Genomic DNA, 72,089 nt, shown 5'->3' with positions numbered 1-72,089 from the left:
TGTAAGGGAAAACAAAAGATATCTCAGGCGGTTAGTCCTTTGAAATCTTTTGTTCAGAGGGAGGAGGAAGAATCAAAAGAATTCTTAGACGGTTAGTTCTTTGAATTCTTTTGGCAAGAGGGAGAAGGAAAGAATCAAAAGAATTCTCAGGTGGTTAGTCCTTTGAATTCTTCTGGCAAGAGAGAGAAGGAAGAAAACACTTTTTTTTTCTGCAGAATTTCCACTTGCAGAAAAGCAAAGTTTTGAAATCGAAGTTTAGAAAGCTTTTTGGCAAGAGTTTTTGCAAAGAAAGACAATGGGCAATGGTCAAAAAAGATTTGAAAGAAAATATGTTTTTTTGGATTCTTTGGATACTTGTAAAATATGTGTCAATGTTTTGCTTTTATAGACTCTTCATGTATGGTAAAAAAAAACCATTGAAAGAGTTATGTCTTTTGAGAAAATCATGTTAAGAGTTATAACTCTTAACTTTTTCTTCAAAGCTATTCACTGGTTATCGATTACCACAATGGTGTAATCGATTACACAATGTATTTTATGAAAAGTTGTGACTCTTCACAATTGGATTTGAATTCCAACATTCAGATTCACTTGTAATTGACTACTAATATAGTGTAATCGAGTACACTATTTGAAAATCATTTTGGAACGTTACAAATCATTTGAAAATATTTTGAAAACCAATCTGGTCACTAGTAATCAATTACTGCTAACTGGTAATCGATTACCAGAGAGTAATCACTTTGGTAACTTAGAAAATTTGAGAAAATTCTTTTGTAAAACAAAATTGTGCTATTTGGTTTTTGAAAAATTCTTTTAATACTTATCCTATATGAAGTCTTGACTTGTTGCTTCTTGATTTCTTCTCTTGAATCTTGAATACTGGATTGGATTCTTGATGCTTGATCTTGAAGTCTTGAATCAAGCTTGAATCAATCACTTGGGCTTTTGGCATCATCAAAATTGCTTGGTTCATCATCATGAAGTTTGCTTCTACAACTAGAAATGAGGAAACACCCAAGTAGACCCCTAATTGACATAGTAGGTCCAACATCTTTTTTTGCCTCTTTGGAGGAGGGGCAGAATGACAAGTAGGTTATTTTGGAGGTAGAGCCTCTTTGGGAGGAGCTCTAGTAGAATCTAACCTTATCTGATTTGTAACCTTCATTGCTTTTTCTAAGTGCCCTCAACATTCTTATGAGATTCCTTAGCTTTCCTCTTAGCATCAACTTCTCACTTTTTTGTGAAGATGGCAACTAAAGCACTCTGAGCTCTACACTTTCCATGAATCCTTATGCAAAAAGAAAAGAAAACTATCATAATTCATGAATGAGGAACAAAAGATCATAGACGAAAATAAGACACAAAACATAATCTACAAACCTAAGTTTGCATTCCACCTCTCAGTGGAAGATATAAGAATTAACTTGTAGGGGACGTAATACTCAAATTCTTTTGATGGATCGGTGATTCTTTTAAGAGCCTCTTTCTTCGTAGGGGTTAGGCTTTTCTCCTTTACCACATAAGAGTTAGTTGGCTGACATAATAAGAATAACTCCAATACAACTTAGAGCGACTTTTGAATTTTTGCTTCCCACTAAGGTCGATCTCAAAAAGATCACTCCACACATCCTTATTTGATCTTAAAAATATATAATTGTCTTTAAAGCCCTTGAAGGATTCTTCAAAGTTATAAAAAACCCGCCTACCCCTATAACCTCAGGGAATATTTAGAATATTCATTGTCCTTCGATTTCTGCTGCATGGCTCAAAGATATAGTGAATACATTCTTCAAACAAGGGATCCCTTCCAACTCACAATGGTTCTCAAAACACAAAATCAAGGCCTTACTATTGGGATACTATTGATAAGGACACACTTTAGGTTTCAAAACTTCTACCTGAAAGTAAAAAAGAAAAGAAAAAGAAACACAAACATCGACAAGTTCAAAGAAAGAAGTGTACATTGGTAGGAAGTCATTGTAAGATCAACCTAAGATTGCCACTTCAACATCACTAAGGGGCTCACACATTCTCCTTCCAACCTTGGGAGCATATCCTATCGTCATCACCTGGGTATTCAACAGAGCAACTCCCAATGTTGTCAGCCCTGGTAATAGGGAAAGAATACCCCAGCTGCGTAATCACACCTGACATTATTAGAGACCAAATGCCCCAAACTACTTCATCATTCCAATGTAGTTCCCCAAGCCCGAGTACTTTCCCCAATGGATACAACTCCATTTCCTTGACAATAATAAGGAATTCATCATTAAACTTAAACCACCATCATCAGGATCAGAATTATCGACATTATCTAATCTAATTAACTACTCCGCCATAACAACCTCCATGCTATTTTCCTAAGAGCAATCAATTCCCATGGATTCTAATAGTAATTTTATTTTTACAACAACCTCCTGGGAAACTCTCTGCATTACTTGGTCACTAGCAACAAGGTCAACAACAGGCATTGAATCTGGAGGTAACCTCGGCACCGACTGCAGAGTCAACAACGAAGACAATCTCAGCATGATGGGCAGAAGTCCTTTTAGCAGTGGCCATGTACTGAGGATTAAGGAGGACCGCCCTAGCAAACTCTAAATTCTCCTCATAAGAGTGAGGTTGACTAGTTTCTTTTAGAAATGCCATGAATTTTGCCACTTAATGGTAAGGGATAGCTCCCTCTTCATTAGGCTCCATAGTTAAAGGCCTTTCCTCCTGAGCTACCTTTTTGCCAACATTGCCAATGAACTTTTTACCTTATTTCCGTCAAGGGTAATCCGGTCACCAAAAGACCGCCATTGTGGAATAAGCTTTATTATGCACTCTGCTACATCAATATTGTCCCTCACTGAAAAAGAATAGTTTGAAAATTTAAACAATGAAAAATATTTATCATAATGAGGCATATAATTTAAACTGAGACAATTGATTCAAGATTTGAGCTTATTTTGTTTATTAAATTAATGACATAAAATGAAACATAAAGTTTGAAATGATTACTCCTCCTTTCCAGATTATATAATGTTTAAGGTTGTGACATATGTATTAAGGAATGCAATTAAGTTGTTAGTCCCTCAAATTTTTCAAGCATTATCCAATTCTTATGAAGAATCAGATAGGAAAGACAATAAAATGTCTTAGAACTGACAATGGGTTGGAATTTTATTCTACTTAATTTAATGAATTCTATAGAGATGAAGGCATAGCAAGACAACATATAGTGTGCTATATTTCGCAGCAGAATAAAGTAGCTGAAAGAATGAACATGACCTTGTTGGAAAAGGGTGAATGCATGCTATCCAAATTAGGCTTGAATAGGAGTTTTGGGCTGATTCAGTCAGCATGACATGTTATCTTGGGAATTTCTCACTGTCCACTACCATAGACTTCAAGACCTCTATTGAGGTATAGTCTAACAAATTAGTTGAATACTCAATGATGAAGATGTTTGGATGTCCAACATACTATCATGTAAGTGAAGGTAAGCTAGAGCCCAGAGTCAAGAAGGTTGTCTTTATGAGATATGGAAATGGAGTCAAAGGATTCCAAGTTTGGTCTCCATCTGAAAGAAAGGTCATTGTGAGTAGAGATGTGATCTTTGAATAACTTTCTATGCTCAAATTTGACGAAGATTTGGGCAAGGTTGAGGATGTCACTAAGCAAATGGAGTTTGAGAGCTCTATAATCAGAAACATTAGTGATAAAAAAACAGTTTGAAGTACCTAATGAAACTGATCAAGATCTTCAAATGCACCTTCTACATCAAAATTATGCACCAATTGAGGGGACTGATTTGACGAGTCAAAACCATCTGAAGTAGCCCAAAACCAAAACACCCAGAAAGTCACAAAGGTAAGTCAAAGCTCTTGAAAGATATGGCTTTTATATAGTGTCTTATGTGCTACAAATAGTATAAGACATTGATTCATTCAAACCAACCACTTATCCGAAAGCAATTTCCTATTTTAAAGTCGAGGAGTGGATAGTGACTATGAATGAAGAAATGGAATTTGTTCAGAAGAACTAAACTTGGGATTCAGTGGAGCTACCTAAAGGAAGACGAGTAATGGGGTGCAAGTGGATCTTGAAGAAGAAATCTGGATCATCCACTGAAGAAGTCATCCATTATAAAACACATATAGTAGCTAAAGGCTACAACCAGAAGGAAGAAATGGACTACAACGAGATATTCTCTCTAGTAGTTGGACACTCCTCCATACGTGTTTTGCTGACCCTAGTGGCAAATCTGAACATGGAGTTAGAGCAGCTCAATGTCAAAACTACTTTTCTCCATGGAAGATTGGAAGAAGAAATTCTGATGCAACAACCTAAAGGTTTTGAGGTGGAAGGAAAGGAAATTTTTTTTTGTAGATTGAAGAGGTCTCTTTATGGGCTAAAGCAATCACCAAGGCAATGGTACAAGAGATTTGATGAGTTCATTGTCTCTCATGGATACATTAGAAGTCCCAATGACTCATGTGTTTATTATAGCAAGGTGGAGGTTGGCTCCCATATCTATGTACTATTTTATATGGACGACATGCTCATAACATCTCAAATTTTTTTGGCAATTCAGAGGTTGAAGTCACTACACAATAGTGCATTTGAGATGAAGGACATGGGTGTTGCTAAAAAGATTCTGGGCATGGAGATCAAGAGGGGTTGAGTCTAGGAGAAGTTTTTTCTACGTTAGAAAGAATACATTAAGAAAGTGTTGAATCGTTTTGGGATGGCATATGCAAAACCAATGTGTACTCCTCTGATAATTTCCATTCATCTAACTGAACTCAATACTACTCAGTCAGAATAACATAAGGAATACATGTCTCGTGTTCCTTATGCAAGTGATATAGGTAGTCTCATGTATGCTATGCTATGCACTAGACCGAACCTAACACAAGCAATCAGTGTTGTGAGTAGGTATATGGATAATCCCGGGAAGGAACATTGGCAAACTGTGAAACATATGTTCAAGTACCTTAAGGGTACAATTGATATTGGACTCGTCTACCATGGAGACACAACCTTTGCTCTCGCTAGTTACTTAGATTTTGACTATGTTATAGATTTGGATGCAAGGAGATTTGTATTTGGGTACGCGTTCACAATTGGCAACTTTCTTGTCACTTGGAAGACAACACTTCAACCCATAATGGCTTTATCCACTATAAAGGCAAAACTCATGGCTCTGGCAAAAGCAGCAAAGGAAGGGATCTAGCATAAGGGTTTGATTAGTAATCTCGGGTTTGCATAGGAAAAGGGTATAATTTTTTGCGACAATTTAAGCAAAATTTTTTTAGCCAAGGATCAAGTCCATCATGAGAGGACCAAGCACATTCACATCGGATACCATTTCATTCGTACTAGGAAAAAGGTCAAAGTCTAAAAAGTTGATAGAGGGAGAATTTAGCTGGTATGTTCACAAAACCTGTTCCAAGAAGTAAGTTCATGCACTGTCCAGATCTACTTAATGTAATTCATAAATGTTATTGAACCAAGATGGAGATTGTTGATTATTGGACAGTGGATGATAGAGATAGGGTGGATGACAACGTTGGTCATCTGGTCCAATACTCTTGTCTTTTGTACTTTGGTGGATTATCCATTCACGTAGAAGGAAGCTTCTAGTCTGGTGGTTCATTAACACAAGTTATGTTGTAATTGTTTTTTGTTTTCCTAAATTAATTATCTTCAATTAGACAATTAGTTGTTGTCTCCTTTATAATGAGCTTTATATTCTAGGTTCAATGAGCTTAAAAGTGTTTTGAACCCCTTCATTGTAAGTTCTATTATTCACAATAAACTTAATAATTTATGCGATATTTCTTCTTCTATCGCCTCAACTTGCCTATTTGAATAGAATTTCTCAAATCTTTCCCAACAACCTTTTTAATGAAAACAAGTTTAGTTTAGGTGTTGGTTAGAAAAGGTTATCTGGTTTAGTGATTGAACAAAATAGAAATCAGATTTGTGCAAAACAAAGTAAAGAGAAAAGGTAGAGGAGTGTATAGAGATTTTTATACTGGTTCACCCCAACCTTGGGCTACGTCCAATCCTCACCCTTTATGATGAGATTTTACTAAGATAACTAGTCACAACTATACCAACAACCATTGGATTTCAATAACCTACTAATTCCACAACCAGACCAGTAACACCACTAGATTTTAGCTTTGCCAGTCACTGCTAAACTTACAACAGGAAAGACGATCTATGTTTCACTTCATAGAATACAGATCTTCATCTCAAAAGAAGGATTCCACTTAGGGATTGAATCTCTCACTTTTATCTAAAGTATCTTACATATTTGTAAGCACAATACAAAAGTGGGCCACTCTCACAGAAAGGATTGAAGCAAAAATGCAAATTTCTCACTCAAAGATCTTGGTCTAGGTGTTATTATTTTAGAATGCTTTGACTTGTTCATCATGCCCTTCAAAAATGCCTCATAAAGCTCCTAAGAAGACCATTGAGGTGGGCTCCACTCAAGTGATAGGCTTATGGAGCAAGCGAGTACTCTTTATAGTTGTCATGAACTGACAACATGCAATGTCATTTTGAGCTAGTCATTATGAGGAATTTTTTATTTCCTTTGATTTCTTTTGTTTCTCAGAAACTTATTAAATCTCTTCACAAAATCTGAAATCATCATCTTATTCTTCTCTAGGTTTTTCTATAGTTGCATTTCTCACTACCATTGTAGGAATGAAGGGACCAATTTCAATGGCTTCCCATATATTTAAATCTATTGCTTCTATAAAAATCTGCATTCAGGTTTTTCAATAGTGATAACCCTCTCCATTGAAAACAAGAGGCCTATTAATAGCATTTTCCTCAGGAAATGGAAAGTTAGATGAGGCCATATCTATTCTTGAAGTTCTTAAACTTTAGACAAGAATCCCGCTCTGATACCACTTGTTGGACAAGTGGCCTTTATAACTTAAGAGGGGGGTGAATTAAGTTTCTAAATTCCCACTAACAAGCTTTTAACCCCCTTTTTAAATGATAGGCTCAAAATGCAGAAGAAGAAGTAAAAATCAATTTAATAATGTTCTTTAAACGTGGAAGACAAAATTTATTGCAATAAAATAAATAAGATAAGGGAAGAGAGAAATGCAAACTTGATTTATACTAGTTTGGCCACGCCCTGTGCCTACGTCCAGTCCTCAAGCAACCCACTTGAGATTTTCCACTATCTTTGTAAAAATCCTTTTTACAACTTCTGAACACCCAAGGAATCCCTTTCCCTTGTGTTCAGGAAACTCACAATTCAAGAGACAACCAGCCTCTTGATTACAATTGACTTTCTGAGAAGAACAGAAAGATTTCTCTCCTTTAGAGTGGATAATACAATTTGAAGTTCCTGGATGAACTCTTAATAGATTTGCAAGTGTTTGGCCAAGAGTTGTTGAGAGAGCATTTGACAATGAAGTTCTCTTGGAATATCTCTCTCTTGCTTTTTGAAACCAGACACACATACATATAGGCCCTTCGTGCCTTTTCAAAATGGTTTGAAGAGATGTGTCTTTTCAAAAAGCTTTTTCTGAATTTTTCACTAGTAATCGATTACAGGTTTCTGGTAATCGATTACACGGTTATATTTTGAAGGGTCATGAATTTTGAATTTGAATTTCAAGAGTTCTGTTGCTGGTAATCGATTACAAACATCAATTGATTACAGGGTCAAAATTCAAATTCAAAATCCTTTTTAACAGCTATTTTTCAAAATTGTCTTATGGTAATCGATTACACTGCCTAGTAATCGATTACCAGAGCCTTAGATGTCTTGGAAACACTTTGTTTTGAGGCAAAGCTTGATCTTTAGTTAATCTTGAAGCAAGGCTTTATTTGTTGAAGCAACCTTGTATTAATCTTGAATCAATGCTTATCCTTTGAAGAAACCTTGTTTGATTATTCTTTGACATCATCAAAATCATGTATTCTTACATTCACAATCACCAATAAGTATTTGGAGAACATTTTACAAAGAGCTAATTAGCTAAGATTGTGGACACTTCCTTATGTGTGCTAGGATGAGTGGCTTCAACAACACTAACATTAGCTACAAGCTTTGCATCCTTAGGAGGTCCTATGTGGAAAATGATGTTGGCAAGGCATTTCGATTAAAGTGTTCATTTTTTAACACCATTGCACAAATTTGGGCTAGCTTCCTATTTTTCAAACATTACTCCAACAAACCCACCAAAGCCTCTCAGATTCCCAGCTCTAATTACGGCTCTTTGTGTCCACCAAGGAGTAACTTTCAATCGTCTTCCCCTTCTCAACCTCAAGGAGCCAATTAACTTGCACTATATTGATCAACATTGTTGCAATCCTATGGAATTTGAAGAAAAGCAACCCCGAATCCCTTTTGCTATTGAACCCCTAATCTTACTCAAATGGTTGTTGCTTTCTTGTTCCTTTTCCAACAAAATGCAGCCATCAATCAATCCATGCAGAGCTTAAATGCTTCAACCTATCATTTCCTTAACCCTGTAGCCCCAAGAGTAGCCCAAAGTCATTTCATATGGCTTGCTCAAGGAATTTGAAGCTCTAATTGCTTGGCTTGGGGACCTGCTCACTTTATGGTGGGGTGGCCCAGATGTTGCTACAAATGTTGAGGTTATTGCAAAAAGAGATTAAGTAGAAGAAGGCTTAATGAGGAGGAGGTTGAGGATGACAAAGAACACGACTAAAGTAAGGAGGAAGAGGAAGGAAGAGAAGAAGAAAAGAGTAATGATGGCTCTGGTAGTTCTAGGAGCAAGTTTGCAGATGCTTAGGAGATTGTCTGTTTTACCCCTTCAAAAAGGACATCACTTTTAAAATTTCTATACTTTTAATTTTTTTCATTTTAATTTTTACCATTTACATTTTGCACTTTTGGTGACTTCTTTGAGCCAATGAACACCCGTCATGTACCACTATAGTCATTCCATTCCATCTTATGGCTTAAATACTCACTTACCTGCCACTTCTGACTAAGAATTGCATTTAGTGATGCCTTATCTTCATGCTCATTTTGGTAGAGCTAAGTCCTTTTGGCATGTTTTTTTATGATCCTCCACAAAGCTAATATTGTTAACACATTCACATAATCCACAATAATGCTAGTCACCTTCCAATTGATCCAAGATGATAAAACACTCTGCTTATCATCCTTGAGAAACACTATACAACTGGCTTCAGAGGTCAAATCAATTTTATGCTTAAAACTATTGAACCCATAACCATGGTTTTAATTATGACAACCCATTAGCAATGCAAATCATAAGGATGATGAAATATGTGTAATGACTAATATATTTGCTAAGTGTTACAATGATATCAGTGCATGAAAAGAAAATATGAGCAAGCATTTTGATGAGTTCAAATAAGCTCAAAAAGGGTGTCTTAGACAAGTTTTCAAGTGTACAACCTTAGATGAATTGTATGAAGCCTAGTTGCATAATGAAGATTAGTGCTTTCCTATGAGTACTCAACCTTGGCACAATGTAAAACATCAACAAAGGCCTAACTCAAAAGAGTCGTTAAAGGCTACAAGAGCTTCTAACATCAACATGAAGCTGCACTAGAGTCAATATCAAAATGATGAAGAATATGACTCTGAGAATGTTATCTTTAGAATGAAGATCTGAAGAGAAAACCAAAATCAAGACTGGAGAGATTTTGAGATACTTCATTAGAAGGATCCATCAGTCAAGATCACAATAATACCTTTGTTCTACAGAGCAACATCATGTCTTCCATGTGCAATCACAAAAGATAGTTGAATCACTTGAAGATTGAGGTTGATAACTGGCATCTTCCATATACAGACACACACATTAAGAGATCATCAGAAGGTGAATATTAACAACTATAAAAGATGCAACAAGTTGAAAGTTGAGACTTGTCCTTGAGAACATTTGATGTGCCACATTAGTATGTAGATTGCAGAGAGTTTGTAAAGTTTGATCTAAGGACAAAATACTAACACACCAACAATTATAACCACGACTTGATAACCACTAAAGCATACTACTTTAGAATGCTTTGTGTTGTGAAGATGTGTTGGGTATGATGAAGCCATGTCAACTTCAAAGCCATATCAATTTATCTTCCTTAGAAGGGACCTACATCAGAATAGCCCTTTCCTCAACAATACCAAAATCTTCATTCTAATGTGTCTTCAGAATGCTCATTAAAAGTGTTCCTCAAAATAGGAATTTTAGAACAATTTTGTGTAACTGTCAAGTCTTGACAAATGTCATTATTTCAAACTTCCTCAAGAAGTGTCAGCACTATGGGCCTCTACTCCAACAACTATCTTGGGATGTTTAAGAAGACTTGAAGGAGCTTTATGGATACCATTGAAGCTATCTAGAGAGAGAAAAACTCGAGCTACATATCTGTGTGAGAAATCTGCCATTGTTGCCTCACCTCTCAGTGAGAGAGAGACCCACTTTTGCATTTGTGTTTTAATATGTAAACTTACATAGATAAAAGTGAGATTTACTTATTTCCTTATAGGAAATCCCTTTTGTAAAGGAGAATTTGTATCTATGCAGTAACACACAAAACTCTGTTGTAAAGTTTTGCAACTGGCACAACAAGGTGAAAATTCCAGGTGTTGTTTGTCTAGCTATTTTTTAGGGTTGAAGTCTAGTGGGTTGTTGGAAGGTTGTGGAAGTCCAGTGGTTGATTGGTCCAAAAAGTGGTTGGTTGTGTTAGCAGAAAATCTCATCTTGAAGGGTAAGGATTGGAAGTAGCCTAAGGTTGAGGTGAACCAGTACAAAAATCCTCTATGCATCTTCTGCTTCCTCTTTCATCTTTACTACGTTGATTTCACATCTACATCACATAACCTCTTTTAAACTACAAATCTTGAACACTCTATTTTAAAAGTAATCAACAATTGTTTCCTTTTATTTAAACCTTTGCAACTAAACAATCTTTTTTGAACCTAGTACTGAAATGGTAAAAATATTTTTGCATAAACTATTGAACTTTTATTTTGAGCTCAGAACAATTATTCATTCTGAACAAATACTTTCTGAACTAACATCAGAATTACCTATTGAGAAGAAAAAGGATTATAATTTTTTGAAAACATAATTCAACTGACCCCCTTCTTGTGTTATTTTTGTCAATTCAAGAACAACTTTATACACACAATAGTGGCATGTCTTTTCTTCACTCTGACGGATCCATAAAGAATAATCAAACATTTTTTGCATAGAGGATAAACGAATAAAGAACATTAATTTAGTTTTAAATTCTTCACAGATCTAGCATCTGTTTGCTATTGTTTGTTCCATCAAACACAGATGCAACACTTTCGTCCATTAGAATTTCATATGCAACTTTTAAATTTAGTATTTATTTATATCAAATCAAAATTATTGAGGGTCTTAATTCGTCTTATGAATCAACTCTTATAATTCTCTTGTTAACAAGTATATATTATTAATTGTTAATATTTATAATGCTTGTCAATAAACTTTGTATGTCCATGTACTTTGCGCTATTACTAAAACTAGTTCCTTACATGTAACTTATTTTGAATGTCTTTGGTGAGACACTTAATTAATTTATAAGTTATTTTGGCTAGCTTATAAGCAACTTTAATTGACAAAAATTGATTTAAGTAATTAGAGTGAGGTAAATATTGATTTAACATGCGTTCGGTTAATTTTAGAAACATGTTTTAATGAAATACACTACAAAAAAAAAGTTATTTTGTGATGGAAGAAATCAGCCGCTAATTAATTTTGTCATTGATTTAGCAACCACATGATATCAATAACAAAAGCCCTAGTCGGAAAGTCATTTGTCATTGAATTTATGAGTAGGTTGCTAATTTTTTTTTATTTAACAACCAATATCTACAGTTGCATTTAATTAGTGACTGTTTATGTGGAAAAAAGACCACCCGGTCACTATTTTAATAATTAGTCACAAATTTAGTGACCAAAGTTTTGTCTCTAATAAAAAAAAGAATAGTCAGTGGCTAATTTGGTGGCAATTTTGGAAAACTAATTTGGTGGCAATTTTAGTAAAGTAATTCGGTGGCTATTTAGATTTTTTGTTTGTCACTGTAATTATCCGGTCTCTATTTTAATAATTGGCATGTCAATTGTAAAATTCATCTGCTAACACTGAATGAATATTAATTAAAATGACTAGTTTGCGACCGATGTTGCAGATGCTAATTTAGTTGTGCCATTTTTTATATATATTTTTACAATTTCATTAATGAAAACCATCATGACAACAATTAAAATCACCAATATCACAATTATAAGAACATATATCAACTAAAATTAGATGTTGACATCTATCATTCTCATTAATCAAAATAATATAAATAAAGCATATCTCCACATCTAATAGAAAATTCTAAATCCAAAAGAATGAGACATATGTATTTTATAAATATATTTTATATGTATTTTAAACATTTTTAAATATACTTTGTAAAGTATGTTATATAAAATATACTAAATAGATTATTAAATAAATTAATTTATATTTATTTAACATATTTTTGTAAGATCAAATCTTTATTAAGCACAAACTAAATGTTTATTTTATAGGAGTGTAAGGGGATCATTTTGGGTTGGGTTTGGTCAAACCCATGACCTAACCCAATCAAATTTGAATGAGTTGGCTTAGGTCGGTTTTCTAAGAAAACAAAATAAAATTCAAATCAAATCAACCTGTTTGTAAATTGTTTGTGTTGGGTTGGGTTAACGGGTCAAAACATTTAATTTTGTTTGTTCTTTTAAAAAATAATATTTTTTATAAGTTAAATTTTTTATTAAATGAATCAGACACAACTATTTCTTGTTAGATTTTTTATTAAAAAGAAAATTTTATGATGCTGTCACACCCCACTCCACTAACTCCTATTTATCTATCTATGTATCTATCTATCCATCCATGAGGATGGGAAATTTAGCATGACATATTCGAGATAAAGAGTTTCAATAAGCATAATGAGGATAGGTTTCAACCACATTTTTCTACCAAAACTAATGGGACATTACAAGGTCTATTCTTTGTAAATAGATTCAAAATAATTTTAGTAGCTCATCTGAGGTGACTTTTATTAATAAAACCCTTGTCGCTTTGATCATGAAGATTTAGGATGTGTTGATGCTTACTCGATTCAAGTTGAAAAGTTTTTGTAATCAATAGTCAATTGAATTTGATTTTTTAAAAAATTTAAAAATATATATATAATAATAATAATAATAATAATAATAATAATAATAATAATAATAATAATAATTTAATACAAATTAACGGGTCAACGGGTTCAAATATTGAAACTCGTGACCCAACCTAAAACTCAACGGGTTTGATTGCTTTGGTTCGGATCTAAACCAAACTAAAAAATTATCTAACCCAAATTATTTGGATTGATTTGAGTCAATTTGGGTTCATACACCCCTATTATTTTATACATCTAAAATTTATACTAAACAAAACTTTTTTTAAATATGTAAATTATATTATCATAAAAATATGTAATTAATAAATATAGTTGATCTTGTTATCATCAAATCTTAGTTAGTCATTATTGTTGTATTTAAGCCTAATTTAGTGTTGATTATTCATCAATATTACACTTTGATCTTATTGGGCCTTAGTCAATTATTAGCGTTATAAGTGAGCCTTACTCAACCATTAATATTACACTTGGGGTCTTATTAGTTAATTATTAGTACTACATTGAACCTTATTGAGTTTTGGTCAATCCTTAATATAACAGTTCAACATAATTGGGCCTTGACCAATCACTACTCTTACACGTTAGCCAACCTAAGCTCTGGAAAACTATTAGTAATATAATTGGGCCTTAGTCAATTATTCGTGCTACACATGAGCATTATTGAGTCTTGATAAATCGTTAATATAACACTTCAGCATAATTGGGCCTTGACCAATTACTAGTCTTACACATTAGCCAAACTAGGCCCTGTTCAACTATTAGCAATTTAATTGGACGTTAGTCAATCATGAGTGATACACTTGGGACTTAGCTAATAAGTAGTAATATTATAAAATTATTCTATACCAAAAAGATATTATAGAATATTATTATTTAATTTGTAATTATATATAAAATAAAAGTATATTAGATTTTTGAAAGTATCTTTATTTGTGAAAGAAAAATAAAAATCTAAACTATATGGTAAGACATGTCTGTATTAGTTTTTTTTAAAATAATTTTATTATTATTATATTATACAGTAAAATAATTTTATAGTTATTAGATTTCTTTAGTGTTACACTTGGACTTAATCGAACATTGTTAAATCATTGATGTCACATTTGAGTCTTATTAAGCCTTAGTCAATAATCATCAATCATTAGTGTTATATTTGGATCATATTAGGCCTTGACAATCATTAGTTTTACATTTGGACATCAATCAATCATTAATATTACAATTGGACCTAATTGGGTCTTGTTCAATAATTAGTGTCATGTTTGGGCGTTATTGGACTTTAGTCAATCACATTGTAATGAGGAAGGTATATTTGTTTGGTATTGTCTTAATTTATAATATTAATTAATTAAACATATAAATGAACCTTAGTTGGCTTTGGATAATCATGAGTGTTCACTTAGACATTCTTGGGCCATAACCAACCATTACTATTACACTTGTGCCTTATTAAGTATTGACCAATTATTAGTGTTACACTTTGATCTTATTGAATATTGATCAATCAATAGTATTATAGTTATGTCCAATTGGATCTTGTTGTTCAATCATTAGTATGACACCCTATTCGACCTTAGTTAATTATAAATGTTACACTGATCTAATTGGATCATCCTCAATCATCAATGTTACAATTTGACTTTATTGAGCTTGGTTAATTAATTGTGTAATAATGACCCATTATAAGAAAGTGGTGAATCATTAGTGTCATGTTTGAGTCTTATTAGGCATTGTATAATCATCAATATTATAATTGTACCTTATTGGACCTAGGACAATCTTGGATGTGGATCCTCTCCCATTGAACATAACTAGTTCAAAACACAGGTCATTGGATTATAAGAGTGGCTTTGATCTTTGACAAGTGTTTCATCTATTACCTTTTTTTGCTTTTGTATTTTTTTTTATCAAGACCCCCTTTACGCTTTTATTTTTACTCAACAGGTCTCTTTCTTTTCCTTCCAAACTATTTTAGCACCCTTTCCACCTTCATTTCTGGCGACTCATCGACACAACATCTCCATCGGTGACTCGCTGGCATAACATCTCCACATTGTTTCGTTGCCAATCTTATCCTCGATGTTGAGGTTGTCTTTCATACGCCCCTGTGATACAACCTTCATAGCGATTGCAGCAAACATTCATTCGACAAACTAATTCGTTAAATGAAGCATAGCAATTAGCAGAAGTTAATCTGCGAGAATTTGCTTCATATTATTATTTGAAACTTCACTTATCATATATTTAATTAATTTAATCAATATAAAATTTATCAAAGGTTGTGGTGAATGTGCTGCTTTATATGTCCGTAGTTTGGTTGTACATGTGGATGTACGAAGTAGGAAGTTTGGTTGCAAGTGTGGTAGGTGATGCACAGTGTACTCTGATTTATAATGTGTTGTTTTATATGTTTGTGACTGTCTAGTTGGGGAATATAACAACTGAAGGTGGCTTTGAAAGGAATAAAATGGTGCTAAGGTAAGGAATTAGTCATTTTCTCAGTTGGAGATTGTTGTATGGAAAGGATGAATTGGTATAATGAGTTCGCGGAAATGTAAAGAAACAGAGAGGTGTTCAGTAAAAAGGTGATTAAGGGAGTCTTATTAAAAAATAAAAATAAAAATAAGGGGGACACGTGTCAAGATCATAGCCACTCTTATTATCCAATGGCACATGCGTTTTGAACTGGAGACTTTCCAGTTATGTTCAATGGAAGAGGATCCAAGTTGGACAATCTTAGTGTTAAGTTTGAACATTATTTTGGGCCTATTCAAATATTAATGTAACTCTTTGTATTTTCTCATTATTATTTCTTTATTTGTATTAGATATGAATATTTATTATATATGTTACTAATTTTACAAAATTGTTGTGTACCAAAAAAATTACTTTATTACTATTTATATTTGTAATTATATAAAATATTACATTATTATTATTATTAGATGTTTACATGTTTTGTGTATTTATTTTAAAATAAAATACTAAACTATATTATAAGACCTATTTATGTTATTTTTTAAAATAAATAATTTAATATTTATATGTTATATTTTAATATTTAAAATATTTGAAAATTTAAATTTTTAAATTAGATTTTTGTGAATTTTAAATTTTATATTTCTGGTAAGAAATTAGAGACCAAATAAGTGGTCACAAAATATATTTACTATATACTTAGCAACTGAAAGTATCGGTGACAAAATCATACATAAGAATGTTTTGGTGACAAAGAATTATTATAATTTTTTTGCATTAATAATATTTTTGCAAAGGAATCCGCATCCACTGTTAGTTTTAAACTTTTACCTGTTGCTATTAGACAAAATTTGGTTTTTGGATAAAAACACAAGAAGGGTTGTTAAATCAAGTTTTTATGTAGTGAAAATCAACCTCATTATGTACTTAGTTGTTAATTATTATTAAAATGTTAATAAGAAAATTTGAACCCACCCTTCAACCTTTAAATTCATTTTTTAATTACCAAGACAACCTTACACCTAACCTTGAAGGTTCGAAACACTAAAGGAAATAATGATATAGAGTTAGTGAAGTCCACCATGTTGATTTGACCATTCGTCACATTTCAAGATGGAGCTTTTGTATTTGAAGGTCCCTCTTTATAATGTATTGAAACCTATTTATCTTTTTTATTTAAATTATACCTAGGTTTTCATTGTTGTAGGATATATATAGTTGTTGGTGGTGTGCTAGTTATTTCAATTTGTATTTTGGATGTATAGTTTTTTTCATTTGTACTTTTATACAGTTAAGGTTTGTGTCACATTTTGGTATTAAATTTTAATTTTTGAATATTGTAGAAAGTTAATGGTAAATTATTATTATTTTTTGTTATGGTAGAGATGATGGTGCACCTCAATCTATTGGATTAGAGATTAATCTTATTTTGTGCGTGACTATTAATCCAAGTGAATTTTACATATGAAGATAATCAAACATGTCATTAAATAGATTGTTTCCTCATATATAAACTTAATAAGACCTTACATCGATCATTGCAATAATCCGCTTTGTTAAATTATTGTAAATTGTTTTGAAACAAATGTAGCATGCGTATAAGATAGAGAATATATAGTGCAACTACATGATTTTTTTTGGCTCCGATCCATTGGCACTTAGCATGGGTTTACATATCTAGCTAGTTTTTGTTAAAACACAAGTTCTCCGAGAATTACATCTTTTTAGTTAGCCTTAAGCATCGTTTTCAATATGAACACTAACACTTGAGCTATCCAATCCATCTTCATGCGCCACCCTTCTGCTAGATCCCTTTTCAGTTCATTTTCTCTTTGACATGTTTTTGTCTTCCTTTTCTTTTTCTTTCACAAAGGTAAAGAATGATTTAAGACGAGTAGAGTGTGATGATTATCCCTCAGGGTTACTAGTGGGGTGACTTCTAAAATGGTAGGCCATTCTAATAACATAGCAAAGGAGAGCAATGAAGCATGCTATGCCACTCAGTAGGAACAGACCCCAAAAGTTTTCTAGCTCAAGCCGGTCTATTCCTTGTTTTGCACCCTCTGAGCTGCATGCACTTCTTGTGAGCCATTTGTCATGAATTCTCTGTAGATCACCATTCTCTGATAGTTTTAGGATGGCGGTGGACATGTCAACTGCTAGGGGAGAGTCTCTTGGGAATGTCTGAATAAGTAAAACATGTTCAAACTTAGTTTATGTTAACCTAATTAATATCAATAATATATCAAAGTGAAATTACAACATTTTTAGTGGATTTGGTCTACTAATTGTGGTACTGACTCATGTGAGTGGAGCAGAAATGTGTCACACGAGCATGGGATATGTCACCTCTAAGGAATATCCCTGATTGACTTGATCCACTTGATTGTGATCCATATGGAGACTTATTAAATTGAAAGTAATTTATTATTAATACTAGATCGATAATAGAGTTTACTTTGAAACATTTCTAATTAATTATTATTAGCAAAGAATGAGTTAAAGTGAAACTACCTTTTTTTTAATTCTTGTTATTTTATTTGTCTAAATACTTTTACTCTATGTTTGGATGGGAAAATTAAAGCATGTAAAGTATCTCAACAGGGATATTAAAATGTCTTCCTATAAAATAATCTGTTTAGATAGGAAATTTTAGAAGTAATTAAAATATTATCATTTTTTAAAGCATTATAATATACTAATTTGGCAGAATTTCAAATTTTTACAAAAAATAAAGGAATTAAAATTCCCCAATCACTCTCACTCTCACGCACACGCTCTCTCTCCCTCTCAGTCACTCTCACGCACAACGCTCTCTCTCCTTCTCAGCACACTAGCTCTCTCCGTCACTCTCTCTCCCTCTCAGCCACTCTCACGCACCACACGTAGCGATCTCTCATAAGTAAGTTTTTCTTTCTATTCATCACAATCTTTTCTTCCTCTCACAGATAGGTTTCTCTCTTACTCGCTCATCTCTATTTTTTTCTTTTCTCAAGTTTATGTTTGTTTGATTTTGATTTCATTTTTGTAGCTACAAGGGTCGCTTGATTTTATTGATGTATGTTTCATTTTCTATTTCATTTATTTTGTTTCAATGATTTTGATATGTTGGTGGGTGTGGAATTGGATGAGTTTGGAGTTGAGATAGTTGTGAGCACCATATGTTTGTGAATATGCATAAAAAACAAATCTCTTTGAATTTCTCGAGCTGCAGATGCTGATTTTTCTCTTACTGTTATAATTAAGATATCTCTGCAGATTTTGTGGTTGCTTGCAACTATGTTTAAAGCTTGCTTGTGCTCATAGAAAGTAACTTATAGTTGCAGGCTAATGATGTCTAGCTTTGTCATAATTTGCTGTATGTTTTGCCTAATGAGGAGCTTCATAGCTTTCCTATTTAAACAACTTATTGTATCGGTTCATAGTGTGCAAAACTGAATTATAAACTTGAAATACATCAAAGCAGTTTTGTTCCTCTCTTCTTCTTCATATACGTTTATGTTTTATGGTTTATACTTCGCTGCTTTTATGCTTCCTTAGTTTGATTGCATAGTCTGATCAGATCGTTGCTCAGTTTGATAGCTATTTCCGCTTCAGTCTAGTAGTGTCATAGTCTGATAGCATCAGTCTGAAAGTTGTTTTCTTCCGTCTGATAGCATGTGTAAATAAAATCAAAGTAGGACAAGAGCATCCTTTTAGGCATGCATCCACACACCCATAGACTCATAGTTGTTTCAGTTGTTTGATCTGAAGGTTCAACTATACCCACTGCCTTACTAGACAAAAAATCTAGAACAAGCTTGAACACACATGTTTCACTAAATTTCCTTGCATAGTGAAGGAATAACAACATTAACAAGAAAGCAAGCACAAAAATTAATATGTTAATGAGACAGTGAAAAAGTTAAGGTGGAAAACTAAATTCATATTTATATAAACCACACATACAGAAATAGAAACTTCTATCCAAATTATTAAGGACCAAAACCATACTCAAGATATAGCACACAACAAGACTTTGTCCAAAAAAATTCAAGATGCAAAATTATGTCTCTGGTGAAACACAAATATTACCAGGAAAGCTTTAAAGCTTATAACGGACCAACCTAGAAACACGTTAATATAAAATATCCTCATGTTCCACACCAATAAAATATTACACCATATACATGACAACAATATGAGTTTTTGTGTGTAAGTGGATGGGCATGCAGTTGCGCCATTGTACCGCAGGATATAAGAAATGCAAGCTGACCTCTATTGCTGCAGTTGCTTTAGGTGAATTTACAAAATTTATATCTTGGTTGTCTGCCTTCATATTCTCAATTTTTTCCTTCAGGTTGCATGCTTCAACTTCTATTCTGAGAGAGGAGAATGTATAACATAGGAGAAAAGAATAATACTCAAGTCTTACCAATGGTGTGAAGCATTATAGATCAAGATTATGCAATGTCTATGGAAGTAGGGAAAATTTTTTAACACACGGCATTGGTTGAAAGTTTTAGAACCCAATAATTTATTCCAGAATTTAGACTTCTGTACATGCTTAATTAAACATTAAATGCCAATATATTCAGGGAGAACTTGTTTACTTGGTTATGGCTCATTAAGCACATAACGACATACAAATACTAATTATAAAGAAACACATTCCATAACCCTGCATGCAGAGGTGAACAATGGTTGTAAGTCAGATATTGTAGCTAGAGCTCGAATTACAAACAATAAATCAAGATACAGTGGAAGAAAACTTTTTAGGCGACTAGATGTTAGATTGAAAAGCTAGATAGGAATACAACATTTAAAGTAACCTGCTATAAAATCACACTAGTAACCTCCTCAAATTGAAACAGAAAAATCAACAATCATTTTGTATGTAATGGCAAGATTAATGTCAGGGTAGAACTTTACCAAAAACAATGCAGGGGCAACTAAGTTACTAATGTTTTTTTTTGGGCTTACCAAAAAGGGTCTAAGTGTATACTAAACTCTTTAAATCTGATTTTCCAATTAAAAGAAGTCCTTCAGAAGTGGATGATTAGGACAACAAAAGCTGAAACATGTACATAAACAAGGTCTTAAAAGAGTGTATTTGCTTGTCGAAAGCTGAAGAAATGTTCCCCAAAACTGTATATATGATTAACTGGTTGAGCGTGTGGCCTCCAAGCTCTGTCATTTAGGTTCTTTATTACCCCATATAGTACAAAACTATCACTATATACGCTGGTAGAGTCAAGATTAAGGGAAATAGTGAGAATCTGTAGCCTAAATACAGTTAAAACTAACAGCAAGAAGCCTTATTTAATCTATATAATTTTTGAAAGTTGATTCAAACTTTAAAATAAAATAATTTTTATCACATTTTTTTATTTGTCAAAACAAAAAATTACTTTTAAAAAAAATAATCAATAAGTGTTAAATAGGGTCGTATTTTGTTTCTTCACATAATTTGTTATTTTTTAAATTTGTTATAGATTACAATAATATTCTTTTTATATCAATCAAATTGCAGTTAAGATGTAAAGACCTTTTTTACATGATCATCTAATAATAATAAATTTATCAGGTACAATAAAATTGTTGACCTTTTCATCAATGACTTATCAATAATGTATGAAAATAAATTCAGTAAAATTGTGTAATTCAGTTCAAATCAAAATAATTTATATTTTCAAATTATTTCTTCATCATTTTTTGTAAAATTTAATATTTTTGTTCACTAAGTCCCTCAATTTTTTAGTTACTCGTTTAAAATTAATTATACATGTTTTATTTATATTTTTAAAATTGTACTTAAAGTAAAATAAAAGATACTTGTACATACGAGTGCCATGCACAATATATTAGTAGTTCTGAAAAAATACATTACAGTAATTGATATACGACAGAGTTGAATAAATTTGGGAATTGAATAGTTTTGAAATGGTTGAAAAATTTGAAGCAACTAATTTATGACAAATGATAACAATTATAGGAAGAAAAAGAAATTAGTTAGATTAGGATAAGGCTGTAGGTATGATTAGAGTGGAGAATTGAAGTAAGAAAGTGAGGAATGAAGGTACATGCAGAGGGTGGTGGCCTCTTCCGATATGAATCAGCTGCCAATATGCTTGAAGGAGGTGGCAAGACACTAATACTTAATCCTATGGAGCTTGAAGAGATTGGTTTTAAGATTGTTGTGTATCTGTTTTCCTTGATTGGGGTTTCTATATATACTATTTGTTATTTTCTATATATACTATTTATTATTTTTCTTGATTGGGGTTTTAAGATTATGCATTATATATACTATTTGTTATTTTCTTTTTTTCTTTCTTGGTCTGAGAGCTTTTGTGAATAATTTATTAAAGTTAATGACATCCATTGTTATTATATTACTTTTCTTTTAGTTATATAGTGTGGATAGTAAAGAAATGGAAAGTAGTATAGTTGATGGTTCAACTGCTTCAAGAAAACGTAAAAGAGATGAAGAAGAGGAAGAAGAACTTGAACAAACATTTTTCATTATTGTTAATGTTACCACTGATTTTGGGTGCACTGACTTGGTATCATGACAAGTACTTTGTTAAGGAACCTGCCCGAAATTTGAAATTAGAAAGACATAGTTTCTTCAATCATCTATATAGGGGAACACAAACTGATTGCATTGAACAATTAAAGGTTAGTAAAAAAGCATTTTTTAAGCTTTGTAGAATTTTACAAGAGAAAGGGCAATTGGTAAAAACAAGAAATGTTCATATAGCTGAAGCTGTGGCAATGTTTTTGCATATCCTTGCTCACAACCTAAAGTATAGAGTTGTGCACTTTAGTTATTGTAGATCCACGGAAACAATAAGTAAGCAATTCAAGAATGTCCTGCGAGGTATAATGAAAGTAAGCAAAGAATATTTGAAGTTCCATGACTATAATCTAGAGGGCTCGGTGGAAATCAAATGGAGATGGTTTAAGGTAAGTTTGTCATTTGTTAGTAATTATAAGGTACTTTAAATGATTACAACTTATTTTTTATTTTGAAATGTTTTTAGAATTCGATTGGAGCACTTGATGGGATACATATTCCGGTAACAGTTACTACAGAAGATAGGCCTAGATATCGTAATAGAAAAGGTGATATCTTTACAAATGTTTTAGGAGCTTGCGGTCCAAATTTAAGGTTTATATATGTGTTGCCTGGGTGGGAAGGGTCAGCAGGAGATTCTCGAGTATTGTGAGATGCTTTGCATCGTCAAAATTGTCTCCATATTCCAAATGATAATATCATGAAATGATGAAACTTTATTTAACATATAAAAGAAATATGCATATTATTTATATATAATACTTTTTTTTAACCATTGTAGGTAAATATTTTCTTGTGGATGCGGGGTATACAAATGGCCCTGGATTTTTAACACCTTATTGAAGGACTACATATCATCGTAATGAGTGGATCGGAAACACCCCTCAAAACTACAAGGAGTTATTTAATCTTCGTCATGCAAGTGCAAAGAATGTTATTGAAAGGTCATTTGGGGTATTGAAGAAAAGATGGAGTATATTAAGAACCCCTTCTTTTTTTGATATAAAAACACAAATAAGAATTATTAATACTTGTTTCATGCTACGTAATTTCATAAGAGATGAACAACAAAGTGATCCAATTTTGGAAGCCCAAGACTTGGAACTTTTATCTGTTGTTGACAATGAGTTAATCAATCAACAAATGGAAAGAGTCACAAATAATATTAGAGATGAAGTCACAGCTATCCAAGCAACTGAGGAATGGAAAAGATTCTGTGATACTTTAGCAATGAATATGTTTGCCACCTATCAAATAAGAATAAACTTTGATTAGGGAGATGTTTTTAGTGGATTTGGATTTTGTTTCTTATGTGTTATTGACTTTATACTCATGTATGTGTGATACTTTGGATTTTTGTATTTCATAATACTTTGGATTTTGTTTTCTTTTTATGAGTAATTAATTTTATACTTTCAAATAAGGCTAATTTGACATGTCTCACCTTTATATATATATATATATATATATATATATATATATATATATATATATATATATATATATATATATATATATGTGTGTGTGTGTGTGTGTGTGTGTGTGTGTGTGTTTGTGTGTGTGTGTGTGTGTGTGTGTGTGTGTGTGTGTGTGTGTGTGTGTGTGTGTGTGTGTGTGTGAAGAAAGATGTCTAGGGAGGACACAGGAAGTTACTTCGCACATGGAACTTGGAAATGGAGCATGTGCTAGTTGATGTGCTTAGAGATCAAAGAAATTTGGGCAATAAAGGTGATGGAAATTGGAAAGCATTAGCATACAATATTGCAGCTCAAATTTTGTCCAAGCGTTTTGGAGTTCACCTCATGGCAATAATGTTAAGAATCATTTTAAGCTTTGGAGAACATGGTATGGAATTGTGAGTGACATTCTTAGTCAAAGTGGATTTGACTGGGATAGCACAAAGTACATGATTACCATTGAAAATGAAATTGCATGGAATGAATATGTAAAGGTAGTCAATCATCTTTTAATTTTATTCAATTGTAGTTATTATTTGTGTTGTTATTATCATGTTTCTATTTTTTTTCAAGTCACATGAAGAGGCCAAACAATTTCGATTCAAAGTCATTCCTAATTGGAATGATATTGTTGACCTATGTGCAAAGGATAGAGCTACTGGACTCGGAGCAGAAAATGCATTAGATGCAGATGATATCATGAGCAAAGAAACAAATGAAGAGGAAGCAATTCATACTGTGAGTTTTGACTTAATCAAGTTCCGCCACAAGAAAAAACATTTGCCCAAGTAAGAGTGGAGAGAAATAAGGGATGATTTCCTCAATGAAAGAAGTGGCCAAATCATTAAAAGAATTTGTTGAAGTGACTAAGAAAAAGATGGAGAACAAAAAAAGATGGAGATAAAAGAAGCTCAAGAAGTGGTACATGAAGTGGTGAGTGAGCTAGATAATATACCTAATTTTAATGGTGCACTTCGACATAGAGCAATCGATTGGTTGACAGAAAATCCCATTAAGTTTGCGATTATAAAAGCTCTTCCATTGGATGAGAAGGAGGATTACATCTCGTCTTTTATGCCTTGATGCCAAATTACAGGTACATTTGATATCATGACAAATATGTTGATGTTGTATAATTATGTTTTATATTTATATCTCTCATTTTATATAGCAAATTATGTTTTAACAAATATGATTTGTTCAGTAGCACTTAACATTATGTTTTATTCTGCAAAAAAGATGTGAAGGAATTCTTGTGCTAAAGCAAATGCAATTAGAAAATTTGGAATTATTTTAGAAGTTGGACTTATTTTTTGACTAGATTTTGCTTCAGTCCAAGTTTTTTTTGGTGTAATTGCATTACTGGCCAATGACTTCTACAAAAAAACAAGTTTTATCTATAGACTTCTAAATAACATTCCAAGGTGAAATGGTACTAAATATTTTTTATGTTGTGAGTTTTGTAGTAGGCCGTAAATGAAATAATGATTTAAATACTTAAATTAATATAATTTTAATTGAAATAGATTAAAATAGTACATATTTATTAAAATACCACACTCGACAAATAGTATATAGAATTTATTAATGAAAAAAATAATTCTTTTATTAAAAAATTGTTTTATTCAAATATAAAATTTTAAAAAAGAGTACATTTGATCATTTTATCAAAATAAGAAATTTTAAAAATGAAGAAATTCAATTTCTTTATCCAAACACAGAATTTTGAAAATGAAGGAATTTAACTTGAAGCATTTGAAATTCTTAGAATTTAAAATTCTTTAGAATTTTAAATTTCTCTATCCAAACATACTCTTAGATTTATTCAAACACCCATCTTTTATGGTTTCAAGAATGCATATGGTATATCTGAAGATAAATTTCAAAGAAAAGAAATGGCTAAATGCACTTACAAAGCCCTAACCCATCTTGGTGAACTCTTGACCAATGATACCATATTCATATTTGGTTGCAAGGAACAACTCCATGTAAGCACGCTCATCTATTATTGCAGTGACACCCCTATTAGCAGCTCCATTCTTCAAGGCCTTTTCATATTCTGATGGTGAGTTGAGAGGAATAAGCTTGGATCTGGGAATGTTGAGCTCCTCTGTCAGATAATTTTTAGCAAAGGAGCCGCTTAGGAAACCGATGCGTTCGTTGCTTGTTGCCAAGCTTTCAATTCCCTTAACTGGGGAAGAGAGTTGTTCCATGGTTAGGATGGATGTGAGGCTTGAAATGTAGCTTGAGTTGAGTATCAAAACCACAAACAACCATATTATTAGCACTAACCAATCGAGGGTGCTTACAGTTTTTTCTCCTCAAAAGAAATAGCATGTTAGAGATAAAATTATGGACAAAACTTAGATGTAGTTTTTTTTAGGTAATCTTAGTGTTGTTCTCCAATTGGATTTGGAGTGTCACTTCAGTGATATGTATAATGAAGGTTTGTATTTGTTGGGAAATACCTAAGTCCCACATTGGCTAAAAGTTAGGCCTCTCACATTATTCATTCTAAGATGGTATCAGAGCCAGTTCTGATCACGCTTCCGCTAGCCCTCGCTTGTGGTGACAAGCACCCACCATTTGTTGTTCACGCATCAAGCCCAAGAAGTGCTTGGCATGAGGGGGTGTGTTGGAAATAATCCAAGTCCCACATCGGCTAACAATACAACCATATTAGACTTTATAAGTGAGGGGCAACCCTCACCCCTTGAGCTAGCTTTTAGGGTTGAGTTAGGCCTCTCACATTATACACTCTAAGATGGTCAGAGCCAATTCTGATCTTGGGGCCATGCTTCCGCTGGCCCTCGCTTTGTGGTGACCAGTATCCACCATTTGTTGTTCACGCATCAAGCCCAAGAAGTGCTTGACGTGACGGGGTGTGTTGGAAATAATCCAAGTCCCACATCGACTAAAAGTAATCCCACATTAGAATATATAAGTGAGGAGAAACCCTCACCCCTTGAGCTAGCTTTTGGGGGTTGAGTTAGACCTCTCACATTATTCATTCTAAGAGTATTAAAGGTTAACATAGGTTTCTGAGATAAAGCTTTACTTCTAACGAGAGAACAACACCAAAGGCAAAGCATCCGAGGAATTCCATGTATTATTATGACATAAACACTTTTTTTATATGCAAAGTGCAAATACAACACATTTAATAGGCTCTTGCTTGAGTAGTTGTGTTAGTTAGAGAAGTACAATTATATATGAAATTTGGTGAAAACGCTTGAACTTTCAAGATGATTGATTATTTATACGACTTGAAATTGAGTATGCATTCTGTCTTATTATAGTAGAGCAACAAAAAACCACAAGACACTAGAAAAGGAAAGTTGCAAATTTCAACCACTTACTATGAGCAAAAAATAGGGTTGAAAAGCTAAACCTGCATAGAGAAAGAATTTAGATGTTAACAATTGTTAAAGTTTGTAATCTATCTCACATAAAACAATTAATCAAAGAACTATTTTAATTTATCTTGGTGCATAATCACCTTGGAAGATGTTACTCTTCAACTAGGTTTATGCATTGATGGAAGACCAATTATTGGGCCAACATATTATGATTGAGAATAAATATGCTCAACATATATAGGTGTTATTCCCCCAAAGAATGCACTAGTGGGATCAACACTTAAACTAAAATAGTTAAAATAAAACATGTTGACTCTCCCAACAGAACCCATATCACAACAATTAGCATCCCATTGTAGGACATACATTTTAGGGTTGATTGGTGGGATTTTGATGTCACACAAGTCAAGGAACAAAGTTCACTTGATGTATCTATCCCTATTAGCAGATCTTCATTGGGTTGGCCAATAAAGCTAGGGTTCGACATGTTTAGCACATTTGTACAGAGAAATGTGTAGGGTTATTTATCCTACATCCAAAAAATGGGAGGATGTACAGTTGTTACAGTCTTGGGCATGGTATCACATGTCGTTCATTCAACCAAGGGTCGAATGCCAACCATTATATCCACTTGCAACTAGGTAAACAAAAATTTCTCACTCAAACAAAGTCCATTTTTAGTAATGTATTTAACACTAACATATTACATTTCACTAGATGGAGCAATAGAGGGCTACGGTTTTGTAGAATCCCACGTGATGATGTGATAAGATACAGGTCAAGATTCGACAACACGCGTAACGAAGAGGTTGAACCATTTGTTTTTTGTTTTATTTATTGAAACTTCAATTATATTGTTTTTAAAATTACTAATGCAGGTTATTTTTTTAGTTTCATTGGTGTCTTACAGAGGGTTTTAGTCATTTCTTCCAGAACATGCATACAAGGATTCCAAAATGTGAAGTATTTGTGTCACTTTAATCTATTTTTCAGTGGTAGTATGACAGCAAACTGACACGGTCATGCTCCAATTTAGACTTTGTCAAGACATATTGAATCCACCACATAATTTTGACAAAGTCCATCATACTTACATGAGAGGATATAGTAACACAAATTGGACAGAGGAACATCGATGATGAATTGAAATTTGGAAGGAAAGATGTAAATATGTGTTAATCGGCCAACCAATTCTAGGAAAGATTAAACATATGAGTCACTACATGAATTGGTATTGAGCAAATTCAACAATTCACCTAACATGGTTTGCAACTCATCCAAATGTTTCCGCCACATCTTGTTTAGCTCAAGATATGGAAAGTGAACAACATCCTCCACAACAAAGCCCACCAATCATTATCAACATTCATGATGAAGGACTAGAACCACATGCTCAATCATATGAATTCACACTACAACCTCATCATCATCAAGAAGATTATGGGTACAATCCGCAGTTCTTCATTGCTAGCAAAGAAGACTTTATGAGCAACCTCATGGATATAGATCTTCGAACACCGGAGTCGGCTTATGCGTACATGCAAAGTATGCCCATACTTTCATTTGCATCCTTTCACCACAATATTGCCGATAGTTCTTCCACTAATGACTTTGTTTGGAAGAGCAACATGTTGTTCTTGATAAACAACTTGAACCACAAGAACATGGCAAGTACGTCGACAACCGACAATAAACAGGTAACCTTCCAAATATGGAACTAGTGGACATAAACAACATTAATTGCCCTTGTTAATTATGTCCTATTGTGATGATTGTTAGTTTGTCCTTATTAATTGAATGAACAATGCATTAATTGATTGAGTAGTGCATTTTTCTGATAGGAATTGACTAAACATTCATTTCTTTGAGACAATTGGACTTCATGTTGCTTTTCCCCATACGATTTGACCTCACATTGTTTGTTTTGAGATTATGTGATTGAAAAATGCTTTCTATGAGACGATTTGATTGAACAATACTTTTTTTCGAATTAAGTCTCAATTTAAACTGTTTATATTGTTGGTGTGATCTCAACCATTGCTATGAGTCATGGGAGAACATTAGATCATCTAATATATATATATATATATATATATATATATATATATATATATATATATATATATATATATATATATAGTAGCAGGGATTTGATCCAACATAATACCTTTGTATGATATTCATCCTATTGCTTAAAACATGGAGAGTGTATCCGTTCTTGTGTATTGTGATCTTGACATTATTCCATCAGATGAAGGGATAGTGTTTGAAAGCCCTAATGATCCTAAATTCATCACAATAAGTGAGGACATGTCACTTGTTGCCTTAAGGAAAACAATTTTTTACGCCAACAGAGGTTTGAGCGTACCTCTCAGCGTGATATTAACCATATCATTTCCTACTATGCTTACCTTGTGTTTGCGTAACCGGACAACCCTTTATGATTCTCACAATAATTCTTCGAGCATGATGCCAATGAAAGGCCTACTAGATCTATCTTCCATCGAGATACGGTCGTTGAAGTCCACGAGGATTGTGGAAGCAATGCCTTCCAAGATTATTTTGATGATGCCAAAGAATCAAGAGTTAAGCAAATTCCAAAGATTCAAGAATCAAGTTTCAAGAATCAAAATTCAAGATTCAAGAATCAAGATTCAAGAATAATCAAGATCAAGATTCAAGACTGAAGATTCAAGAATCAAGAGAAGACTCAATCAAGATAAGTACTAAAAAAAATTTTCAAAACATTGAGTAGCACAAGAAGTTTTCATAAAATCATTACCAAAGAGGTTTACTCTCTGGTAATCGATTACCAGTAGCCAGCATTGTTTTCAAAACCGATTTACAAAGCTGTAATCGATTACCATAATCATGTAATCGATTACCAATGTTTTAAAACGTTAGATTTCAAATTTCAAGAGTCACAACTAGTGATGAAACATTTTCTAATCATTTTAAACTTGTGTAATCGATTACACAATACTTGTAATCGATTACCAGAGTTTCTAAACATTTTGATTTTTAAAATTTAAATATGAAGAGTCACATCTGTTGATGTGTAATTGATTACACCTTGATGGTAATCGATTACCAGTGACTGATTTCGAAAAATAAATTTCCAAAAGTCACAATTCTTAAAGTGACTTGTTTCTGAAGATTGTTTCAAAAGTCACAACTTTTTAAGTGACTAGTTTTCAAAAGAGTCACAATTTTTAAAAGGTGGCTAATTTTAAAGAAATTACCAAGAGTCACAAACTTTAACTTGAGTCATCAAGAGATTATAAATATGTGACCATGGCATGAATTTCATAACAATCTTTCAACAAGTTTCATAACAAGTTTTTTACAGAACTTTCTGATTCATTTCTCTTCATCTTTCTAAAAGTTTTTGTTCAATCCTTTCTCTTTCAAGAAAAGTTCTTTGATAAAAAACTTGTGTTATTCTTCTTCATTCACTTCTCCCTTTGCCAAAAGAATAGAAGGACTAACCGCTTGAATTCTTTTGTGTCTCCCTTCTCTCTTCCAAGAGAATTCAAAGGACTAACCGCCTGAGAATTCTTTTGATTCTTCCATTCCCCTTAAGCAAAAGATTTCAAAGGACTAACTGTCTGAGATATCTTTTGTTTCCCCTTACAAAGATTCAAAGGACCAATCACCTTAGAATTCTTTGTCCCAACCCATTGGAGGGTACATCCTTTGTGGTACAAGTAAAGGGTACATCTACTTGCGGGTTGTTATACTGAGAACAAGAGAGGGTACATCTCTTGTGGATCAGTTCAAGTGGAGGGTACATCCACTTGGTTTTTCAAAGAGAACAAGGGAGGGTACATCCCTTGTGGATTTTTGGCTTGTAAAGGATTTTATAAGGTTGAAAGTAATCTCAAGAATTGTTGGTTGCTTGGGGACTGGATGTAGGCACGGGTTGTTGCCGAACCAGTATAAATCTTGTGTTTGTCTTTTTCTTCCCTACACTCTTTAATTTCCGTTGTGTACTTTTAATTGTTGCTTTTACTTTTGGTTAAGTTTTTGTTTTTGTTCTTTACTTTCTTAACTTAGTAGTAAAAGCCTAGTTGAATCTAGTAACATTAAGAAGGATAATTTTTAACTAGTCAAGACACATTAATAATTAATTCAACCCCCCCCCCCCCTCTTAATTATTCTGAGGCCACTTGATCCAACAAGGATGCGAGAGATTTCAGTGATGACGATGATCTCACGCTGTCAAAGATCGCTTTCTACTAGGATGTCATCGGTGAAGAGATATTTGAGGGAGAAATGGTTTTGTTCAACGAGGAATAGGATTCCTCGAGAGATGAGAGCAACCCTTATGAGGATATGACTTCGCCCTAGGTAGCTTGTGGGTCTTGGGTAGTGACTGCTCTGAGTGTAGTATTATTTTCCCTTTTTGATGTGTATTTGGGGTGGGAAGATTTCTATACTCAGTGCCATAATATTTTGTTGCATTAAACCTTTTGGTGATACTGCGTGATATTTTGAGGGACGATGAATATTTTATTTTCTTGCTAATAGTTGTAATGACTTTGGTACATTTATGTTTAAATTTCAAGGGCCACTGAGGCTCAATATGTATGTTTACATATTTCTTCCAGTTTATCATCGATTAATTTTGTGCAAGTTATTTCTTTATAATTTGTACTTTATTATAGCGTTATGTAAGGATAGAAGAAAAATAGTATCAACTTTCAAAATGTTTTTTTTTATAGAGAACACATTTTGACAATACCTTTTATTCTAGAGTATTTCAATTATATGTACATATTTTAATCAAGCACAATATATATGTATATGTGTTCCTTCCTTTCTAAAAAAAAAATACATTGAGATATTTTATCAATTTAGAAATAGAAACTAGATTTAATGACACGTATTCATCAATATTTTATTATTTAAATGATTTTAAAGCTATATTTCAAAAAAAGAATTTAAGGTGCTCCACGGAACTCCGTGGAGAGAGAGAAAAAACAATGACAGTTGATCCAATGTAGACCCTAATGGATTACCTTACTCCTACCTTAGGAAAAGCCCATATCATCCAACTTCCTGCTCTACTTGAGGGAGTCACATTTGACTTCAAGCATGGGTTCCCACATATGCTAAAGAACAACTTGTTCAATGGGGTTGCCTATAAAGATCCTATGCAATACTGAGGAAGTTCATCAAGTTGACCAACACAGTGAGACAAAACCATGTACCACCAAAGTACATAAGACTCTATGCTTTTCCTTTCTCTCTCAATGGGAAGACATGAGACTGGCTACGTTGACTACCTAAGAACAACATTACTACATGGAACTAGTGCATAAGTGCCTTCTTACAAAGGTATATATTTCTCCCCCATGAAGATAGATCAGTACATCAGAGACATTAAAACTTTGTGTAGAGGGAGCAAGAGAGTATACCTAAAAGCCTAGGAAAGGTTGCAAGAGATGATTAGAAGATGTCCACACCATTCTAAAAGAAAATAATAGTTTTTTTCTGTCTTCGCTAAATTAAAATGTGTTATTTTTTTGCTTAGAGTAAGGTTCGGACATCCGTACCTTTGTGCATTGCTTTTTCTCATTGGTTATATGCATAATCAATGTAAAAAATATCACATCTATATTGGTTGTATGCATAATTGAAGTAAAAAAAATGTCATATATAACCAATATAAAAACTTATCATCGTAAGTTTGGATTTACTTGAATCTATGTTTAGGGCCAAAAATGTCACACTTCAATTTTGTGAGGACGAAAAATATACTGAAAGTTTTATAGGGATGAATTCTGAACTTTTCCACATTTATGAAGATGAAAAATATATTCTAGCTTAAAATATTTTACAATATTAGTTACCATATAACTTATTTGTTTATTTGTAATCGTTCAAACTAATAAGTGATTCATTGTTGTGTCTATTTATCATGGCCTTTGTCACATAGTTATTCGATTTGTGTTTTACAATTGTATTCCTAGTAGAACATTTGACTGTATTTGTAACTACAAGGTTTGTTGACTACCTAATTGTAACTTATCAAACTGATGGACTTTTCAACTATATGAACTAACTTGGTCCCTTCATTATCTAATCTAGTATTTACAACTACAAGAAAATTCTATTAACTTCCTTTGTCAGTAGAAAATAATGTGCTAAAAATATGGATACAAACAAAAATATAGAAAAGAAAGAAGGTTATAATATGCAAAGTTATGTATTTGGTGACAAAAGAGGGAAATATTTAGAAAAAAAGTGTACTGAGGTATTTATTTTTAATAAATTAAGTTTTCTAAATAAGGGATTGACATGATATTGTCTTTTAAATTCTTGTCGTAAGTTAAGTTTGTTTGATGATAAAAACTTTTACCTAGTGTTATGTCCTAATAATATCCACTCATAATAAACTTTTGACAGAGTTAGTAGTTGTATAATTTTGTTTTACTAATTTAACTTTCAAATTAATAAGATAAGATATTAGTCTCACCACTGATCCTGTCCTTTTGATACACAAATATTTTATTTGGGTTTTACAACTAAAAGAAATCTTATCACTAGTTTGAGGTGAAAAAAGATAAGATAGTTAGGGTTTTTTATATGTACCCTAGTTTATTCAAATATTGCAATTATCATCAATTTTTAATTATTTACTAGATAAAAAGATTGTTAGGAAAATGCTTCTTAAGAAAGTTAAAATTAGGCATTATTCCTTATATCCCTTAACTATATAAAGGGTTGTTTTCCACATAACTTTAATATTAAATCTAAAATAAGAAATAAAATATAAAATATTTCATAAATTGTACAAGTTTAATGTTTGAAATTTTGATGAACTTGATTTTCCCAATATCTTTAGAACTCGTTTGGAGGTCAGGATAGAATAAGATTGAATAGAAACACAATAGAATAAGAACATTATAAACTTTAATACAATCCAAATTCAATGTTTGGTGCACACTATATAAACTAGATGGGCATTACTTCTATGTAGTTGTAAATATCTCATACGGGTGTAGGTTGATAACTCATTCATTTATTTATTAACATGTGGTTGCCTTTGTCATGTATTATCTAATCAATTTTGAATTAATTTATACAAATCTAATAAGATATTATCTAATCAGTTTTGAATTAATTTAATAAAATATAAGGAGCTAATTATATCTAATGAATAAATAAATTTTTGCATAAATATATTAATTTTATAATTTCAAAAATAAAAATTAAGTTTATAATATATTACAAAATGAGGTTCATGCATATTCATAGACTTAATCAAATTTAACATACCTAATTACATCTAATGAAGAATTTAATTACTCACAAATTTAATATACAATTTACAATATATTTTTAATACCTATTTGAGAAAATATTATAGATTTAAAAAAATTTATAACATGAACAATATTTAAAACCTAAACATTATTAAAAAAATTCATGAACATTATTAAATAAAAGTAACTATTCCTAAATTTAACTAAGTAGACAATTTTATTTTTTGAAAATAATTAATTATTTTTTGCATCACAATTCATTTGTAATCATTAATAACCATTGACAATTTTGTTTTTGCAATTTTAATTTCATACAAGGTTTGAAAGAATAATATAACTCTACTAAATACAAAAATTAGAAATGACTTGTGTATCCTTAATTTAGGCATAAAAATTGATCTAACAACCTTTCTTCTCTACATATATAGAGTAAGATTATAATAATACTAATGTTCTAAACAATTAAAACTATAAATTTAATTTAATATTTATAATTTATTTTAACTAATAAATAGATATTAAAAAATAATATATTACATATGACCTTTTTAATTTACTTTATAATGTGTTATGTTAAATAACAATTAATTTTTTTTATCTATTTAGTTAAATTTATTAAACTTAGGATTAATTACTTTTATTTAATAATGTTTAGGCTTTAAATATTGTTTTATGAACATTTTATAAAATATTTTTTTATATAAAAGTTTTATAAAATATTTTAAATATATAAATGTTTTCTCAAATTTTTATCATGAATTCTTTATGTTGTGTAATAAGTATCATTAATTTAAATAGTTAAATTCTTCATTAAATGTAATTAGGTATGTTAAATTTGATTAAGTCTAATAAATGATTACACATGAACTTGATTTCGTAATATATATTAGAAACTAAATTTTCATTTTTGAATCTATAAAATTAATATATTAATATAAGAAATTTAATTATTTATTAAATATAATTAGTTTGTTATATTTATTAAATTAATTCAAAATTATTTAAATAATATCATATTAAATTTGCTTTAATTAATTCAAAATTGATTAGATAATATAGATTGGATTTATAGTTAATTATCTGAACATATTATAACGTGATAGAGTAATTATCATATATTATGTTGTTATATCCTAACGACCAAACTTACCCTTAATAAATTGGGATTCATTTGGTCACCACCACCTCTCGGAAAACCTTAGCCTAAGAGCCTCTGAGAAACCTAAACCTACCAAGCCCTCTCACCGTTAGTTCTTTGTTTTTGTCGTTTTTGTGTGATTCACAATCCAAGGATTTGGCATGGCGAGATTGATGGAAGATGCAAATCCTCAACGACAGGCAACAACAATACCGGGAGGTGTTTACACTCACCCCTTTAAGATGGCAAAGATGATAAAAGAAGTTCTCGATAAAAGTAGTGCAGAATAACAAAGGTTAACGTGGGATGCTTTGAGAAAAAGCATTAGTGGGCTTGTAAATAAGGTTAATGCTACTAATATAAAAAAAATATATAGTTCTGGAATTGTTTTACTCAAGTGGGGTAACTTTTGCTAATTAAGAAGGATTGTTTTGCAGCTTAAGAGACAAGCCTCAATTACTAGCAGCTTTGGGGCATCTCGTGAATCAGCAAGTGGCTCATGAGATCATTGCTTTAGCTCGAGAAACCTACTAGTAGCTGTTGGTTTCTACACAGAATGTGGCTCAATACTGCAGAATCTCTCACCCAAAGGCCTTCATGGTATCTTTGAACGTTTTCGTGGAATTCTTCATGAAGGAGAAATTGACAAACACGTTCAGTTTCTGATTGAAGGCTTATTTGCAATAAGAAAAGCCAAGTTTCAGGGCTATCCAGCTGTTCGTCCTGAATTCTAGATCTTGTGGAGCAGGAAGATCATCATAAAATCTCCTTGGATGAGGAGATAGATCCCGAAATTTCCCTTGATATATTCAAGCCAGACCCCAATTTCCTAGAGAAAGAGAAGCGTTATGAAGAGGTGAAGAAAACAATCTTGTCAAGATGAAGAATAGATGCAGACAAAAGATGAAACACAGACAAATCTTGTCAATCTTCTAAGGAAAATATACTTAACGATTATGTCTAGTGTTGATTTTGAGGAAGCTGGTCATGAGCTTCTGAAAATTAAGCTAAAGCCAGATCAAGAGATGGAATTGTGCATTATGCTTTTGGAATGTTGCAGCCAAAAGAGAAAATATCTCCGATATTACGGTCTTCTCGGACAGGTTTCTGTATGATCAACAAAGTACATCAAGAAAATCTTGAAAAGTGCTTTGTGCAGCAGTACTCAATGATTCACCGACTTGAAACAAATAAACTGCGGAATGTGGCAAATTTTTTTGCTCATTTACTTGGTACGGATGCTCTACCTTGGCGTGTTTTATCATATCTATGTTTTACTGAAGAGGATACTGTTGAAATATAAACTTGATTTGGGCCTAAATTAATTATTAGGTTCCTTGGACTTAGTTATTTTGGGCTTAAGTAATTATGGGTCATGTTTCTAGAGAATTTTTGTAGTGTTTGAAGTGTCTAGATATTTCTTATGGTTTTAATATTCTCTAGAATACTCTTTGGATCTCTAGAGTTGAGAACTCTCTAGAATTAGTGTGTCTAGAGTTCTCCTTAGAGTAGTATAAATAGAGATGTAATCCTACACATTTGTATCAAGCAAAAATACAAAGTTCTCTCCTCCATAAAGAATTCTCCTTCCTATTCAAAGTCTCCAATATTCCTAAACACTTTTCCTAAACATAAAAAGCCTTATTTCCAACAAAGTGGTATCAGAGCTTCAAGATCCTCAAAAGATGGCGAATGGAGGTTTTCCTTTCCAAATGCCGATGCTCACAAAGAACAACTATGATAATTGGAGTATCAAGATGAAGGCGCTACTAGGAGCTCAAGATGTGTGGGATATCATAGAGAATGGCTTCGAGGAACAAGATGAAGCCTCGCTAAGCCAAGGTGTAAAGGAGACGTTGAAGGAGTCAAGAAAGAGAGACAAGAAAGCTCTCTTTCTCATTTATCAATCGGTGGATGAAGATACATTTGAGAAGATATCCAACGCAACGACGGCCAAAGAAGCATGGGATAAGCTTCAAACTTGCAACAAAGGAGTTGAGCAGGTAAAAAAGATTCGTCTTCAAACTCTTAGAGGTGACTTTGAGCGTTTGTTTATGGAGGAGTCCGAGTCAATTTCTGATTATTTTTCTCGAGTATTGGCCGTAGTCAATCAACTTAAAAGAAATGGTGAAGATGTTGATGAGGTGAAGGTCATGGAAAAAATACTTCGAACTTTAAATCCAAGTTTTGACTTCATTGTTACCAACATTGAAGAAAACAAGGATTTAAAGACCATGACTATTGAGCAACTCATGGGTTCCTTAGAAGCATACGAAGAAAAACAAAAGAGAAAAATTAAACAAAAGGAGGCTACGGAGCAACTACTACAACTCAACGTAAAGGAAGCAAACTATGCAAATTACAAGAGCCAAAGAGGACGAGGTCGTGGCCAAGATCGTGGACGTGGACGAGGACATGGAGGAGAAGGAAGAGGTGGTTGCAACAACCACTCCAACAAATTCAACAATGGAGAAAGAAGTTGGAATCCACAAGTAACAAGAGGTCGTGGAAGAGGAAATTCATGGTCGAGGTATGACAAATCACAAATCAAGTGTTTCAATTGCAACAAAATTGGTCACTATGCATCCGAGTGTAGATTCTCGAAGAAGGTTGAAGAGAAAGCTAACTTTGTAGAAGAAAAAGGCGGAGAAGAAGAAACTTTGCTACTCGCGTGCCAAAACAAATTTGAAGAGAAAAGAAACAAGTGGTACCTCGACACCGGCGCAAGCAACCACATGTGCGGCGATAAAAGCATGTTCGTGGAGATCAATGAAGCGGCAACTGGCGATGTCTCATTTGGAGATGACTCAAAGATACCAGTCAAAGGCAAAGGTAAAATTCTCATACGTTTGAAGAATGGGAGTCATCAATTCATATCCAATGTCTACTATGTGCCTAACATGAAGAATAATATTTTGAGCTTGGGACAATTATTAGAGAAAGGCTATGACATCCATTTGAAAGAACATAGTCTTTTCTTAAGAGATTGTAGACATAACTTGATTGCTAAGGTGCCTATGTCAAAGAATAGAATGTTCCTCTTGAACATTCAAAATGATGTGGCAAAGTGTCTCAAGGCTTGCTATACCGACTCTTCGTGGCTATGGCATCTACGGTCCGGGCACCTCAACTTCGACGGTCTAAAACGTTTAGCGAAGAAGGAGATGGTGAGAGGCTTGCCTAGCATCAACCACCCAGACCAACTTTGCGAAGGATGTCTAATTGGGAAGCAATTTCGTAAAAGTTTTCCAAAGGAATCAACAACAAGAGCAACAAAGCCGCTAGAGCTCATACACACTGATGTCTGTGGACCAATCAAACCCAATTCATTTGGTAAGAATAAGTACTTTCTCCTCTTTATTGATGATTATTCCAGAAAAACCTGGGTTTATTTCTTGAAAGAGAAATCAGAAGTGTTTGAAAACTTTAAGAAGTTCAAAGCCCTCGTGGAGAAAAAAAGTGGTCTTTCCATCAAGGCCATGAGATCTGATCGAGGAGGAGAGTTCACTTCAAATAAGTTCAACAAATATTGTGAAGACCATGGAATCCGTCGCCCACTGACAGTGCCAAGATCGCCACAACAAAATGGAGTAGCAAAGAAAAAGAACCGGACCATACTTAACATGGTGCGAAGCATGCTCAAAAGCAAGAAGATGCCGAAGGAGTTTTGGGCTGAAGCAGTGGCATGTGCAGTTTACCTAACAAATCGTTCCCCAACAAGAAGCGTGCATGAAAAGACACCACAAGAAGCATGGAGTGGAAGGAAGCCTGGGATCTCTCACCTCAAAGTTTTTGGAAGCATTTCCTATACCCATGTTCCAGACGAAAAGAGGACAAAGCTCGATGATAAAAGTGAGAAGTACGTGTTTGTGGGTTACGACTCAAGATCCAAGGGATACAAGCTCTATAATCCAAATAGTAGAAAGATCGTCATAAGTCGCGACGTGGAGTTCGACGAAGAAGATTGTTGGGATTGGAGTGTTCAAGAAGATAAGTATGATTTTCTTCCTTATTTTGAAGAAGATGATGAAATTGAACAACCAATCATAGAGGAACATATTACACCACCTGCCTCACCGACACCAAGGCTAGATGAAACAAGTTCAAGTGAGAGGACACTGCGACTAAGGAGCATTGAAGAGATTTATGAGGTAACCACAAACCTAAACAACATTAACCTCTTTTGTCTTTTTGGTGATTGTGAGCCTCTAAGCTATCAAGAAGCGGCGGAAAACATAAAGTGGAAAGACGCCATGGACTAAGAAATCAAGTCAATCACGAAGAATGATACGTGAGAACTTACTACACTTCCACGAGGACACAAAGCAATTGGAGTAAGATGGGTGTACAAGGCAAAGAAGAATGCTAAAGGAGAAGTGGAGAGATACAAAGCAAGATTGGTGGCTAAAGGCTATAGTCAAAGACAAGGAATTGACTATGATGAGGTATTTGCTCCTGTTGCTCGTCTTGAAACTATTAGACTGATCATTTCTTTGGCAGCCCAAAATAAATGGAAGATCTATCAAATGGATGTGAAGTCAGCCTTCTTGAATGGTTTTCTCGAAGAAGAAGTCTATATTGAGCAACCACTGGGCTATGAAGTAAAAGGGCAAGAAGAAAAAGTCTTGAAGTTGAAGAAGGCGTTGTACGGTCTCAAGCAAGCACCGAGAGCTTGGAATGTTCGAATCGACAAATACTTTCAAAACAAGAACTTCATCAAGTGTCCATATGAGCATGCGCTCTATATCAAAGCGCAAAGTGGAGATATTTTGATTGTGTGTTTGTATGTAGATGACTTGATCTTTACAGGGAACAATCCAAGCATGTTCGAAGAGTTCAAGAAAGATATGTCAAATGAATTTGAGATGGCGGATATGGGGCTCATGGCATATTATCTCGGCATCGAAGTAAAACAAGAAGACAAAGGAATTTTCATCACCCAAGAAGGCTATGCCAAAGAAGTCCTTAAGAAGTTCAAGATGGATGACGCCAATCCAGTTGACACCCCGATGGAATGTGGCAGCAAGTTGAGCAAGCATGAAAAATGAGAGAATGTGGATCCAACTCTTTACAAAAGTTTGATTGGAAGTTTACGTTACTTGACATGTACAAGGCCGGATATTCTCTATGCTGTAGGAGTAGTAAGTCGCTACATGGAAGCTCCAACCGCAACTCACTTCAAGGCGGCAAAGAGAATCCTTCGATACATCAAAGGTACAACAAATTTTGGCTTGCACTATTACTCTTCTAACAATTATAACATTGTTGGCTATAGTGATAGCGATTGGAGTGGAGACTTGGATGACAGAAAGAGCACTACTGGTTTTGTGTTCTTTATGGGAGATACTGCTTTCACTTGGATGTCAAAGAAGCAACCAATAGTCACACTATCAACTTGTGAAGCCGAGTATGTCGCTGCCACATCATGCGTTTGTCATGCAATTTGGCTAAGGAACTTGTTGAAAGAGATAAAAATGCCACAAGAAGAACCTATGGAAATATGTGTTGACAATAAATCAGCACTCGCTTTGGCAAAGAATCCAGTCTTTCATGAAAGAAGTAAGCACATTGACACCCGTTACCACTTCATAAGAGAATGCATTGAGAAGAAGGAGGTAAAGTTGAAGTATGTGATGTCTCAAGATCAAGCTACCGATATTTTCACAAAGCCACTCAAGTTGGAAACTTTCGTGAAGCTAAGGAGTATGCTTGGAGTCACAAATCAAGTTTAAGGGGGATGTTGAAATATAAACTTGATTTGGGCCTAAATTAATTATTGGGTTCCTTGGACTTAGTTATTTTGGGCTTAAGTAATTATGGGTCATGTTTCTAGAGAATTCTTGTAGTGTTTGGAGTGTCTAGATATTTCTTATGGTTTTAATATTCTCTAGAATACTCTTTGGATCTCTAGAGTTGAGAACTCTCTAGAATTAGTGTGTCTAGAGTTCTCCTTAGAGTAGTATAAATAGAGATGTAATCCTACACATTTGTATCAAGCAAAAATACAAAGTTCTCTCCTCCATAAAGAATTCTCCTTCCTATTCAAAGTCTCCAATATTCCTAAACACTTTTCTTAAACATAAAAAGTCTTATTTCCAACAGATACAACTTCTTCTTCACGTATATTTATTAAGATTCTCTTCGAGAAATTATCAGAACATCTTGGAATCTGGCTGCTAAATGAGCGGTTAAATGATCAAACAATGCTAGAGTATTTCGAATCCATATTTCCCAAAGACAATCCAAAAAACACACGGTTCTGTATTAACTTCTTTACATCTATTGGTCTTGGTGATCTTATAGAGAACCTACTACGTGAGTATTTGAAAAATATGCCTTGTCTTATCATGCAACAACAGAAAGATGAGTCAGGGAGTTCTGATTCATCAGACTATGGAACAGCTAGTTCAGAGAAAGGAGACTCAGCATGTTCTGATGAAAGTGACAGTGAGAATGGCAGAAGAGGAAGAAAGCGGAGGAGAAAGTGTGATGCAATTTTATGCTATTGTCGAAGGCCCTTGCATCCACAAAACTGATTGAGTAACCATGGTTTCTCAATCTTTAAATCACTGAATTAACTTGCCTTTTTATGTAAATGTAAAAGGGTTATTTGTGTTCAGCAGGTTGAGATGTTGAGCTTGCTCTATGGATTTGTTTAATTTTGTTCTTAAGATCATATTCTTTTGAAGGGTATACTATTAATGTCCATAAAGATGCTTCTTGGTTCATGAGTGGTTTTGTAGAGCGAAAAAATAAGAACTATCATCGAGTGACTTTCTTTAAAAAATAAAAATTGTCATGTTATTATGTCTTGGTAATATTCTTGATATAGCTTTCAACAATATTAGTAGCGACATTTATAGATTACTTACTATGAGGAAATTCCTATTACCTCAATTGTTGATTGAATTCAAAGTTTCAAGAAACTGTTGTTGAGATAGGAAATATCGATAGAGACAAAAAGACAGAGGAAAAAAGGTTAATTGACATTGTTCACGTATTCATTGACAGAAGAAAGGGCAACGTTTAGGAAAAAAGGTGGGTGAGCTGTTTAAATATATATTTGGTTTTCTCAGTATCTATTAAGAGATCGAGGTGATGGGGCCCATTTACTCCTTAAGTAAGTTTCTTTAATAATAAAAAAAAAATTGAATAAATTATTTATTTTTAATAATTTAATTTTAATATATGTGATCACACAGCCCTGTACTTCCCGAAGCAAGCATATTGAAATTGATCCCTTTTATATAAGAGAAAAGGTTAAAGGTTCGCAGCAAGTTACTCTCTATTCAGCACATTCCAGCTCAAGATCAATGGGCGCGAAAAATAAGAGTTGTTTTTTTATTATTTCAGATTCATTGAAATCAATATAAATAAAAAAGATGAAACTAAAAAACAATTGGACGCAATTCTCTGATAGTGGAAATCAAATATATTAAGCCTCTTTTCCTACACGATTTTAGTTTCTTAGGAGCAAATTGAAAGTGTGCATGGTTGAGCTCTCTTTCTTAGCTCACCCACCTTGAGTTAATTTCTGAGGTATAAGAGTAATGTACTCCGTTACTCAGTTTTGTAATTAGTTAAGCTAGTGGCTTAATTTGTTAATAAGTTATCTAGCTATGTCAAGTGACAGCTTGCACAACTGTCATAAGGAATTTGTGGGGCAAGGTACTTGTAATGAAATCATTTTTCTCCTCTCTCAAATTTTCTTTCTCTGAATACCTGAATGAAGAGTTGAGTGTGTTGGGTGTCAAAAAGAAGTGAAATGTGTGAATTATTACTTATTTAATGAGTGTTCATTGCTTTCTCAAGTTTATAAAATGTCTTACAGGCGAGGCTGGTTATATGATGCAGAATGTGTCGTATGCATGACACATGAAGGTGTAAGTTACGTCAAGTCCATTAGGAATTTACATGCTGAGGTTGGGCATAACACATCATTTGTGTTTTCGTGTACAGGGAGCATTGTTTGTTGTGGGTAAAGGGATTAAGTTGGTTGTAAGCTCAATCAATGTTACTAGCATATGCTTTTAATGTAATTTCATATACATTGTATTTGGAGGTGGGGCAAGGGTAATCTTGTACTGTGTTCCTTATCAATAAATTAAAATTTGTTTGCTGTTTAAAGAAAAGTTTTTAACATCCACCTTACAGAAACCCAAGTTTATATAATGATTTACACGTACTCAATAAAATACTGGTTTAAATTCCCAACTTAGAAGGTGTTTGTTTCAAAGTATAAAATTATGTTCTCAAAAATCATATTCCTAAAATAGGTCTAGGAATACTATGTTCATGAGCACTTTTGGTTAGCATTTAGTAATTTAAAAAAGAAAATATTCAACTAAAAATTCAAAAATTGAAAGCGAAAGAAGGAATGTGGAAGAAGGAAATATGGATGCATAATTATTATAAAAAATAACTTCCATTTCCATGAAAATGCAGGATATCCCAACATTAATCATGAGAACAGAAAAGAAGATAAATATGAGCTTGTACGTCTAGAAATCAATAATTTTTTTCTTTCAGAATGGACCAAACATGAGAATGTGATATGTCCAGTTCACGTTCCCATAAACTTTTCTTGATACTTGAGTCAAACACAACCTAAGTGCTTTTGTCATGAAATTCAAGTTTACATAAATGGTTGGTACATTGGCAACAAAATTAACATTCTGAAATCAAATAGGAAAAAGGATCAGTGGATAATAGTCCTCACATTAGCATAACAAAATTCTTTCCACCCATTTTTGTAACTTGTAAGTAATTCGTCGGGGAGAAGAACTTTAGAACTGATTTTGATGAACGCCATCATCCCTTTAAATCATCATGTGGTAAATATACACACAAATTGTGTCAGATATCTCTGGATAAACAAAATTCATAACTAATTTACATCCCTGTAGTATTTAATCCAATAAAAAAATAAATCTTATTAAATTTGATTAAACCAAAAACAAATTACAATCAATAGTCATTCAGGGCGAAGGAAGGGTCTTGAAGGGTGACTGTTAAATACTTTTCTCTTCACTTTCCCACCTTGATTTGAAGGTTGCTCATCCCAACACCCACCTTTTCCACACTAGATTCATTTCTCATTTCATTTGGTGTAGACTCTATGCCCTGGAGCCATGGGAGTTGCAGGCACTGCTGTGCTGTTGGCCGCTTCTCGGGTGCAAAATCAAGAAGTGGTAAAAGAAACTCTGAAAACTCACAGGCATCGCGCTCTGAAAATTTATATCTATCAATCAACAATTTGCTTAGCGGCCAAAACTTAAGTCTTCGAATCCTTTTGAGATCCCCATGTCTGTCAAAGAAGTCCTTGGATTTTGCTCCAGAAGTAGCAACCTGCCACATGCAAGATTAGATTTTGCATAATAGCTATTTGAATAATATGCAGAGATAATTTTCTACCTTCCGGGGCATCTTTCCAAGGAGTTCCATCATCAGGGCAAGGTGATCCTGAAACCAACGTAGCACAAACTTTTGTTATTCTAACATGCAATCTGAGTTATAGACTTGTGTAGTTGTGTTCACCAAGTCAAAGCAATCACAACTAACGTATCCTTAATGGTAACTATGATTCAATAGCTTACTATTTCAACACAATTACAAATGAAATGTATGAAACTCATAATCTCTTCCCATACCAATAGAAACTCATTCTTGGGAAACAAAAATGCCCATCCATGAATCATCCAGAGCACATATGTTAGTTCTTCTCTTACCAAGGTTGTGAAAGGATCATAAATACATGGAAAAATTAAACTATAGATTGATTAATTAATATACGATCTAGTCATCCGTGGATCACAAATCATATTTATTTTGCTTTCAATCATCAGGAACCAGCAGAAGGAATACATAATAGTCCTGGACTTTGAGATACCTATTACATGAATTAATCAAAACTATGTTCTGAAATCAAATGAAAAATATCGCAAAGAATGTTCATGTGTCCAGTGCCAACTTGACATCAAATGGACTGGAAACACAGCTAGCTTCAACGAATTCCGTAACTGGATATCTTGTATTAATTTATCATTTCTGATTATCTCTACTCACATTCCAGAATAAAGAAATGACTATTGTAGAAGCATTTATGATAGTTAGAAATATTAAAGGTAAAAATTAATTACTCAACCTTGTTCTATAAAAAAAATAGTTATCAAATAATCTATTATATCATTTCAAACAATATCTTACCATAAGTTTCCTCTAGTTTGGAACCCTTTTGCATTAATAGCAACGAAATATAAGGTAGCTTAACAATTATCATAAAAACTACCATCCATTCATAAAAGATGTGAAACATAATTTAAATAATAATAGTGTACAAACAAAATCACCATACCTCATCCTCACTAAAACCCTGTCCAACCTTGGGAGTAAACAACATATCACCAGTGGCAAGCTCAAAAGCAATGCAAGCAAAAGACCACATGTCAACAGCAAAGGAATAACCGGCCTGCAGTATTACTTCAGGAGCTCTGTACTGTCTTGTTTGAATTTCTTCTGCAAACTGCTTATCAGCCCAACAAGCATTTCCAAAATCTACCACCTTGCATCTCACATCAATCCCATCAAGATTTCTGTCAGACTTTGGAGCTTCAATTCCTCCTATTGGAGAACTTCTCCCAGATATTTTTGCAACTGCCCTCCTAGCTCTTCTTTTCAACTTTTTCTCAATAAGACTAGTAACTCCACCACCATTTATGTTTCCCTCAGGCCTCTCTAATATTGGGGTGAGTCCAGATCTAACAGGGTCTTTGGCAGGATCAATGGTAGAAACCAGAAGAACATTTTCTGGTTTTAGGTCTGAGTGGATAATGCCATGTTCTCTATGTAAATAATCCAAACCGATCAAAATGCACTTGCAAATCTCCCTAACTTTATCCAAAGGAAGGCCTTTATACCGGTTATATTTGATTAGACGAAGCAAACTATCCCCAAGAAACTCAAGCACCATGCAAAGGTGCTGACCATTAGGACCTGTGTGCTTAAAGTGATCAATCAAATGGACAACACATTTTGAATCCATATCGACACCATCAGCAAGGGATGAAAGAACATCAATTTCATGAAGGGCAGCCTGAACAAACTGGGCAGCACTTTTCTGGATCTTGAGAGCAACATATGCCTGAAAATCCAAATTTAAAATTAGAATATATTGACAAACAAAAAAAAAATACTGCTGAACTAAAATAATATAAAAAAAGTTATCACTGTCTGAGCAAAATTAGTTGGGACACAAGCAAACCTTTGTGAAAACTTTTTTAATTAAACATGGATACAGAACTATTAGATGAAGAAAGGATAATACTTGGACCTAATTCATAGCAACTACCAGAGGGATTGTGCCACTGTGGAAATACCCCTGCTGGATATACAGTGTATATGATAGACAGTATACACATTAAGTTTCCTCTGATTATTTTACCATCTTTTTCTTCTTTCTTTGGGATCCTTTTCTTTTCTAAATTTAAGCATTTAGCCAGACCCCACAATAAATAAGTGATTTAATGGTATCAGAAGTTCTGGATCCATGAAGTTAGGAGTGTGTGTATATAAGACACCCAAGTTAGTCTTGGATTGAACTCCTCTATAATGAGGGGTGCACATTAAAGAATAAATTATGAAGTATAATCATTGATTGGAAAAACAGCTGTTGAGATTGTGATACAATATAAGCACGAGTATAACAAACTATGAAATTGTTAAAATTTAAAAACTACTCCACTAATTTACCCATCAACTCTCACTTTAGAGAAGTCAAATCCATTTCAACATTCAACTTTGCTGAATTAGAACTAAAATTCAGAATTACAGTGTTTCCATAAGCAGCTAACCTAAACCGTTCAACAAAATTAATGCACACAAAAGAAAGACACCAGGTGTTACTGTTAAAAACGAGCGTAAGGCACATTTACCAAATCAGCTAGAATCTTATAAAAACAAAGGGATGCAGCGACACATTTAGTATCTTTCTGCAAGCAGACAAATCTATGTGTTCCAGGTAGTCACCCTTTATGATGATCACTGCCCATGTTGTTTGTCATTCCAACATGCAAGGTCTGTTAAGTATTTCCACAAATGTTGAAAAATACAAATACCAATAGAAGAAGTGGCAGTGACATGGGAAGACAACAAGGTTGTTCAACATACATATACATCCCAATTTGATCCATTCAATCAAATGTTACCCTTAAGCCAGAAACTGACAACACAAGTACACACACATTAGATCGAACAAACCAATGTTTCTGTTGTATAAAGAAAGGAAAACCTACTGGGAGAGAGAAAAAACACCAGAAAACAAAAAAACAGAAAACATCCACTTACATATTTAAACTTACAATCACAAACCACACACACAAACATATTCTGAATCAAAAGGAAAACCATGTAACCCCTACATAATTCAAAGCAGACAAACATGATAAACGAAACACACAAAACCAGCACAGAATCTAACAACCCCACTCCTACAGATTCAAAACAGATTGCCATAATAACAAAAACAACATCAAGGCCTTATCCACTAAGTGCGGTCGACTACATGGACACACGAAGTCATCCAGCTCACATAAAAACTGATTGCCATAACGATTAAAAGAAAAAAGTTTCAACAACTATTCACATCAAAACACAAATCACAGGTCAAATCAATCCCAATTCAAAACAACCCCTTTGGAAGGAAATAACCAAAGAAAGATTAAAAGAATGAAAAAAGAGAAAAATGAAAACGAGAAGAGTAAGGATCAAACATACAGATGTAGTAGTATCATAGGCAAGCCAAACTGTTGAAAACTGACCCCAACCGAGCTTCCTCTGCGCTATGTACCTGCCGCCGGCGAACTGATCGGCGACTCTGACGGCGTGGTACCCTCCTTTCCGGTAAGAGTCGAACCCCTCATCCTCCTCTTCAGACCCAGATGAAGAAGAACACGACATCACCTTTCACTTCAAAAACACACCCAAATGATTCTTCTTCTTCTTCTTCTTTCTCTGCTTTGCCACACCCCAAGTTCTGTTCTTTTATTTAAAAAAGTTTTTAAATAAATCCCCTTTTTCTTTAAATTGTGACCGAAATTTGAAGCTTTTATTTCGGAGATTTGTGGCCTTCTCAAATCACGAGACTCTCTCTTCAACAATCCTCCACTTTTTTCTCTCTGCTTTCTCTTTTGCTTCTCTTGCAATGGTTCTCTGAAGGTGTGTTGTGTGGGTCTTGCATTTTCATACGGTTTGTTTTTTCTGTTTATTTTTTCCCCAAAATAACTGTTCATTGACTGTTTACTATTGTGCCCTTTGGCCTCTCATTTTTGTATGAATTAATAAAGGGCCTTTTGGAGATTGAATTTTTTGGATGTTATTTTAGGTGGGGAGGGGTAATCAGGGTACTGAAAAGGGGTTGGGAGTTGCTGCGCTTTCCTGCGTCACCCATCTGTTTCCTATCTTTATACTTTTGCCCTTTTGTGTGCTTTTTCTTTTCCTTAGCACTTGTTTTGTTTCTTACCATACCATGTAGTGGTGCTTCTTCAATACCTTGTTTTAGGGAGTGGAAATTCAAGATTACAAGACCCAATTTGTCATTAGCATACGGTATATTATGCCGTCTTACTTGACAAGTCAACCGATGAATGGCAAATAAGTCTTATTATCTCTTTTTTTCATTGTAAAAATCAAATAAATTGTCACAAATTTACAACAACGAGTATTTTGTTCAATCAATTGATCTACCCTTCCTTAACAACTAAATCTCATTATCCTTGTTTATTTTATAAGCCTGAAACAAAATAAAAAAATTATATGTTTTTGAAAGATGAGAAGTTTTTTGTTTAAAGCCAAGCAAAGCAATTTCTGAAGGAATGTAGCTGCCAAAATATATAGGTAATGTGAATGGGATAAAAAAAAAATTGTAATGCAAAAAGAAAAGTGTATGAATAGCAGTCCTATAAGTCAAATATACCCAAATTCATTAGTGCAAGTAGGTCGGCACTTAAGTCTTTAAACAAAGATCTAGATTCGACTTAGACCCAGAGTCGCGTAGGTGGAAGGAGGTTAGTTGAATACCAAATAAAAACATCAAATATCTTCTGGTTACACAAAAAATATAATTCAAAAATAACTTATATTTAATGACTTGTGTATGCGATTAAACAAAACTAAACTATTTATATTTTTATTAGTATTTTGAATAATTTTAATATAAAATACTTTTGATGAAATATTTATAGTTTTAAAAATATTTAAATCATGCTTTATTTACTATTGGTCATTTATTTTTAACTATAAAAACATATTTAAAAATCAAATATATTAGAAAAACCTTTCTATTTAATTATTTTTTTGACATCTCTCCCTCTAAGTATTTTAACAAAGCTAAATATCCGGGATTCAAACTAAAACAACTTGGTATTAAGTTGAAAAATTTCATGACAATTGATCCACACGACTGATGATACCTTTCTCCTTATATTATACTATATATTTCATCAAATATGTATTTATAATTTATTTACACTTTTAAAATAATTCTTTATAATTTAACAAAAATTATAGTATTAACAACTATGTGTAACCATAGGTTAGGAGGAGAAAACCTACAAAATAGCTTGTTAAGTTTTCTCAGAACAAATATTAGTCATTGACAAAATTAATAAATACATTGCACCTAACACATGGTTACTCAAAAAAATATCTTAACAATTATTCTCATTTGTTTTCTTTTTCTGTCCACTTAATTAGGTGGATAATCGAAATATTAAACAATATAATTAATATCCTAATTTACTTAAACATTATTGTTAATTTTTTAACATATTCTCTTTTATTGTTCCTTTTCATTTATGATAAGTGTATAAATTATTTATTAATTAATTAAGTAAAAATAAGAATATAATTAAAAAGATAGTAATTAATATTGTCTTGAATTTTTAATAAAATAAATAGAAAATAAATTCATTCAAAAGTGGATAGATAAAATGAAATATAAATTGACATTTTTTAGAAATATAAGTCAATTTATTTTCTTAAATTATCAATGTGTATATTAAAACTAGAAAGTTGCCTATGAATTAAATGAACATTTATAAGTTTGAATAATTCTTAAAATAAAAAATGGCATTATTATTCAACAACATTAATGAATATTTTATCTTAAATTAGAATAAACACTACTACAAATCTCGATTTCAACCGTCTTAGTAGTCAACGTTGTGGAAAATCAGCACTTGAAAACAGGGTCTTCTCAAGGCCAAGAAAATACAGGATGGAACTATAGATGAAAATAATAGAATGAGTGCATCAACTCATGATGCCCAAAAAACATGATGACTCTCAAAACAAAAATTAGGGAACTTGAAGACAAGCTTGATACTGCCAACAACAATGGTAGAATTTCTTCTCAAAAGGATAAATACTAGCAGGAAACCAAGGACAGATCACAACTCGGGAATCAATCTTTCTTGAATGTGCAAGGCAACTGTTGGATCGAGTGGCCTCAGAATAATTAAGAAGGGGGGGTTGAATTAATTATTCATAAACTTTTACTAATTAAAAAATTACTCTTTTAAGGCTTTTACTAAATTGTTAAGAGAATGAGGAGTAGAAGAGAAAACTTAACAGAAAGTAAAAGCGGAAATTAAATGCACAACGGAAAGTAAAAGAGTAGGGAAGAAGGAAACAAACATACAAGAATTTTTATACTGGTTCGGCAACAACCCGTGCCTATATCTAGTCCCCAAGCGACCTGCGGTCCTTGAGATTTCTTTCAACCTTGTAAAAATCCTTTTACAAGCAAAGATCCACAAGGGATGTACCCTCCCTTGTTCTCTTTGAACCTAGTGGATGTACCCTCCACTAGAACTGATCCACAAGAGATGTACCCTCTCTTGTTCTTTGTCAAACCCAAGTAGATGTACCCTCTACTTGTACCACAAAGGATGTACCCTCCAATGTGTTGAAACAAAGATCTCAGGCTGTTAAACCTTTGATACTTTGTGAATGGGGATACAAAAGAATTCTCAGGCGGTTAGTCCTTTGAACACTTTTGTATTAGGGAATGGGAAGAATCAAAAGAATTCTCAGACTGTGTCGTTTTGAATTCTTTGACAAGGGAGAAGGGAGACACAAAAGAATTCAGACGGTTAGTCCTTTGTTCTTTTGGAAAAGGGAGAAGAGAGACACAAAATGAATCCAAGCGGTTAGTCCTTGGCGAATTCTTTTTGGCAAAGGGAGAAGAGAATGAAAAGATGAATAGCACAAGTTTTCAAGGTTTGGAAAACCAGAAAACTTCAGAAAGCTTTTGGTACAAAGAAGAAGAAGAAGTTCAAAGAGATTCAAGGCTTGTAAAGGATTGTATGAATAAGTGTTCAAGAATCTTGAAATGCAAAACAAAGCCTTGCTTTTATAGACTCTTCATGTCTAGTCAAGACATCCATTCATAAGAGTTATAACTTTTAGAAAAACTTAAAACCAATTTGAAAAAGTCAAAAACCTTTTTGAAGAGTTACATCTTTTGATTTATCAGAAACAGTCACTGGTAATCGATTACCAAATTAGTGTAATCGATTACACAAGGCTTTTAAGTGAAAGGATGTGACTCTTCACATTTGAATTTGAATTTCAACGTTCAAGGGCACTGGTAATTGATTACCAAAACATTGTAATCGATTACAGCCTTTTGAAAATAATTGGAACGTTGTAAATTCAGTTTGAAAACTTTTTCAAACTCATTTTGCTACTGGTAATTGATTACAACAATATGGTAATCGATTACCAGAGAGTAAAAACTCTTTGGTAAAAGGTTTTGTCAAAAACTCATGTGCTATTCAAAACTTTTTAATACTTATCTTGATTGAGTCTTCTCTTCATTCTTGAATCTTGAGTCTTGATCTTGATTCTTGAGATCTTGAACCTTGAATCTTGATTCTTGTCTCTAGACTTTCTTCTTGAATCTTGAATTCTTCTTGATTCTTATCTTGAACTCTTGAATTGTTCTTGATTGATCTTTGAGCTTTTTGTCATCACCTTTGTCATCATCTTTTGTTATCATGATTGTTATTATCAAAACACCTTTGAATCACCATGAAGCTTTGCTTCTACAGCAACAACTCTACCATACTGGATGACATAAGGCACCTATTTTCAAGTTTTATTTAGATGCTCGATTAATTGTTTTTTAAATGTGGCCAGTTACATATTATTGTTAATTGTGTATAGTTGTTGAAGGAGGAGGATGTTTCATTGTGATTTGTTGTTATCTCTCTACCTCTTGTATCTAACTGGGCATCACATTTCAATTTGAAAGTTTGAGACTACTCTTCAAGTTAATAAAAAAGAAATGCAGGAGTCCAAATATTGCTCCTTTTTGTATTTATAATGTTATGATTGAAGTATATTGATAAGCACTTGAGCAATTGGGAAAATCTCCCTTGAAGTCAAGGGGGTAGAAGTTAGAACAAAGCTACTTAACTAACTTAAGTACTCCACCAAACATTGTTAGATAGTGGGTTACACTCACTTTGCTTTTGTTTGCCTTTTTGTACGAATACATTCTTTCATACATATATCTTACATTCATTGTTTAATTTGACCTGTTTTAACTAGTCTATAATTCTCCTACATGTATCTCTATCTTTTTGCCCTATATATCATATAATCATAACTACATAGACAACAAGCAATCAACAAATACCCACAATCAGACTTAAGCTTATTCCAAATCTAAGAACGCATGCCAACAAAGCAACAACAAACACATGAACTAATATAAGGTCAAAACCAAAAGCAGAAATATAGGCCACCATGGAAAACAAATTAAATGGAAACGAGGTGGCGCGTACCAATGCAACACAACAATATGCCCTCATGACCCCATGACAAAGACGGCTGCTTCAACGGTGACAGGGCGACAATTGTGGCGTTGCCAGAGGCGGAGTGAGCAGACGGAGTGAGACGGGTGCAAATAGATGGTGTCAGAGTGAGCAGAGTGACACGAAGCAAGTGAAACTTATATATGGCTCACCGAACACCAACCTTACCAACCCTACGGAAACATCAAATACAGGTGAGAGGGAAACAAAACTCACTTAGTGAAAAAGGAACTTTCTTTCGCAATGACAACCAGGACGTGAGCTTTACTAATGAAGATGAGAGGTTAAAATTGAAGATAACAAGAAATCATCTTTGAAATGTATCCAGTATTTATAAAATTATCACCACATCAAATACAACGACGATTTTTCTATAATCGACTTTAAGCATGCGTTGTAACAACCTCTTTTTTTAGTAGTGAAAGTATAAAGAGAAAACATTTTCATTAATAAAATTAATCATTTTATTTATTAAACAAAAATAAATTAATTAAGAGGTAAGACTTTTGAATCTATAGAAGAAATTATAAAAATAGATTATTTAAATCAAAATACATTATTTCTTTATTTAATTACTCGACTTGGTGCATCAAAATTTAAAATTTTTTTGGAGAAAAAAAATTGATATAATGTATAAAGATTTAAAATTTGAAATTCAAAAGATACTTTTTAAAATAGATGATTGTTAGCACAAATGATATTTTCCAGAATTGGCGATACTCGTACTATAGGTTCAAATATTAGACAATAATATTAGTTAGGTGATGATATAGCATTAAATTTATTATTATATAATTATATTTTACAACATTTTTTTAAAATTTACAACACGTATTAGCTAGCACAAATCAGAATCCATAGGGCAAATAAAAAAAATTGAAACACATATTCAACTTCCACGTTCTTTATGCAACAATATTCAGCTTCAACAAATCAATAAAATCATGTTTACAGAAACCCAAAACTCATATCTGAGATATTTTGGACCTCGAAACCCAAACCTAGATGAGCCATCGCTGATGAGACCACCTGCACCATTCGACGTTGCGACTCACAGTTGAATATGTGCGGGAGGGATTTCGAAGAAGAGAGAGTGGGTGGAGGGCGAGAGTGGTGTGGCTATGCAAGGAGTTGCCGGCGCACAAGGAGAAGAAACCACGTCCCCTCATCCACTGCTACGCATTTGCAGATTCTTCTAAAATTATAGATCTTCAAATATGATTTGGGTATTTCAGATCTAGACGATAACGTCCAAGGATTCAGATCTCAATGACAGTGTTCAAGGATTCAAATCTTGACAGTGACACTCAAAGGCCTGAGGATTCTTCATCCACCATCGTGTCGTTGGAATTGCTTCGGTCAATGAATCTATTGAACCAAAGAGATATGGCCATTTGATCTTTCTGATACAACATCGTTGGTCAAAGATCATCTATGGTGTGATGCTGCTATAGATGAAGACTTGTTTCTTCTTTGTAGTGACTGTCCATGAAGACTTGAGTCAAATTTGATTTAGTATTTCAGATCTAATAGACTTGCTGATACTTTCTCAAACAAGAGTTAATGTTTTTGTTCATTCTATGAGGGTCAAATCCCCCGTTAGGCAATTTAAGCGCCAGAAAATGAATCACAACAAAATTTTAACAAAGTCGCTCGCACTCATAACTACTCACAACTATTGTCATATCATCAGTTAATGACAATACTTACAGGAGGCGTAAAAAATGTTAATGGATCGAAACATAAAACTAAAATCGATCAATTTTTTTTATTCAGGATCTAAAAGTGAAGATTTTTAAAAAATTCAGGAATGAAAAACATAATTAACCTTTCATTCATAAGGTTCAGTTGTGTGATAGACATGATTTTTTTTTTTGGCAGGATGATAGACATGATTGAAATGTAAATTAGTTTTAGAAAAAAAAAAAAAAGACTCTTATCCATCTTCCTTGGTAGCTAATTGCTCCTTGCACGAGCCATGATTTGAACATTGAATTTTCTTCATATAAGGGAATAAAAAAGGTAACACCTAAGCAACCCCTAAATCTAAGACTCTTATCCATCTTCCTTGGTAGCTAATTACCTTCATTGCTCCATTTAGGGAAAAAAAAACCCCCTCATTTTTATCAAACTAATGATTAAGTAGTTGGTAATAGGACACTACTAGAAAAATGCAGTTTAGTGACATTAGCGACTAACATTAGCAACCGAACACTTTTTTGTTGCTAATTGTGACCGCATTTGCGAACAAATTTATAGTTGGCAGCTGACTTGTGTCAATGACCGTATTCACGACTGAAATGAAGCGTCATTGAAAACTCGGTCGCTACTTCGGTCACAATACGTGCATAAATTCAAAAGCATTTTAGCGACGGACTTAGAAACCGAAATGGACTTGAAGTTAACAACCGAATATGATTCAGTAGCTGTTGGACAAAATTATTTGGAGGCTAGAGACCGAATTTAATTTCTAGAAAAATTAAGAAGCTAAATTTTTAGTTTATTTTAAATCATAATCAATATATAATATTCTTAAATACTTTTTATACTTGAAAAGTATTAAATTAATATATTAGTAATATTTTGAAATTAACAAATCAATATTTTTATTATTTTGTAAATCATAATAATTATATAATATTTTTAATTATATTTTGAGGATTTATAATAAAATTAAAAAACCAATATTTACATTATTTGATTAAGATAAATAAATCATGGTTATCATTAGTCTTTTAATTTGTATTTTATACAAAATAATTTTTTATTTTATATAATTATTTAAAAATTTAATAAATATATATCCTTTATACTTTGAAAATATGTAATAATCAAATTTTGTGAAATTAAGTATTTTAAAATACTAAGTATAAGTGTAGTACTAATGATTTGTTAAAGTTTAATATGGTGTAAGTGAAATTTAATGCATTAATGAAGACCCAATAAGATGCAGCACATTCACTAAAAGCCCAAATTAACTTTAATTTAAGTCTTAATTACAAAAAAAATAGGTTTCCTATATTTTTCCTATTTCACTAAATTGGTCTCCCAGTTTTTTTAACACTAACCGTCCACTTGTTCAATTTTAAACATTGAGCTAGAAAGTTGACCAACGTTTTCTTACAAAATAAAAACTTTAAAAAAGTTTGAAGAAGGACTAGAATCATAGTCTTTGAAGGATGAAACACACTCATTTACACTACACCCAAATACTCATTTGAATGTTTGGTACAAAATATAATATTAATATAAGTTTTATGCGAAAATAGTTCAAAATTCAAAATTTATTCTTTTTAATTTATTATATTTTTATAGTCTTATATATTATAATTTAAAATATAATATAAAATAAAGCTTATATAAGTATACATATTCTAATTTATGTGAAAATAAAATTCAATCTTATATATTATATTTTAAAGATAATATATAAGAGTATAAAAATATAATAAATTAAAAAAGAATAAACTTTGAATTTTAAACTATTTTCGCATAAAACTTATATTAATATTATATTTTGCACCAAATATTCAAATGAGTATTTGGGTGTAGTGTAAATGAGTGTGTTTCATCCTTCAAAGACTATGATTCTAGTCCTTCTTCAAACTTTTTTAAAGTTTTTATTTTGTAAGAAAACGTTGGTCAACTTTCTAGCTCAATGTTTAAAATTGAACAAGTGGACGGTTAGTGTTAAAAAAACTGGGAGACCAATTTAGTGAAATAGGAAAAATATAGGAAACCTATTTTTTTTGTAATTAAGACTTAAATTAAAGTTAATTTGGGCTTTTAGTGAATGTGCTGCATCTTATTGGGTCTTCATTAACACATATGCTTGATTTTCTGAAAGGTCACACCTTCTTGGGTATAAAGGTCACACCTTCTCAGGTACGTTGGAATAGTCTTGCTATATCCTTTGAACACATTAGATGAAAAAGAAAAAGTAGATGTCTAATAACCATAAGAAAACATTTGGTACATTCTTCATTCAGTAATTGTGTTGCTTGGTAGATTTAGAACTGTTGATTTTGGAAATATGTGATAATTTATTGTAACTGAGTTTTCTTTCTCTTCTTCCCCTGTGTAGTGATATATAACATGGGTTTGTTTGCATAAACTTCTCCATAAGCACTCATAGGAGAAGAAAATAATAAATAAAAAACCTTGAAAACTTCCATAGCAAACTTATCAAGAGATGACAGTGGCATTAATTGGAAGCATTTTTAAAATATATCCAAATGTCATATTTCAAAGACCTTTAGATTGCATATCATTATCTACTAATGAGAACACCTCTTTTTATCAATGTCTTTGCAAACCCTTTCTTCAACGAACCTTCTTAATTTATATTAAGAGTGTCATGTTAGTTCTCACCTTATGTTCACTGACACTCTAAAGTTAAGAAATGGTATATATCACTTTTCCAGGGGTCATGTGTGTGGATGTCAGGAAAAATATAATTTGCAATTTTTTGTTTTATGAAGTAAATAGACAGAGAGAGATTCAATCAAAACAACATTGTTTATTGCAAGAAGGGTAAATCTAGATTACCACCTCCCCATGTACTTCATTCAAAATTTGCATTACATATACAAAACTCTGTTTTCTTTTCAATTAACCCTCTGAAAACATTGTTTATCTTTAAAACTATTAGATAGCTGTATGATAAGTAAAAACATAACAACATCTTTATTGTTCAATAAGCCACAACCAGAAAGAAAATGATTCAATAAACTGCCTATTGTGAATGATTGTTCTGCAATTGGCAAGCTAGAATAGTTAGCTATCATGGCTGCTAAGTGGCCTTAGACAAATGATCGATAAATACTAATAGGACGGTGCATCCTAGTGATAGACAGATAGTTGTAAGCCAGTTAAAAATACATGCCTCTATGTCCTCCTAAATGTAATTGGATAATGGAAAAAGGTTGAAATTAGTGCTTTTATGTTACTAATTTTAGCTTGCTAGTATGTGAAACATTTGCTTACAAATTGCAGAACATCTTTCCTAATCCTTTTCCAATGAAATTATGCTACGATTCTAGCATGAGTTTTGGCCACTCCAGCATGACCTCCTATATTGTGGACATTTAGCTGCATGCATTGGTCTTGACAAGGCATCCAAAACTTTAATTAATTTTTGTCTGGTTTATACTCAATTCAGTAGTTGAATTCTAGCAGTTGTATCACTTTGTTGGTTGGTTTGGATAACAAAGTGGTGACTAGTGACCTATAAACTATGGGTTGAATTTAGATCATATTGAATTATGGAATACATTGCCCTAACATATACTAAGTTTGCATCTTTAGTGGTGATATTTCCTTAAAAATCAAGCAATGGATAAACTACCAGCTTAAAACTAGGAAATTAGTGTATGAACTTGAAGTATAGGGGTTAATCTTTTGCTGAAGAATATTATTTATAAATCTCAATAGACATAACTGAATCCAAGACAAATGATTATATTAAACTGCCAAGGTACCTCATAAGAATATTAGTATGATTTTTGTATCCCAAAGCTATGTTATGGCCCAAAAACAACATATTGAAGGAGCCACTCACAGTTGTCTCCTCAATCTCAATTCTATGAGTAAAATATTGGAAATAAAATTAAATTAGACTTTGAGAAAGGAAAAAAATACACTAAAAAGTGTGTATATTAAATAAAAATAAATAAGTGGACCAAAAAGGCAAAACATTTTTATGTGAGTTTTCATTAACAAGTTGGATTTATTTGTTTACTAAATTGTATTGCTTGTGGTACTTGTAACAAAATCAAACATGCAGATGGCAAACAGAGATAGAGGTGGTGGTCATAGAACATTTAATCGTGGTAGAAGACGTGGTCTTATTTTGGGAGCTCCAATTACCACTAACCCTTCCACCTCCTCCATTCACATATCAACCTTAGAGTCGATGATTCATGTCATTGCACCGACTCCAAATACACTTCCTACAGCTCGAGACCAACCAAATCCGACCTTTGTAAGGGAGTCAATTCCCACTACCCCTATTAGAGATGCTTCACCTTCAGCACCAGATGATTCTCTTACACCTGAGTACCCACCAGATCCAAATTTTGAACATATTGTTGATCAGAGGCCTTTTATTCGTGCATATAAAGGAGAGTAAGTGCATTTTATTTAACTATTAATTTTTCTTAAAATGTTTTTAAATGACCACTATTGACAATGTCTTTGTACATATGTTTCAACCAACATATGGGTGTTCTAATATCATATCAAATATCATTAGGGAAAAATTTGATGAACCAACAACAAATTGGTTGAAGGTATCAGTTGACCTTTGCGATAGGTGGTTTGGAGAGTTTAAGGTAATTTGAATTATGGTTTAATTTAAAATGGATTGTTTCTTGTATCATTTCTAATTTAGTTCTTGTTTCCTATTTTATGCAGAAAGACTATAGGTGGCACCCAGAAGAAGAGCGAGCCATTAGAGCTGTTTTTGAGACAAAAGGTTCACGCATTTTGAAAAGTGCAATGAACAAGATCAGAAATGGTCAAGATAAAGAAAAATGGATAACAACCAATGTTCGAGCAGCCTTGGACAAACATTGGGGTTCTATAGATTTCCTAAACAAGAGCTCCATTGCCAAGGTGAATCAATCTATTGATAGATGAGCCTTAACATACTGTGGTGGTTCCATATCTACTACAACTCACTTTGAAAAGTTGGCAATATCACTTTATATATATACCTTATTGATTTTCAATTCAATGTAATTAATTAAATGTTTTACAATTTTAACTTTTTAAATTTATGTAGTCAAAGGAGTTTCAAAGGCCACCAACTACTTGGGAGGTGATGGAGAAAACTAAGAAATTGAAGTCAGGAGAATGGGTCAATGATAAGTCCCGCGAATTTGCTGTAAGTTGTTTTTTCTAATCCTATCACTTTATTTGATATATAGTGGTTTGTATAATAAATGAACTCTTACCTTTGGTTAATATCTCTTGAATTTATTTACACATCTTGATTTTCTTTTCTTTCACTAGTGTTAAATGTTTGTGATTGGCTAGTATAAACTTTGAAGCCTACTATAGTTATTAAAGTCATTTTTTTCCTGTATTAGTGGTGATTTTCTTGAATATTAATCCTTATATGTCTACACATTTAACGATTTATCTTTATACCTCACTTTATATTGAAGGAGAAATATCAACATCGTCGAGATGAAATCTTACAACATTCGATAGAGGAAGACACATCTACACAGGATTCCCCTAACACTCATACTTCTGTTAATGATAATGAAATATATTTGAATGTTGTTGGAGGTCCAAATTACAAGGCGAACATGTACGGGCTAGGTACTTTGAGCAAAAGGTTTAGTTGCACAAAATCAGCTCCATCTACTTCTATTGCTCCTGTGGAAGACCAAATAAAGAAAATGCTCGAGACAATTAATAAATTGAATGTTAAGCTTTTGGCAAAGGCAAATAAGGAGAAGACACTTGAGGAAAAGATGTTGAAGCTAATGGAGAATCATGGTCACCAAAGTTAAGAGATGTGACAACAGATGCAAGAACAAAACGAGCAAATTCGTCAACAAAATGAACAAATGTAGCGTATACTACAACACTTGCATATTCAGTCTATCATGTCAGCTCCTAGTCCATTGACTACCATAGCAGATGGAACTGAGCACCATGTTAATGATGCTCAGGTTGATCGTCCTCATGACATGTGAAAGGATCATTGACTCTTGGTTATTGTTTATTTTAGTTTGATTATGCCATGTTAGTTATGAATTTGAACTTTATTAAACTTTTACATTGCATTTTATTAAACTTTGAAAACTTTGAATTTGCACTTTATCAATCTTTAAAATAGAACTTTGTTATTAGATATATTTACTCATTATGAATGTTCACTTTTATTTATAAGTTTGATCATACAATTTAAGTAAAATTTATATTTACAGTCGATAATTTTTAAGCAAGTCAAAATGTAACAAATGGAAAAACAAAACATACAACATATTTTCGTTTAGCGACCAAATTTGCGACCGAATTGTATTTTTTAATAACTATATTTAAAAATTAAATAGCGATCGAATTAGCACCGAAATGCATTTTTAATCTGAAATTAATTATTTACTAGTGATCGAATTATATTTTTATGTATTTTATTATAAACCTAGTCAGGAAATTAGCGACCGAAAGTAATTTTTAAAATTAATTATTTACTAGTGACTGTAATAGCTACCGAGCACCACTTTAATTTATTTTTATATTTAAAATTAATTATTTGATAGTGACCAAAATAGAGACTTAATATTATTTTTAATTTATTTTATATTTAAAATTTAATTATTTATTAGCAACCAAATTAGTGACTAATTGTTTCAGTTGCTGAATTGGTCTCAAAGGGAATAGCAACCTAATACGCAGGGACCAAGTTTATTTTTTTGTAACCGAATAGACATTCGGTTACTAAGGACTTATCGACTAGGGTTTTTGCGACGTGATTATTTCGGTCGCTATTTCAGTGGCTAACACTTTTAGCGACCAAATTTAATGATTTAGGGACTAAATGTGTCGGTCGCTACGAAGTTGATTAGAAAACACAACTCTCTCTCCCAAAATAATGCCAACATCATCACGTCGGCTCAATGGCTCCTCACCAGAATCTTACTCCCTGCACCGTGCTGCTGTCATTCTGCTCCCACGAACATAGGTTCGCGATCATCACAGGTATCAACCACACAATACAAAATTGCAAGGGCGAGTTCATTATAAAAAGAACCAATATTCAATCCAAATAACCACAGTTAGCAAGAAACATAGACAAACATTATGAGCTTACACAACATTCGTTATTCAACAATTACTCATCATCCATCCATGGATTCAATCAATGCTGCACAAAATGATGCATGCACCTAACCTCAACTCCCAGATGCAATGTAGTACGTACCATCAACCAATACCAAGGAAATAGCCTAAGTGTGTCCGCATGACACTCTCACTTGGGAAAACTATGTAGTAAGTGTCGAGGCCACCCTGTCGTGCAAGGCAACTCCCCCTCCCCCACAATGATCAGCCTGAGTCTTAAGGGAGTTCCAAACCGAGTGACACACCCCCTAGTACAAGTATTCCTCCGCATAAGGAACTATAAGTACTTATTGGAAAAGTTTATATTATTTCCTGTGTCATATGAGGCATGAAACATGGGAGTCTCAAGTACATGACCATGAATGAATTAAAGTGCCTAAGCATCCCCTCCGAAATGCTTAAATTCTTTAACCACTCTATTTCCCCTACCAGGGACATCCAACAAGGTCAATGCACCCCCCCATAATCATACACAACATACGACGTATGGATGTAGGAGTCTCAAGTACATGAACATGGATGAATTAAAGCGCCTAAGCATCCACTCATAAATGCTTAAATTCTTTAACCACTCTATTTCCCCCACCAGGGACATCCGACAAGGTCAATGCACCCCCCCACGAACATACACAACATCCAACGTATGAAACATGGGCGTCTCAAGTACTTGACCATGGATGAATTAAAGCGCCTAAGCATCCCCTTAGAAATGCTTAAATTCTTTAACCACTCTAGTTTCCCACACAAGGGACATCCGGCAAGGTCAATGCACCCCCCATGAACATACACAACATGCACATGTCAATGCATTCCCAACATCATCAACATTCCATTTCAATGTCATTCTCAACATAAACATCACCTCATTTCAATGACGTTATCAACAACAATAACAACCTCATTTTGTATTCACATAATCATCATAAACATCAACATCACCACATATCAATTAAAGTCATTAATAGTCTTATCAACAGTAAGTTGCATTCCGCATATACACATATTTTTCATGCCTGAGATTCACACTTTCCAAGTCTTCAAACAACACAAGTCAAATAGAGACAATAATTTTATTCATCAACAATAAATTTATCGCATCCCATTCGTCAAAAACATAGTTTTTCTTGAAAAATCAGCATGCACATCAATATAATCATATCACATCCCATTAGTTAAAAACGTTGTTTTCTATAAGGGAAAATTAGCATGCAACGTCAATATCAAATGTATCGCATCCCATTAGTTAGAAACATAGTTTTCTTGAGAGAAAATCAGCATGCAATAGGGACAGGCAAATATTCTCATAGCTAGGTTCCCTGACCCTAACTATGGTGTCAAAATGGTAAATCTTATAATAAACTCCCATCACCTATTGTGAGCTTCCCATTGGTTTCTCTTTGCGTCACTTAGAGGTCTCTTTCTCGTTCACGCTTGCCGGTCCAATGCGAGTTTCTATACGTCAAAATGAAGGAAATTACTATGGATTTCAGAGATAAAGCTAGTGACAATATTCTGAGTCAAAACTCTTATCAAAACGTAAGGGCTAAAGGGCGTTTTGGGTTTTAGAAAAGGAACATCATTTTGAAATTCTGATCATGCCAATGTGACCGGGGTTCAATGAAGGTCACGAAAATAACACCCATTTCATGAAAAGATAACGTTTACAAAGTCTCTTTCTCTAGGGTTTTTCAAAGGAAGCGCAAAACATACAATGGTGGTTCCAAAGTCAGAAAATGATGCAAGGATAAGCTTAAACTACCAAGGAAAAAGCTTAGAATCACGGTTACCTCGAAGAAAACCGTGAAGGTCAGATTGGGCTTCATTCTCAACCAAAACTACGAGGCAAGCTTGGAAGATTCCGCTCCGATTGAAGGGTTCCTCTCGGTGTGGGGTTTCAACGAAGAACAACGACAGTCCATGGTGGCTACTGGTGGATGTGGGTGATGGAGAAAGAGCTTGGGATGCTGGAAATGGTTTTGGAAGAAGGAAGGAGAAATAAATTGCATTTTTCCAAGGTTACACGAAAAGCAAAGGCTGAAACACTCAAGTGCTTCTGCTCGAGGAAAGGAAGTGTTCCTCACATGCTAGACATCTTATCCAAGATCACAACGGTCAGATCGTGGAAATCTGTCCTATGAATCTCCAGACCAAATTTTAGGAAGATCCAACGGTTAACGAAGGCAGGAGGGCGCTTTTACCAAGACGGTTTCGGACAGCTTCCTTAAGAAGCTTCATTAAAAGGCTTCCTCGAGAAGCTTCCTCATGAGACTTCTTTGAGAAGCTAATACTTTAACTACCAACACACTTCTAATAACTAAACTCACCTCCTTGAAAAATAAAACACGGATAAAATAACACAACAAATATAATCAAACATCAAATATAATTACTAATAATATTTTAGGGTGTTACAGCTAAGGGTTGTAGCCGTGTGGCTTTGCGTGTCCGCTTTAAGGTAGACGGAGACATTGATGCTACTTTAGGAGGAGGAGGAGGAGAAGGAGGAAGAGGAGGAGGCGAGACAGTTGGAGTAGCCATGGTCCTGTAAAGAAAAAAACTTGAGTTACTTAACATTATCAAAACATTGAATCAGTTATGTAAATGAATGTACCGAAATGAAATACATAAATAGAAAATTACATTAGACGATGTTAATTAATTCTCTTTCATGATGATCATTACGATTAGCATGAACGTCGCTAGCTTCTTCTTCTCCAACGACGTTAGGAGTCATTTGTGTGGACAAAGGACTAACATAAGTTTCCATGTATGAATCATCATCTTCTACATTAACACCAATTGTTTTCCTGTGTAGAACCACGGACCACCTTTCATCATAAGGGTCTTGCACATAAAATACCTGTTTAGCTTGTACTGCCATGATGAAAGGGTCATTGTGGTAAGCTAGTTTCTTTAGGTCTACCAACATAAATCCAACATCATTGGTCTGCACCCCGGTGTTGCTGTCAACCCATTTACATTTGAAAATACATACAATAAATTCAACATAGTTAAGCTCCCAAATTTCATCAATGAACCCAAAGTAAGAGATGGAAGCTACACAAGGATTGTCATCATGCATACTTGCAAAGTGTTGAGATTCAGCCCTTAGGGTGACCCCGTTGTTTTGCATTGTACTTTTGTCATCTTGTGCTTTTGTGTAAAAGGAATACTTGTTTATGTTGTATCCTTGCCAAGTTATAACATTTCTTTTAGGCCCATCTGCTAACTTTCTTAATGTTTTTGAAGCATTTTCATCAGCAAAGATTGTATCTTTAAACCAATCAAAGAAAGTCTTGTTATGCTTTTCAAGACCCAGTTCTTTGACATTTTTGGATTACTTTGTTTGACTAAACCTTCATGTTGAAGTATGTATGACAAAACTTCATTACTGTTATTCAACACATACAAGTGAGCTTGTAACAAATCTTCTACACTTGGAGTGATAACATGCAGTCTTCTTGAACCCTTACCACCCACTCTTTCGTCATGCCGAGACTCAGGAAGCCTAACAGGTTTAGCCTTTTCAATGTACTTAGAACAAAATTCGATGGCTTCTTCTGCAATGTACCTTTCAACAATAGAAGCTTCCGGACGATGTAGATTCTTCATACACCCTTTTAAGATCTTCATGTATCGCTCAACCGAGTACATCCACCGCAAATAAACAAGACCACAACATTTGATTTCTCTTACAAGATGAACAATTAAGTGAACCATTAAGTGTACATTGTTTTTCTACCATGTTTTAGTTGTATGCAGCTTGTGTCTTCTTCACAGATGGGGCATGCATGATGACCCTTAACACTGTAACTGCTCAAATTCCCATATGTTGGAAAGTCATTAATGGTACAAAAAAGCATTGCACGCATTTGAAAAGTCTCCTTGCGAAAGCCATCAAACACTAAAACCCCCTCGTCCTTCGACTTTCTCAGGTCTTCAATCAACGGACTTAGATAAACATCAATGTCATTTCCTGGCGTCTTGGGCCTGATATCATCGTAAACAACATCATGTATTTTCACTTCATGCACAACCAAGGAGGCAAATTGTAAATTACTAGTAGAATTGGCCGTGAACTGTGTTGAGTGCTTAAATTTCCATATGGATTCATTCCATCACTGGCTAGTCCAAGCCTAAGATTTCTTGCCTCGTTACCGAAATTCGGATACAAACCATCAATCTTCTTCCATTGGGAGCAATCAGCCGGATGACGGACCATTACATTAGAGTTTCTCCCATTTGCATGCCAGGTAAGGTCTTTTGCGTCGTCTCCATTAGTAAAAAGATGCTTAAACCTTGGAATGATGGGAAGATACCACAACACCTTTGCTGGAGGGCCCTTCTTTGAGTTTTCATCAGAATTGTAGTCCTCATCATCCTTCACTTTGTACCGTGATGCCCCACACCTAGGGCATTTGGACATTTCTTTGAATTCATGCCTGTACAGTATGCAATCATTCGGGCAAACATGAATCTTCTGATACTCCATACCCATCGGACATAGTATCTTCTTGGCTTGATAGTAACTTTTAGGCAATGTGTTTTCCTTCGGAAGCAGATCGTGCACTACTTGAAGCAGTGAAGTAAAGCTTTTGTCACTCCACCCATATCTGGCCTTGACATTAACCAGACTTAACACCGCTGACAATAGCATCAAGGAATTCTTGCACCCCGTATACAAAGGCTTCTTTGAATCATTTTGCAATCCTTCATACATAGAGGCATGTGCTTTCTGAAAAGACTCTTGTCCAAGGTCACAAATCATATCCTCCAAGCGATCTCCCATTTCTACATCAAACGGTTCAGATTGGGACCCACTCTGCATGTCTGTCAATTCACCATGCCATATCCATGTCGTGTAATTCTTCTTAATCCCATCACACAATTGTTGGATCAAGTGGCCTTGGAATAATTAAGAAGGGGGGGTTGAATTAATTATTAATGTGTCTTGACTAATTAAAATTTACCCTTCTTAATATTACTAGATTCAGTTAGGCTTTACTACTAAGTTATGAGAAAGAAAAGAATAGAAACAATAACTTAGACAAAAGTAAAGCGGAAATAAAAAGTGCATAGCGGAAAAGTAAAGAGTGTAGGGAAGAAGAAAGCAAACACAAGATTTATACTGGTTCAGCCACAACCCGTGCCTACGTCCAGTCTCCAAGCAACCAACAGTTCTTGAGATTTCCAATAACCTTGTAAAATCCTTTACAAGCAAAGAGCCACAAAGGATGTACCCTCCCTTGTTCTCTTTGAAAAACCAAGTAGATGTATCCTCTACTTGAAGCGAACCACAAAGGATTTACCTTCCCTTGTGTTCACTATTACAACTAAGAAGCTACATGCTTCTTATACAGAATTCTCAGATGGTTAGTTCTTTGAATTTAGTGTTTGGGCAAAGAATTCTTAGACAATTAGTTCTTTGAATTCTTTGTTTGGGGAATCAAAAGAATTCTCAGACGGTTAGTTCTTTGAATTCTTTTGGCAAGAGAGAGAAGGAAAGAATCAAAAGAATTCTCATACGATTAGTTCTTTGAATTCTTTTGGCAAGAGGGAGAAGGAATGAAGAAGAAGAATAGCACAAGTTTTTGGCCAGTGAACTTTTCTTGAATAAAGAAAGTATTGAACAAAACACTCTTAGAAGAATGCATTGAATGAATGAAAGAAAATCACTCTTTGAAATTCATGCCATGGTCATATATTTATAGTCATTTGATGACTCAAGTTAAAGTTTGTGACTCTTGGCAATTTCTTTAAAACTAGTCACTTTAAAAGTTGTGACTGTTTTGAAAACTAGTCACTTTAAAAGTTGTGACTGCTTTGAAAACTAGTCACTTTAAAAGTTGACTCTTTAAAAAATCTTCAGAAACTAGTCACTTTAAGAATTGTGACTTTTGGTAATTTAATTTTCAAAATAAGTCACTGGTAATCGATTACTATTATAGTGTAATCGATTACACATCAACAGATGTGACTTTTCATGTTTAAATTTAAAAATGAAAACATTTAGAAACACTGGTAATCGATTACACAAGTTTGAAAATGTTTTATCACAAGTTATGACTCTTGAAATTTGAAATGCAACGTTTAAAAACATTGGTAATTGATTACATGCCCATGGTAATCGATTACTATTTTGTAAAACAGTTATAAAACTGTTTGGGCTTCTGGTAATCGATTACTGCCTTCTGGTAATCAATTACCAGAGAGTAAAAACTCTGGTAAAAGATTTTTCTTTGAAAAATTCTTTTGGACAAATTGTGGTATTCAATCTTTTCTTTTGAAAAAATCTTTTTATACTTATCTTGATGCTTTTCTTGAAGTTCTTGAATATCTTGAGTCTTCTCTTGAATCTTCACTTGAATCTTGATTGAATGACTCTTTGATTCTTGAAACTTGCTTGACTCTTGATTCTTGACTTGAGTGTTTGGCATCATCAAAATAAACTTGGAAAGCATTGCTTCCATAACAATAGATGCTCCCGTATGTTGTCAAGTATTTGTCGTCTTCCGTTCAAACAATTGATACAAGGACAATAATATTTTCCATCTTCATCTGGTCGACCTCTTTTTGAAGCAAATTGCAAGAACTGCTCGACGCCTTCCTCATATTTTGGGCTGATGCGACTTTCATTCATCCAACTTCGATCCATCTAAGTTATTCAATGCATGAAAATCTAATTTTTTTTTACTATAGGTGTGGCCCTATCCTATTCAGGAAGACTGTCTTTTATGGTAGCTTCATATGTCAGGGTTAAGTCTATTTTGTTAAATTTGACAAAATTTTGGCAGCATTTTGCATTGGTCTTCAAGTACACGACATGAAATCGGTGAAATTAATTTCCCGATAATCAAGTATGCACTTAGAGAACAACTAGAAATGCATTGTACCAAAATTTCATCAAATTAAACAAAATAATGTTAACCTTAACGCATGAATCTGCCATAAAAATATCAGTCTCCCCAAACTGTCCAAACGGACAATTCAAGATTGAATACAATGACTAATGCAAACTGTCCGCAAGAATCATTGCATTCAGTCTCAAACGGGAACCTAAGGTTCTCTCATGATGAACACAATTTGTATATCATATATCGGTTGTCTTTAATGGCAGTGAACAAGTAATAAAAACATTAATTGGTAACACACATTTGTACATGTGATGATGAGTAGCACGGTCCAAAATGCAATGAACAATCTAACAAATAAGTCAATGACCACCTACATCAATCATCAAACTGATATCAATATGTGAGCATGAGTAGGCTTTAAGTATGATAGATATCAATTGAGATCATCAATGTCTGAAAATCATAAGTTTAACTAGCATACACAGTAGTGAGGCTTCGTCATTTTGAAGCAAGTTAATGTCCTATCATTTTTAAGCAAGTTAAAATTTGTAGTGCTTCATCAAATGATTATAGCTATTTACTTTTTCTAAAATTTGTTGCAAGATCAACTTTTCATGACCTGCCAGGATTATATTTGCTTTCTAAAATTTGGTTATTTTGAAATTGATTTTACAAAAATAGTAGTGGTTATTATATATGATTTTTCAATACTTGTCACTAGCTAACTAGGTTTACAATCTACCTATCAATCTAGCTAGTGAACTTGACAATCTAGTTGTCAACATTGTAATGGTGCTAAGCTCACAGTTCCAATGTTACGTGGTTGTCCAACAAAGATGTTGTTGTTGAGCACTTGAGTAGCTTTAAGGGAAACTTGCCAGAGAGCATTTTTCTAGCCAAGAAAAGTTGCTGAAGCTTTGAACCTCTGAGGCAGAAGGAATTTCTCCATGTAGTTTGTTTCCAACCAAATTCAGGTATGTCAAGTTAGAAAGATGACTCAAAGCTGTAGGGATTGATCGAGACAACATTAATGTCCAAATTCAGAATTTACAAGCTGTTATTGAAACATGTTGTTTGATGATGCAAATTTTTAGAGCTCTTCACAGTCTTCAATCTCTTTAGGTATGTGGCCATTAATGCTATTCATTTGTACATCAAGAGATATTAGATGCTTCAATTTACCAATTCTAAAGGGTATGCTTCAATTTAAGTGGCAGTAGCCTAGAGGTAGAAAGAGAATTTCAAGCTGACCCAGCTCTGAAGGGATGGAGCCAGAAAGAGAATTTGAAGACAAATCAAGTGTTTGAAGAGAAGTGAACACAACACACAGTCGGAACAATAGCTAGAGCAAGATTCAACACTCAGGGTGTTGTTGCTGGAGTGATTGTTGGTATTGGAACAAATGCAGCTTATGTACAGAGTGCACATGCAAATTATGTACAGAATGCACATGCAATCTCCATTGGCCTTATTTTATAATTTTTTTTTTATTTCTACCTTGATAGCAGGGGAATAATGATTCATAAATTTTGTCTCCATATTAATTGGTTGAATTATTAATTTGAGCAAGCTAAATTGCATCCGTTGTTCAGTCTTCTTCTCATGTGCCATCTTAGTGTCATCTATTTAATTTAAAAGACTGTTGAATCCACCTTTTTCCACTTCTATCTCATTTCCACCTGCTGGATTCATGTTCAATAACTAGTGCTCTACAAGTAGTCATTGGATTGGGTTGCTTTAATTTAGGGAAAGAAATCCATAGTTACATAATGAGAAGTAAGCTTGAGTATGATGTCTATGTTTGTACTTCTTTGGTGGATATGTATATTTGATGATTCTATAACATGGGGTTTAAAAGTTTGGGGTGCTACACTGCCATGTCAAGTGTAGGTGATAGGGAAAGAAGAGAAAAAAAAAGGGGTAGAAGGGGAAGAATATAGAAGAAGAGAGAAAACAGAGATTTTTTAGGGCAGGTTTGATTCACTTTCGATTTTTTGATTTTAAAAACTGATTTCATAAACATTTTTTATTTTGATTATTCCATTGATGAAAAGAGTGGAGTCACTCTAAGATGACTTCCCTGATATGCTGCACTTTAGGAAATAGGAACCATTAGCTTTTAACTAATGTATTTTTGAGTTAGCATCACTAGCATTTCCTACTTGCTGTTTGAATTAGAGTAGTTTTTCATCTCTCTCACAAGCCTTTTGAATTTCATCCCACTTCTCCATTTTGGAACAACATGGGAGAAAAATCATTTATTTATTGCTCCTTAATTCTCATTTTGTTTGTTTTATTTTGTTGTTATTGTTAAAAATGCTGAAATATTTGTCTACAACTGCCTTTTTTTGGTTGGGTTTTTGATTTAGTATGAGTTATGGTTTTGATTTGTGCAGTCGGTACTTTGCCAATGTAGTTGTGAGGGATGAGCACTTTAAGACCAAACAACACAAGAAGCGGGATGCTTCTTTTAATTTTGCTTTTGTTCTTTAATCCCCTTTGTTTTGAATCCTATCCTACATTCTCCCCATATTTTGGTGAAGATTGATTATGATTTATAAAATTTCTTGAGTTTTGAGGCTACTCATGTTTTTAATGTATGAGCTTTTACATGTGTGAAAACATGAAGCAGTTGGCCACTATGAAAAGGAACATATCTTTCTTTTTAGTAGTGATAAAATAATAGAGTGGATTTGAACAAAATACTAGTAAACTCAAGCTTGTTAACATAAATTATATTAAGCTTGAGATTTAATCAAAATGAAATTTATCCTTCATCTGGGCTCTGTAACAAAAGGGGAATAACCAAGCTGCTATGATATCACCTAATGTGGTGTCCTGGACTGCTATGATATCAGGCTGTTGTGAAAATGAGAACTACATGGATGCCCTACAGTTTTTCAGCCAAATGCAAGAATAAAATGTAAAACCTAACTCTACTACCATTTGCACACTTCTCCGGGCATGTGCAGGCCCGTCGCTGTTAAAGATAGGTGAAGAGATACACCGCTCATCTATC

At 33.4% G+C, this 72,089-nt stretch overlaps 1 protein-coding gene and 1 pseudogene across 1 annotated transcript; one reads left to right on the top strand and one right to left on the bottom strand.

Annotated features, from left to right (window-relative positions):
• The first annotated feature begins 22,456 nt into the window (after positions 1-22,456).
• On the top strand, positions 22,457-24,508 carry LOC106796518 (uncharacterized; annotated as a pseudogene).
• Positions 24,509-44,280: 19,772 nt separating this feature from the next.
• LOC100811724 (probable serine/threonine-protein kinase sky1) lies at positions 44,281-48,964 on the bottom strand. Its single transcript, XM_003547831.5, has 4 exons — positions 48,256-48,964; positions 45,839-46,624; positions 44,899-44,946; positions 44,281-44,832 (listed from the first exon to the last, which is right to left on the bottom strand). Exons 1-4 carry the CDS (start codon positions 48,436-48,438, stop codon positions 44,512-44,514), a joined length of 1,338 nt encoding a protein of 445 aa, XP_003547879.1. The 5' UTR covers positions 48,439-48,964; the 3' UTR covers positions 44,281-44,511.
• Positions 48,965-72,089: the final 23,125 nt, after the last annotated feature.

Source organism: Glycine max, chromosome 16, assembly GCF_000004515.6.
Source record: "Glycine max cultivar Williams 82 chromosome 16, Glycine_max_v4.0, whole genome shotgun sequence".
NCBI lineage: Eukaryota > Viridiplantae > Streptophyta > Magnoliopsida > Fabales > Fabaceae > Glycine > Glycine max.
This window is presented reverse-complemented; position numbering and strand designations above follow the sequence as displayed.

Excerpts from the sequence above, each read along its gene's own strand:
- LOC100811724 (XM_003547831.5), bottom strand. The coding sequence starts at position 48,438 with ATGTCGTGTTCTTCTTCATCTGGGTCTGAAGAGGAGGATGAGGGGTTC. Across the intron at positions 46,625-48,255 it reads CCTATGATACTACTACATCT|GCATATGTTGCTCTCAAGAT; the intron begins GTATGTTTGATC and ends TTGGATTTTCAG. Across the intron at positions 44,947-45,838 it reads AGGGTTTTAGTGAGGATGAG|GATCACCTTGCCCTGATGAT; the intron begins GTATGGTGATTT and ends CGTTGGTTTCAG.